Genomic DNA, 72,089 nt, shown 5'->3' with positions numbered 1-72,089 from the left:
TATTATTAACATTTTATAAGTTTTCTCTTAGTCTATTCATTCACATAATGTTTTATAAGTTTTATAAGTTTTCTCTTAGTGTTCCCGTGTGTACGAATTTTTTTGAATTTTTAATTTTTTTTATAATTATGAAAAATATTTTCCACTCTCTCTCTCTCTCTCTCTCTCTCTCTCTCTCTCTCTCCCTTTCACTCACTCACCCGATCTCCTTTTTCGTTTTCGATTTTCCCCATAAAACTTCGAATTTTAGGGATTTTATACTGTTTTAAACCCTAGGTTTAAAAAATTAATGTTGTTCTCTTGTGTATATATGGTCTTAGAAACAATTAATTTGTTGAAAGACAATATTTGGTTGATTTATTCCTGTTTGTTTGGTCTATTTTTCAGATATATTTTTTTATATAGGTATTTGGAATTGTAGCGTGAATTAATGGTTCTTGGGGTATGTCATAATGTGTTAATGTGACAAACGGTTGGATCCCTGAAGTCATAGGCAAATAACGAACTCGTATGAGCCCAAAATTTTACTTCTTTCCTACATTTTGGATTATCTAAAGCATAGAACTGTTAGCAAGAGAAGCATAACTGACCTTTCTGTAGGAGTGTATCAATGAGTGTAATGACCCAATCGATCATTTTAACTTTTAGAACTCATTCCCTAAAATAAAATTTCCTGTAGGTGCTTGTAATGATTTATGACTTGCGGGGATGGTTGGTTCGGGATTTGGAAGGGTTTGGGGTGAAACCGGAACATTTGGTTTCTTAAGTTGGCCTTAAAGTGCTAAGTGTGACTTCGGTCAATATTTTGAGAAAAAGACCCCGGAATAGAATTTTGATGATTCCAACAGCTCCGTATGGTGATTTTGGACTTAGGAGCGTGTTCGGAAGTTTATTTGGAAGTCCATAGTTAAATTAGGCATGAAATGGCTAAAAACAAGAATTTAAGTTTGGAAGTTTGACGATGAGTTGACTTTTTGATACCGGAGTCGGAATCTAGTTCCGAAAATTATCATTGCTCCGTTATGTAATTTATGACTTGTGTGTAAAATTTGAGGTCAATCGGAGTTGATTTGATAGGTTCTGACATTGAATGTAGAAGTTAAAAACTCTTAGTTTCATTAAGCTTGAATTGGGGTATGATTCATGATTTTAGTGTTATTTGATGTGATTTAGAGGTTCGACTAAGTTCGTATGATGTTTTAGGACTTGTTGGTATATTTGATTGAGGTCCCGAGGGCCTCGAGTGAGTTTCAGATGGTTAACAAATCAAAAATTTGAGTTAAAAAGCTGCTGCAATTTTTCCTCTTCTGTTGGACATTCTGGGTTGTGATCGAGCGCAGATATCGAGCCAGATATCGAGCCCAGGTATCGAGCCTAGGTTTGACGAGGCATATGTTCGAGCTTGTGTATCGAAGCCATGATCGAAGGTCCAACTCGACGGCCATGATCGAAGGTCCAGCTCGAGGGCCATGATCGAAGGTCCAACTTGAAGGCCATGATCGAAGGTCCAGCTCGAGGGCCATGATCGAAGGCAAGGCTCGAGGGCCAGGATCGAGACCCAAGATCGAGGGTTACAATCGAAGGCTCAAGCTCGATGCCATGATTGATGCTATGATCGAAGGTCCAACCTCGATGCCCTGATCGAGGCCATGATCGAGGTCCAGGCTAGAGCCTGTGATCGAAGCCACGATCGAGGTCCAGTTCGAGGACTAGCTACGAAGGCTGCTGGGCAGTTTTATAAAAAGAGGGCATTCGTTCCATTTGCCATTTTTAACGAACTTGAGCAGAGACGACTTTTGGAAGATTTTCAAGGGAAAAACATTGGGGTAAGTGATTCTAACTCGGATTTGGTCTACATATACAAGTATATCATTATTTTCACAATTTAATTAGTGTTTTGAGATTGAAACTTGGAAAAGTTTAGAAATCTCATAGAAACGAAATTTTGAGATTTCGGTATCGATTCGGAGTCGGATTTGAGTGAAACTGGTATGGTTGGACTCGTAATTGAATGGGTTATCAGATTTCATAACTTTCGCCGGATTCTGAGATGTGGGCCCCGCGGGCGAACTTTTAATTAATTTCGGGATCTTTTCTTAAAAATATAGTATTTTCTTATAGAATTGATTTCTACAATATTTAGTGATTGTATCGAATTATTTTGGCTAGATTCGAGCCAGACGGAGTTGGATAATCGTGGAAAAGGCAAAATTATGGATTAAATTGGAGCAAGACGAGGTAAGTCTCTTGTCTAATCTTGTGAGGGGGAAATTACCTCATAGGTAATTAAAATTAAATAATTGTTACTAATTGTGGGGGGCTACGTATGCACGCGGTGATGAGAGTCCGTGCGTAGCTACTATTAATGCTAAAGTCCGGGTAGTTTAGGACTCAAAGCATGCCTTGCTTGTGAAAATTTTATTCTTTGATTTATTCATATTAATTGATATCTATATGAATATATTGTGAATTGTTAGATAAATATATTAAATGATGGAAATCTCATAGGCTTGATTGTTTGTTTAAATCAATTAATTGTTAAAAGAAATTATTCTCTTCCCGAATTTACCTTATAATAAATATACTCTCCTTCCGGAGGCACATAAGAAAATGTCCTCCTTTCTTGTGGAGCGGGCCGAACGCCTCGGCAGGATAGATGCATCTATGGATCGCGCCGCACGTCCCTCGGCAGTGTACACGACACTCTGGATCGGGCCGTATGTCCTCGGCAGAAATAGTGCTTAATAATAATAATTACACGATATTTTAATAATTTATTTCAGCTTGTGAAGCTAATTAATAAATTGGAAAATCCTTGAAATTTAATGAATTATTATTTTTGCTTGTTTAGGAATTAATTGTTACTCCTGTAAATGAGATTTAATTAATAAATTAGAATTTATTTGAATTGAAGGAATTTAATTAATATATTGAGAATTGTTACATTTGAAAGAATTTGATTATTTTCGCTGATTAAATAAATTATTGTAAATTCTGTAAATCATGCTGATTTAAATATCCTAGTTTTATTTCAATTATTATTGACCCATAGTGAGTATCAAGGTCGGCCATCTCGTCTCTACCACTTCGAGATTAGGCTTGATACTTATTGGGTACACGTTGTTTACGTATTCATGCTACACTTGCTGTACTTTTTATGCAGGATCTGAGACAGGTACTAGTGGAGGACCTATCATCACATACCCACGTCATCCCGAGGCATAGTGGTGAGCTGCCTTTCTGAGCCGTTCTGCAGCTACCAGTGTCTCTTCTGATATTTATATCCTATCTATTTTATTTCAGATAGTATTTGGAGTTTTGTATAATCTACTAGATGCTCATGCACTTGTGACACCGGGTCTTGGCACACACATTGGTAGAAATTTGTATTTTATTATTTTTTTAGAATAAAAGTTTAACCAATGTATGTTTGATTTATTAGTTGGCTTGCCTAGCTGTAGTGTTGGGCGTCATCATGACCTATAGGTGAAATTGGGTCGTGACAACGTCCTTGCTGTAGTGATCAATACACAGATATCAAAAAGCTAAAATGTCTACCATCCCCTCCCAACCCATGAAACAATAGGGGACTTGAACCAGCTTTATCGCGCATAGATGTTGAATAACCCAAAAAGGAGAGATACAATATTAAGTGTTGGCACATAAAATTCCATATCTTCTTGAGCCATGTATAGAAAAATATGCATATTAGACATGGGATTGATTCATGTTATTCACACAGAGATATAGACACTAACTAAACTACACAAGTAATTCCACTACTCTTCTTATTTTTCACACATTATAACTATTACACCAAACTCATCCACAGCAAATAACAAATAAAACAACTTATACAACTTTCTTTTGCTAATCCTCACTAATAGTAAAATAGAAGATTATATTGAAACAAACTGTAGTGTTCATATAAGCATCTAGTTGATTGGGGAAACACAAGGATGCCTTGCAGAGTAACTTTGAATTGTATAAAAGATATTCTAGGAATTGTTTTTCACTTTAATTGCTTCCAGCAAATACAAGTGATAGTTATATATTGAGGAAAAAAAACTAGAACTGTAGGGATGGCAATGGGGCAGTGCGGGTTTATACATATGCGGGTGCGGGGCGGGTTAAAATAAAAGAAAAATAATTTTTTGCGGGTGAGGGTGAGGGTGCGGGTGCGGGTGTGAGTTTAAAATTTTTACGAAATTATAGCTTTTCAAGTTCTTATGGTTGTTGTTATGGTATTTGTTCTCACTTTTCCTTCAAGATTATACAGGATCGACTTCATACAGTTCAGTCCAGGCAAAAGAGTTATGCTGACCGTAAAGTTCGTGATATTGTATTCATGGTTGGAGAAAGAATATTGCTTCGGGTATCGCCCATGAAGGGTGTTATGAGATTTGGGAAGAAGGGCAAGTTGATCCCTAGGTATATTGGGCCATTTGAGATCCTCGAGAGAGTGGGGGAGGTAGCTTATAGACTTGCGTTGCCTCCAGGGTTATCCTCAGTTCATCCGGTATTCCATGTGTCTATGCTCCGGAAATATCATGGTGACCCGTCCCACGTATTAGATTTCAGCTCTGTCCAGTTGGATAAGGATTTGACTTACGAGGAGGAGCCGGTGGCCATTCTAGACCGACAAGTTCGTCAGTTGAGGTCAAAGAGTTACCCTTCAGTTCGAGTGCAGTGGAGAGGTCAGCCTATTGAGGCAGCTACTTGAGAGTCCGAGTCCGATATGCGGAGTAGATATCCCCACCTTTTCACCAGCTCAGGTATTTTTTTATGTCCGTTCGAGGACGAGCGGTTGTTTTAGAGGTGGAGAATGTGATGACCCAAAAGGTCATCTTATATTTTAGAACTCGAATCTGCGCTCTTAAGCCTTAAAAATCTCATTTTTACCCTCCTCGATTTGCGTGCATAGTCCGGGCAGGTTTCCGGAAAAGCTTTTATGTTGAAAACTAATGAAAATAAGAATTTTTGCCTTAAAAGTTGATTTTAGTTGATTTCGGTCAATATTTTTGGTAAACGGGTCCGGATCCATGCTTTGACGGTCCCAGTAGGTCCGTATCGAATTATGGGACCTGGGCGTATACCCGGAATCGAATTTGGAGGTCCCTAACTTGAGTTATGAATTTTTGATGAAAATTAAAAGTTTGAAAATTATTTATTTTTAAGAATAGATTGATATTTTGCATTGTTAGTATCGGGTCCGTATTTTAGTTTCGGAGCCCGGTACAGGTTCATTATGATATTTATGACATGTCTGTGAAATTTGGTGAGAAACGGAGTTGATTTGACGTGATTCAGACGTCCATTTGAGAAAATAGAAATTTAAAAGTGTTCTTGAGAATTTCATTTGAATTGGGGCTAAATTTAGAGTTCTAGGTGTTATTTTGGCGATTTGATCGCGCGAGAAGGTCCGTATGATGTTTTTAGACTTGTATGCATGTTTGGTTTGGAGGCCCGAGGGCTCGGGTGAGTTTCGAATAGGCCACGGGATGTTTTGGACTTTGGAAATCTGATTTTTCTATAGAATCTGTGTTCTGGCATGTCCTTCTTCACGTTCGCAAAGGTACTCTCGCGAACGCGAAGAGTAAACTGGGCAGCTGAGGATTTCTTCTTCGCGAACGCGAAGTGATGGGGGCGTTACCCTTCGCGAACGCGATAAGCCCATCGTGAACGCGTAGCATTAGGCACTGGGGAGGGGGAGTCAGCCTTTTCTTCATCGCGAATGCGAGCAATGTCTCGCAAACGCGAAGACCAGGGAAGGGTAGCCTACGCGAACGCGAGCACTTCCTCGCGAACGCGAAGGCTTGGCAGGCCATACACTTCGCGAACGCGACAGTGCTCTCGCGAATGCGATGAACACTGTCGCCCAACACTTAACAGAATCCAAAACGATATTTTTGCCAAAAAACTCGTTTTTCTCAAAAACCAAATGGTAAGGTGCGAATTTTCAAGAGTCATTCCTTCCCCAAATTGTTGGCAAGTGATTCTAAACCATTTTCTTTCAATTACCCATTACATTTCTTGAATTTTCAACCTAAAATCTAGAGTTTTCATGGTAGAATTAGGGGTTAGGGTAGAAAATAGGGATTTCAGGAATTTGGGGATTTAGACCTCAATTTGAGGTCGGATTCCAAAACTAATTACATATTCGGGCTCGGGGGTAAATGGGTAAAAAGATTTTTGTCCGAACCTCGGATTTTGACCAAGCGGGCCCTGGGTTGATTTTTCGACTTTTTGGAGGAAAAATTAGAAAATTTAATTTATGAAATATAATTGATTCCTTTAGCAATATTTGATATTATTGAGTCATTTTTGAATAGATACAAGTGGTTTGGAGGTGAATTCTAAAGAAAAAGCTGTGATTGAGAATTAAGTAGCCTTCGGAGCGAGGTAAGTATTGTGTCTAACCCTGACTTGAGGGAATTAGGAACCTTAGATTATTTGCTAAGTAAAATTTATGTGAACGGAGTATATGTGAGGTGACGAGTAGTTATGTGCCGCCAATTTACTTGTTTTCCATGTTTCTCTGTTTTTCTTATATTGTCTTATTCCTATGCCAAATTGCTACGTGTTATACTGGTGTTGTTCAAATTATCATTCTTATCATGTTTACGGAATTTTCTGGTGATAATTGAGTTTTTATTTCAAAGTTGAGATTGATATTATGGAACCAAATGTTGAAGTAAGGTTTGTACTTGTTATTCTATCTCTCTGTTGTTATTCATGCATTGCATTATGGTAAGAGAGAGTGTTAATGCACGAAGGGTGATGCCGTGCCATATTGTGAGTGTTAATGCACGAAGGGTGATGCCGTGCCATATTGTGAGTGTTAATGCACGAAGGGTGATGTCGTGCCATATTGTGAGTGTTAATGCACGAAGGGTGATGCCGTATCATATTGTGATTGTTAATGCACGAAGGGTGATGTCGTGCCATGATATGAGAGTAAAAGCACGAAGGGTGATGTCGTGCGGTTTCTATTAATTTTATGGTGAGATTGAGAGTAAAAGCACGAAGGGTGATGCCGTGCAATTTTCTTTACTGTATTCATTATTCCTGTTGATTCATGGTATATTGACTGCTCCGGTAATCATTCTGTTGTAGTTCTTTATCTATATTCCCCTCAGTATGTCTCCCTTCCCGATATTTCCTGTTTAGTTCTTCATTCCTGTTATTTGCGTATATACTGTTAAATTGTACAGGTTGATTGTAGGTACCTTGCCTTAGCCTCGTCACTAATTCGTCGACGTTAGGCTCGACACTTACCAGTACATGGGGTCGGTTGTACTGATGCTGCACTCTGCACTTTCTGTGTAGATTTTAATACCGGCTCAGGTTGATCGAGATTTGCTATTGGTCTGCTGTCCGGAGACTCAAGGTAGATCTGTCGGCGTTCACAGACCTTGAAGTCCCCGTCTTTCTTTTTATGTCCTACTATTTTCTTTCATTCAGACAGTTGTATTTCTTTCAGACTATTACTTGTAGTAAATTCTAGAATGCTCGTGAATTGTGACTCCAGATTTGAGTGGTAGTAATTAATACAGTTTTATGATATTTCGCACTTATTATATTTCATTTTAGTTAATTATTGTTATTTAATGAATGGGCATAAGAAATTGGTTTAATGATTCTCTAACGTTGGTTTGCCTGACAAGTGAAATGTTAGGTGCCATCACGGTCCCGTCGGTGGGAAATTTCGGGTCGTGACACCTATGAACCTAGAGCTCTGATACCACCTTGTCACGACCCAAAATCCAACTAGTCGTGATGGCACCTAACCCAACCCGTTAGGTAAGCCAACTATTCACTATCCAATTCTAATGTAATTTAACAAGATAATTAAGTAAAAGAAAATATCTTTTTCTTATACATTCTCCAAAGACTAATAGTACAAATCATGAGCTACTAAGATTAGAATTTACAAAACTGGTATGAAATAAATACATCATCTGTTCGAAATGTACATAAACAGATTCTTATAAATCTAAAGCTACCATGAACAAGAGACAGCTACAACCGGAACGCAGGTACGTCTTCAATTCCAACTCCCGTCGAGTACAACAACATCAATATCCAATATATGCACGCAAGGTGCAGAACTGTAGTATGAGTACAACCGACCTCATGTACTCAATAAGTAACAAACCTAACCTTAGGTTGAAAGTAGTGACGAGCTTGTACTAAATTCGGGTCCAACTTCAATAACCAACAATAGTTCATAACAAAATAAAACAAGTAATACCAAAAGTAACTCAACGATCAAATGCTCAACAAAACATGATTTTTGAAAATAGTTCTACCTTTCAAGTACATCAATGAAAACCCAAATCGTTTACCAAAACATTAATTTTCCCAAAAATCATTTCCACAATAAATAAGATGTTTTATTTTCTTTCCAGATAGACAGTGAAAAATGCATCATTATGCCCATAGGCTAGTGGGTGTGAGAAGTCATGAATAACGTGATACAGTACAACATGAGAAAAATACACCTCTATGCATGTATGTCATGTGTGCATGTCAATGCAATATATATCAGTGATTATACCATATGCATACTCTAAGAGTATCAATTCACTCAGTCCTCCCCATCACTCAATCCTCACAGTCACTCAATCCTCCCCATCGCTCGACACTCGCACTCATTCAGCCCAAACGCTATAAACCGCATGGACCACTCACGTGTTGCACGGACAACTCATGTGCTATAGTATAAATATCTGGATCCGCAATGACAACTCACGTGTTGCACAGATAACTCACTTGCTATATAAATATCTGGATCCGCAATGACAACTCACGTGCTATATAAAGCCTATAAGGTCTGCTGCATGCGGGCAGCCCCGATCCACATAATAATAATAATGTATATAAAGCCAACATGGCCTGCTGTGGCGTGCAGCCCGATCCCAAAAATATCCTCACAGTCAGGCCCTCGGCCTCCCTCAGTCATCAATCTCTCCAGTCTCTCTCTCATGGGCTCACAATGTCATGAAAATAGCCCGAAAATGATGATATGATATATCAATAAATAACAACAGAGACTAAGATATGATACGTAATGAAATGAATATGACTGAGTACGAATTTTCAATTCAAAACAAATAATTCACAGCAATATGACCTCTGTGGGTCCCAATAATAATGGCACACAACCTCAACATGATTTTTAATATGATTCTCAGCTCAATTTCTTTAACACATAAAACTACATAAAAAATTGCCAAGATTATTTGACTACAAAATTTCACGGAACCAATTACGTCACAATTTCTATAGTGCACCCTCGCACGCCTCTCACCTAGCATGTGCGTCACCTCCAAACAATTCATATAATAAGTATATTCAGGATTCATACCCTCAGCTCCAAGATTAGAAGAGTTACTTACCTCGAACAAGACGAATCCAATGTCGAGCAAGCTAAACAATGCTCCAGAAATCCCATTCTGCATGTATCAACTTCTGAACGGCTCGAATCTAGCCATAATTAATTCGATTCAGTCAATACCAATTATTAAAATAAATTCCATAAGGAAATACTAATTTTCAATAAAATTCCAAAATTAACTCAAAAATTGCCTGTGGGACCCACGTCTCGAAACCCGACAAAAGTTACAAAATATGAACGCCCATTCAACAACGAGTCCAACCATACCAATTTTATCAAATTCCGACATCAACTCGACCCTCAAATCTTCAAATTAAAGTCTATGAAATTTTCTACTATTTTCAACCCAAAACACTAATATATTGATAAAAACAACAATAGATTTATATATTTTAACCAAAACCGAGTTAGAATCACTTACCCCAATCCATATGGTGAAAATCGCCTAAAATATCACTTCAATCCGAGCTCCATAGCTCCAAATGTGTTAAAATGGCCAAAACCTCAAAATATAGCTTCTGTCCAGGCATTTACTCTTCGCGATCGCGAAGCACAAAAATTTCCAGCCCAAAATTTGACCTTCGCGATCGCGGAAAACCACTCGTGATCGCGAAGAACAAACTCCCCAACTCTTCCACACAACCTCTAGTATAATGGTCATAATATTTTGTACAGAACTCCAAATGACAAATGGTTTTTGATTTCTGAAAACTAGATATCAAGGGCTACAACTTTCATTTTTAGATCATCTTCAAATTCCTTATAGATTGCGAGATATAAGCTTCCAAAGTCGGGTTAGTGAAACAGAGATTTTGTTCTATGCGATCGCGCAAGAGCTTCCACGTTCGCGATTCACAAGGCCCCAAACTGCTGTTTGCTCTTCGCGAACGCAACCAAATATTCGCGATCGCGATGCACAACTCTGTAGACAGAAACCAGCAATTAAAAATGGCCTAGAAATAGTCTGAAACCATCCCGAAACTCAACCCGAGCCCCTCGGAACCTCAACCAAATATACCAAAAAGTCCTAAAACATCATACGAACTTAGTCGAAGCCTCAAATCACATTAAACAACGCTAAAATCATGAATCATGCCCCAATTCAAGCTTAATGAAACTAAGAAATTCCAACTTCTACATTCGATGCTGAAATCTATCGAATCAAGTCCGATTGACCTCAAATTTTGCACACAAGTCATAAATGACATAACAAAACTATTCCAATTTCTAGAATCGGATTCCGACCCCTATATCAAAAAGTCAACTCCTCGGTCAAACTTCCCAAAAATTAAACTTTTGCCATTTCAAGTTTAATTCCACTACGCACTTCCAAATAATTTTTCGGACACGCTCCTAAGTCCAAAATCTTGGCACTTCCAATGTGTGTCTTGGCACACACATTGCCTAGCTGTAGTGTTGGGCGCCTTCATGACCTATAGATGAAATTGGGTCGTGACAATATGGTATCAGAGCACTAGGTTCACGTAGGTCTCATAAGTTATGAGCAGGCCTAATAGAGTCTTGCGGATCGGTACGGAGACGTATGTACTTATCTTTGAGAGGCTATAGGGTGTTAGGAAATTACCTTTCTTCATATTCCACCGTGCAATTGATGTAGTTCTAAATATCCTTCTCTTATTCTCTCTCAGATGGTGAGAGCGCGCTCGAATGAGGTTCCAGGCCAGGGAAGAGCTACTCCCCCAGTTGCTAGAGGCCGAGGCAGAGGGAGGGCATCAGCCCGTGGTAAAGGGCGAGGACGTCCCATGACTGTTCCAGTTATGCCGCTAGTGGGTCCAGCAGAGAACCCCGTTGTTGAGGAACATGATGAGGTGCATGTGGCAGAGCCAGCTCCGGTGGATTTCATATCTGCACCGAGATTTCAGGATGTCATGGGTCGTATGCTGCGGTTCATGGACAATATGACTCAGGCCGGTTAATTTCCGGCAGACCCAACCACATCTCAGGCGGGCGGGAGAGCACAGACCCCTACCGTGAAAGCTCATAGACAGGAAGCTGTTGTATATCAGACCTAGGGTGCACTACCCATGGGTGGAGCCCAGCCAGTGGCAGCAGCTACACCTGAGCCCAGGCTAGCTGTAGTCGCCGATCCTCAGAAATTATTGGACCGATGGACTAGACTACATCCTCCTGTCTTCGGGGGTGAGCAACATGAGGATCCACATGACTTCATTGATCGTTGCAGGGACAAACTGCACAACATGAGGATATTGGAATCTCATGGGGTTGACTTCGCTACTTTTCAACTAGAGGACAGAGCCTGTAGATAGTGGCAGTCTTATGTTCTTGGTAGACCAGCAGATTCTCCTCCTATGACTTGGGATAGGTTCACCCGTATCTTCCTGGACAGGTATATTCCACCCTCCCGTAGGGAAGTGTTACAGTTTCAGTTTGAGCAGCTCTAGCAGGATCAGATGTCAGTGACCGATTATGAGGCGAGGTTTTCTGAATTATCTCGCCATGCACTTATGATACTCCCTACTGAGGAGGAGAGAGTGCGGAGGTTTGTAGCCGGTTTACATATTGGCATTCAAGCCACTATGGCTCGAGAGGTTGAGATGGGTACTTCTTATGAGCTAGTTGTGGAGATAGCCTGGAGGATTGAGGGTGTACGTTAGCGGAGTCGAGAGCAGATTATGAGAGATAAGCGGTTCAGGTACTCTGGAGAGTTCAAAGATGCTCCGTCTGGGGGCAGAGGTCAGTTCGTGAGGGGGCAGTCCAGTAGACCCCCATTTCCAGTACCACCACCTACTCGGGGTACTCCAGTGCGACCTCATCTTAGTGCTATACCAGAGAGTTCTTACCGCCCGCCAGCTATTCAGGGTCCTCCTAGTGGGTATTCAGGTTCCCAGGGCTAGACTCTTAGTCAGCAGCCCATCGCATCGAAGAGTTGTTATAAGTGTAGGGATCCCAGTCACATGTGGAGGTTTTGCCCCAGGCTTCGGGGTAGACCAGTACAGCAGGGTCAGCAGCCTATGCCTACCGGACCAGTTGCTCTACCAGTAGTCCGACCACCAAGAGGTTGAGGACAGGTGGGTAGGGGTCGTCCTAGAGGTGGAGGTCAGACAGGCGGAGGCCAGCCAGTTGGAGCTCCAGCTCGGTTCTATGCTTTTCCGGTTAGAACAGATGTAGAGGCCTCAGATGCTGTGATTACAGGTATTATTTCCATTTGCGACAAAGATGCCTCAGTATTATTTGATCCAGGATCCACGTATTCATATGTGTCATCTCTATTTGCTCCATTCCTAGGTGTTTCTCGTGAGTCCTTGAGTACTCCTATTTATGTGTCCACTCCTGTAGGCGATTCTATTATTGTGAACCGGATCTACCGGTCTTGTATTATTACATTATGCAGTTATGAAACTAGAGCAGATCTCTTATTGCTCGAGATGACCAATTTTCAAACTATTCTGGTTATGGACTAGTTATCTCCATATCATGCTATTCTAGATTGTCATGCCAAAACTGTTACCTTGGCTATTCCATCTTTGCCTAGGCTGGAGTGGAAGGGTTCGTCTGTTAGTTCATTTAATGAGGTTATTTCTTTATAAAAGCTCAACACATGGTTGAGAAGGGTTCTTTGGCTTATCTAGCCTATGTTCGGGATACTACTGCAGAGACTCCAGCTATTGATTCAGTGCCAGTAGTTCGGGAGTTCTCCGATGTATTTCCTTCAGATCTTCCAGGTATGCCACCTGATCGGGATATTGATTTCTGTATTGACTTGGCTCCAGATACTCAACCTATATCTATTCCACCATATCGTATGGCTCCGAAAGAATTGAAAGAATAACTTGAAGAGTTACTAGCCAAAGGGTTCATCTGACTGAGTGTATCGCCTTGGGGGTGCACCGATATTATTTGTGAAAAAGAAGGATGGAACAATGCGGATGTGTATTGATTATCGCCAATTGAACATAGTCAATATTAACAACAAGTACCCTTTGTCGCGTATTGATGATCAATTTGACCAGTTGCAAGGTGCTAGGGTGTTCTCTAAGATCGACTTGAGGTTGGGGTACCATCAGTTGAAGATTCGAGATTCGGATGTTCCAAAAACTGCTTTCCATACTAGATATGGTCATAATGAGTTTCTGGTAATGTCTTTCGGTATAACTAATGCCCCGACAACGTTTATGGATCTGATGAATAGGGTATTCATGCCATATATTGATTCGTTTGTCATTGTCTTCATTGATGACATTTTGATCTACTCGCGCAGTAAGGAAGAACATGAGCAGCATATGAGAGTAGTTCTTCATACATCGCGGGAACAAAAGGTATATGCTAAGTTCTCTAAATGTGAGTTTTGGCTAGAGTCTGTAGCATTTTTGGGACATATTGTATCGGGCGAAGTTATTAAAGTTGATCCCAAAAAGATTGAGGTAGTTCAGAATTGGCATCAACCCACTTCGGCGACTGAGATCAGGAATTTTCTGCGTTTAGCAGGTTATTATCGTCGGTTTGTGGAAGGTTTTTTATCTATTGCAGCACCTTTGACCAAATTAACCCAGAAGAGTGTTCAGTTCTGATGGTCCGATGATTGTGAGTCAAGCTTTCAGAAGCTCAAGACAGCATTGACTACAGCACCAGTGTTAGTGTTACCTTCTGGTTTGGGAATGTATACAGTGTATTGCGATGCTTCACGCGTTGGTTTGGGTTGTGTATTAATGCAGGAATGGCGAGTTATTGCATATGCTTCACGTTAGTTGAATCCCCACGAAAAGAATTATCCAGTACATGATTTGGAGTTAGCTGCGATTGTTCATGCTCTAAAGATTTGGAGGCATTATCTTTATGGGGTGTCTTGTGAAGTTTATACTGATCATCGAAGTTTGCAGCATTTGTTCAAGCAGAGGGACCTAAATTTGAGGCAGCGCAGATGGCTGGAATTACTAAAAGATTATGATATTACTATTCTATATCATCCAGGTAAAGCAAATGTATGGCTTTCATTTTAGCAGAAGAGAGGCCATTAGCTTTGGATATCTAGTCCTTGGCCAACAGACTTGTGCGGCTAGATATTTTAGAGCCCAGCCGAGTTCTTGCATGTGTCGTAGCTCAGTCTTCACTATTTAAGCATATCAAGGCTCGCCAGTATGATGATCCACACTTAATGGTTCTTCGAGAAACGGTACTATGAGGTGGTGCCAATGAAGTTACTATTAGTGCGGATGGTGTTCTGCAACTCCAGGATCGTCTGTGTGTGTTCCTAATGTAGATGTACTGAGGAAAAAGATCCTGGAAGAGGCATACAATTCTCGGTATTCTATTCATCCAGGTGCTAAGAAGATGTATCGTGACTTGAGGCAGCATTATAGGTGGCGACGAATGAAAAAAGACATAGTTGAGTATGTAGCTAGGTGTCTAAATTGCCAGCAAGTTAAATATGAGCACCAGAGGCTAGGTGGCCTACTTCAGCAGATGACCATACCAGAGTAGAAATGGGAACGAATTACTATGGACTTTGTAGTTGGATTGCCGCGGACCTTGAGGAAGTTTGATGTAGTTTGGGTGATTGTTAACAGGTTGACCAAGTCGGCACATTTTATTCCTGTTGTGACTACGTATACTTCAGAGAGGTTGGCCTAGATTTATATTCAGGAGATAGTTCGGTTGCACGGTATGCCAATTTCTATCATATCAGATAGAGGCCCTCAGTTTACTTCATATTTCTGGAGAGCAGTACAGAGTGAATTAGGGACCCGTGTAGAGCTCAGCATAGCCTTTCATCCGTAGACCGACGGGCAGTCAGAGCGGACAATTCAGATTTTGGAGGATATGCTCGGGGCATATGTGATTGACTTTGGAGGTAAGTGGGATCGTTTCCTACCTTTGGCTGAGTTTGCTTATAATAACAGTTACCAATCCAGCATCGAGATGGCTCCATTTGAGGCTTTATATGGCCGTCGATATCGTTCACCTATCGGGTGGTTTGAGCCCGGTGAGGCTAAGTTATATGGTACTGATTTGGTAAGGGATGCCTTGGAAAAGGTAAAGTTGATTCAGGAGTGACTTCGTACAGCACAGTCCAGACAGAAGAGTTACACGAATCAGAAAGCGCGTGATATATCATTTATGGTAGGTGAAAAAGTTCTCTTGAAGGTTTCGCCGATGAAGGGAATTATGAGATTCGGGAATAAGGGAAAGTTGAGCCCAAGGTTTATAGGCCCATTTGAGGTGTTGAGACGAGTTGGGGAGGTTGCTTATGAGCTTGCATTGCCTCCTAGTCTATCGGGAGTTCATCCGGTTTTCCATGTATCTATGCTCCGGAAGTATCATGCTGACCTATCACATATGTTGGACTTCAGCACAGTTCAGCTAGATAAGAGTTTGGGTTATGAAGAAGAACCATTTGCCATTGTTGATAAACAAGTTTGCCAGTTGAGGTCCAAGAGGATTTCTACAGTAAAGGTCCAGTGGAGTGGCCAACCAGTCGAGGAAGCGACTTGGGAGGCCGAGGAGGACATGCGTAGCAAATATCCACACTTACTTAGCACTCCAGGTATTATTCTAAACTCGTTCGAGAACGAACGTTTGTTTAAGAGGTGGAGAATGTAATAACCCAACCGGTCATTTTAACTTTTAGAAACATGTTCCTTAAAATAAAACTCCCCGAACATGCTTTTATTAATTTATGACTCGCGGGGATGGTTGGTTCGAGATTTGGAAGTGCGTGGGTTGAAATCGGAATACTTGGTTCCTTAAGTTAGCTTTAAATGGACAGGTTTGACTTCGGTCAACATTTTGAGAAAACGACCCCGGAATCAGGATTTGACGATTCCAATAGGTTCGCATGATGATTTTGGACTTGGGCGTATGTTCGGATCGGGTTTTGGGGGACCCGGGAGCGTTTCGGCGTCTAATAGTGAAAGTTGGTTCTTGAAGGTTTTTGAAGTTCTTTAAATTTGGTTTGGAGTAGGTTTTGGTGATACCGAGGTCCGAATGGAATACTGAGACCAGGAATAGTTCCGTAAGGTCATTTAAGACTTGCAAGCAAAATTTGGTGTCATTCTGAGTTAATTTGATAGGAATCGGACGAGCAGAAATCTTTTTAGAAGTTTTTGAATTCATAAGTCAATTCATGCGTTTTGGCGTCCGATTCTTGGTTTTTGATGTTATTTCCTTATTTTGATCGCTCGAGCGAGTTTGTATGAGGTTATTATACTTGTGTGGATAGTTGGTGTAGAGCCCCGAGGGCTCGGGTGAATTTCGGACGTTCGGAAGGAATGAAAATACATCCATTTTCTGGTGTTTCTTAGCAGCAGTTGCAGGTCTCGCAAATGCAAGAAATTGTTTGCAAATGCAAACCTCGCATTTGCGAGAAGGGCTTCGCAATTGCGAAGAAGCCCGACCTAGGCAGTGTTCGCATTTGCTACACATTTGATGCATTTGCGATCCCATCAGAATTCGCATTTGCAACTCTTTGGTCGCCTAAAGGCCAAGCTTCGCATTTGCGAGAGTTGTGTCGCATTTGCGAACCTGGTGTCGCAAATGCGACATCAGAGGCCTGTGCCCAGCTCATTTAATGCGCGACTTAGGCCATTTATCTCACTTTTCTTTCATCTCTTGGGCGATTCTTGGAGCTTTTGGAAGAGGGTTTTTACCTAGCACCTTGAGGTAAGTAATTCCTACATAACATAAGTTACATACATAGATTATTGGTAGATTATAACATGTAAATTAGTGAAAACCATGGATTTAGGTGAAAACCTAGGTGTTTGACAAAAATGAGATTTAACCACAAAATTTGTTATGGAACTTAGTAAAAATCATATATTTATGTTCCTAATATTATGGGTAGCGTTTCCATCCAAAAATTTCCAGAATCCGAGCACGTGGGCCTGGGGTGAATTTTAGGAATTTTACCATTTTGGATAAGGTAATTTATTTAATAGATAAATTTTGAATCATTTAGCATATATTAATTATTATGTATAATATTTGGATAGTTTCGGATATTTCGGCGTCGAATCAAGAATTCAACACGATGCGGTAATCGGAAAGTGGACTTTGAGACGAGGTAAGTCTCTTGTCTAATCTTGTGAGGAGAAAATTACCCCATAGGGATTAAATTGAATAATTTTTGCTAATTGCGGGGGCTACGTACGCACGAGGTGACGAGAGTCCATGCGTAGCTACTATAAATGCTAAAGTCCGGGTAGTTTAGGACTCAAAGCATGAATTACTTGTGTAAATTGTATTCCTTGATTAATTAATATTAATTGATATATATGAATATATTGTGAATTGTTAGATAAAGCTATTAAAAGATGGAAATCTCATATGCTTGATTTTCTGTTTAAATTAATTAATTATTAAAAAACATTATTCTCCTCTCGAATTTATTTTATAATAAATATACTCTCTTTCCGGAGGTACATAAGAAAATGTCCTCCTTTCTTGTGGAGCGGGCCAAATACCTCGGCAGGATAGATGCATCTATGGATCTTGATGCACGTCCCTCGGCAGTGTATACGACACTCTGGATTGGGTCGTACGTCATCAGCAGAAATCGTGCTTAATAATAATAATTACACGATACTTTAATAGTTATTTCAGCTTGCGAAGCTAATTGATAAATTGGAGAATCCTTAAAATTTAATTAATTATTATTCCTGCTTGTTAAGGAATTAATTGTTATTCCTGTAAATGAGATTAATTGATAAATTGAAAATTATTTGAATTTAAGAAATTTAATTAATATATTGAGAATTGTTGCATTTGAAGGAATTTGATTATTTCCGCTGCTTAAATAAGTTATTGTAAATTTTATAAATCATGCTGATTTAAATATCCTAGTTGTATTTCAATTATTATTATTGACCCATAGTGAGTGTCAAAGTCGGCCATCTCGTATCTACCACTTCGAGATTAGGCTTGATACTTAAAGGGTACACGTTGTTTACGTACTCATACTACACTTGCTGTATTTTTTGTGCAGGACCTGAGGCAAGTACTAGTGGGGGACCTATCATCTTGTACCCACGCTATCTAGGGGCATAGTGGTGAGCTGCATTTTCTGAGTCGTTCTGCTGCTACTAGTGTCTCTCCTTGTATTTTTTTTTCATTCTGTCTATTTTTATTTCAGACAGTATTTGAGGTTTTATATAACCTACTAGATGCTCATACACTTGTGACACCAGGTCTTGGCACACACATTGGTAGAATTTGGTGTTTTATTATTTTATCTTGATTTTAAATTTTGTCAATATATGCTTAATTTATTAAGTTGGCTTGCCTAGTTGTAGTGTTGGGCGCCATCACGACCTATAGGTGAAATTGGGTCGTGACAGCAGCAGAGATTTTGTTCTACGCGATCGCACAAGTGCTTCCGCGATCGCGATTCACAAGGCCCCAAACTGTTGTTTGGTCTTCGCGAACGCGACCAAATGTTCGCGATCGCGATGTACACCTCTGTAGACAGAAACCAGCAATTAAAAATGGCCTAGAAATGGTTTGAAACCACCCTGAAACTCACCCGAGCCCCTCGGGATCTCAACCAAATATACCAACAAGTCCTAAAACTTCATACGAACCTAGTCGAAGCCTAAAATCATATCAAACAACGCTAAAACCACGAATCATGCCCCAATTCAAGCTTAATGAAACTAAGAAATTCCAACTTCTACATTCGATGCCGAAACCTATCGAATCAAGTCCGATTGATCTCAAATTTTGCACACAAGTCATAAATGACATAACAAAACTATTTCAATTTTCAGAATCGGATTCCGACCCCGATATCAAAAAGTCAACTCCCCGGTCAAACTTCCCAAAAATTCAACTTTCACCATTTCAAGCCTAATTCCACTACGCACTTCCAAATAATTTTTCGGACGCGCTCCTAAGTCCAAAATCACCATACGGGCCTATTGGAATTATCATAATTCAATTCTAAGGTCGTTTACACATAAGTGAATATCCAATCAATTTTTCCAACTTAAGTTTTTAATTATGAGACTAAGTGTCTCATTTTACTCTTAAATCTTTCCGGACGCGAACCAACTAACCTGATAAGTCATAAATTAACTGTAAGGCATAAATTGAGCAGTAAATGGGAGAACGGGGCTGTAATACTCAAAATGACCGGCTGGGTCGTTACATCTACACATAAGTCCACATCCGGTCAACCTTTTCAACTTAAACTTTCGACCTTGAGACTAAATGTCTCAATTCATTCTGAAACCTTCTGGACCCGAATCAACTACCCTGGCAAGTCACATAGCAGCTATAAAATATAAAATGAGCAGTAAATTGGAGAACGAGGCTACAACTCTTAAAACGATTGGTCGGGTCGTTACAAAGAAGGTTGTGCACCAGGTAACGCCAAGTTTGGATGTCCCAAAAGTAATTTGGTTATTGTATTTGAAAGATCAACTTAATTATTTTGATTATCTTTTAGTAAAAATGATTCAAACCGAACCACGAATATCTCTAATAGTGGGACTGAACTATAGTTATTGTAGTTGTATAATGTGGGGCTTGATTAGGAGGCTTATCTATATCTGTACTATATTAAAAGCACGAAGGCCCTTAGCGAAATGCGTTCGCCTTTTTTACCCTTTAAAAAAAGATTTCACATTAGATAAATTTATAATTTTAAGTTGCTTTCCTAAATTTAGGACTCTAAAATCAACTGAAATTTATTTATTAAATCTTTCCTTATTAAACTAGGAAGCAAATCCTAATACTTAGCACTTTAAATTATTAAACTTTTTACCTTATATGAATGTCCTTATTTAACGTCTATTAATATTAATGCTTTAAGACCTTATATGAATGTCCTTATTTGACGTCTATTATTATTAAAGGTTTAAAACTATATTAAACTATAAGATTTTCTTATTATTCAGAACTTTAGAAATTATGCGTAATATTTTCTAGAAGTAAAAAGCACAATAATCCTGGAAGCACAACAACGAATCAAAATTGACATACCAATGAACAATGATTTTGGAAGCACTAAAACGAATCAAAATTGGCATACTAATCAGAAACAGTAAAACTCCAGTGCCTGCTGCGGACATGCCGGACAATGAAAAATTCATGATTGTTGAGGCGTGGAAGCAGGCAGATTTGTTTTGCAAAGGCTACATCTTAAGTGCTTTAGAGGATGACTTGTACAATGTGTACAGTGTGATGAATACTTCGAAAGAATTATGGGACACACTTGAGAAGAAGTACAAGACTCAAGATGCATGCTTGAAGAAGTTCGTGGTTGCCAAGTTTCTAGACTATAAAATGATAGACAGTAAAACTGTTGGAACCCAAGTTCAGGAGCTTCAACTTATTTTTCATGACCTTATTGCTCAAGGTATGGTCGTGAATGAAGAATTTCAAGTGGCTGCAATGATTGAAAAATTGCCTCCTTCGTGGAGAGATTTCAAGAACTATCTTAAGCACAAGCGCAAAGAAATAAAGATGGAAGATCTTGTGATTCGTCTCAAGATTGAGGAAGACAACAAAACATCCGAGAAGAAGTCTCATGGAAATTCAACGATCATGGGAGCTAATATCGTTGAGGAGACTGCTCCAAAAAGTAAGAAGAGAAAGAGGTCTTCTGGACAGACTAAGGAGCAGAACAAAAAGAAATTCAAGGGCAGCTGCTACAATTGTGGAAAAATCGGTCACAAAGCCCCTGATTGTCGTCTCCTGAAAAAGTATAAGAAGAAGGGACATGCCAACATAGTGGAGAAGAATTATGACATTGATGATCTGTGTGCAATGCTTTCGGAATGCAACCTAGTTGGAAATCCGAAGGAGTGGTGGATTGACTATGGAGCCACTCGACATGTTTGTGTTGTCAAGAAAGCATTTGCGACTTACTCTACTGCTGGTCCCGAAGAAGAGCTTTCCATGGGAAATACTGCAACAACTAAGATTGAAGGTTATGGGAAGATATTCCTGAAGATGACTTCTGGCAAGGTGTTAACGCTCAACAATGTTCTTCATGTTCCTACTATTAGGAAGAATTTAGTTTCTACTTCTTTGCTTGTTAAGAACAGATTCAAATGTGTATTTGTCTCTGATAAAGTTGTTGTAAGCAAGAATGAAATGTATGTTGGAAAGGGCTACCTCACAGAGGGCCTCTTCAAACTAAATGTAATGGTTGTTGACAGTATGAATAAAATTGCAGCTTCTTCTGATTTATTGGAGTCAAATGATTTATGGCATATTCGTTTAGGACATGTCAATTACAAAACCTTGCGGAAGTTAATTAATTTAGAAGTGTTGCCTAAATTCGAGTGTAATAAATCAAAATGTCAAATATATGTTGAGTCTAAGTTTGTAAAACATCCTTATAAGTCTATTGAAAGGAATTCAAATCCTTTAGACTTAATTCATACTGACATTTGTGATATGAAGTCGACACCATCTCGAGGTGGGAAAAAGTATTTTATTACTTTTATTGACGACTGCACTCGATATTGTTATATTTATTTGCTTAATAGTAAGGATGAAGCAATTAAAGCATTTAAGCGATACAAGAATGAAGTGGAGAATCAATTGAATAAAAAGATCAAAATGATTAGAAGTGATAGGGGTGGATAATATGAATTTCCATTTGCAGAAATATGTTCGGAATATGGAATTATCCATCAAACTACTGCATCTTACACACCTCAATCCAATGGAATTGCGGAAAGAAAAAATCGGACATTAAAGAAAATGATGAATTCTTTATTAATAAGTTTCGGATTACCGCAGAGTTTGTGGGGCGAAGCTATCCTTACAGCTAACCGAATACTCAACAAAGTACCCCACAGCAAAACGCAATATATTCCATATGAAAAATGGAAAGGAAGAAAACCCTACTTCAAATATTTCAAAGTGTGGGGGTGTCTAGCAAAGGTACAAGTTCCTTTACCTAAAAGGGTTAAAATCGGACCAAAAACTGTTGATTGCGTTTTCATTGGATATGCTACAAACAATAAAGTATGTCAGTTTTTGGTTCATAAATCTGATAATCCCGAAATTCACATTAATACGGTAATGGAATCAGATAATGCTGAATTCTTTGAAAGCATCTATCCCTATAAAACTGAATGTGAGTCGTTAAGTGAAAGACCTAAATGACCTCGGGAAGAAACAAAGGAAAATACTCCAAGTATAGAAGATCCAAGGCGTAGCAAACGTCAAAGAACATCTACTTCCTTTGGACCAGATTTTGTGACATTCTTGCTTGAAAATGAGCCTCAAACTTTTAAAGCAGCTATGTCATCTTCTGATTCAGCGTTTTGAAAAGAGGCAGTCAATAGTGAGATTCAATCAATTTTGGATAACCATACATGGGAATTGGTAGATCTTCCTCCAGGAAATAAGCTTTTAGGTTCGAAATGGATCTTTAAACGGAAAGTGAAAGCTGATGGCACTATTGACAAATATAAGGCACGACTTGTTGTCAAAGGTTATAGACAAAAGGAAAGCCTTAATTACTTTGACACTTACTTGCCAGTAACGAGGATAACATCTATTAGGGTATTAGTGGCAATAGCGGCCGTGTATGGTCTTGAAATCCATCAAATAGATGTTAAAACAGCTTTCTTAAATGGAGAATTGGAGGAAGAGATTTACATGGAACAACCTGAGGGTTTTGTGGTAACTGGTAAAGAAATGAAAGTGTGCAAACTTGTTAAGTCACTTTATGGACTTAAACAAGCACCCAAACAATGGCATGCCAAATTTGACCAAACAATGTTGGCAAGTGGGTTTAAAATCAACGAGTGTGACAAATGTGTTTACATTAAAAACACTCCAGGTCATGAAGTCATTGTTTGTTTATATGTTGATGACATGTTGATAATGAGCAAAAATATGGCAGATATAAATGCTACTAAGCGCATGTTGGCTAGCAAATTCGATATGAAAGACTTAGGAGTTGCTGATGTGATCTTAAGAATCAGAATTCACAAGACTCCACAAGGTCTAGCATTATCACAGTCATTACATTGAAAAGGTACTTGACAAGTTCAAGTATTTGGATTTCAAAATTGCCAAGACTCCAATTGACGTGAGTTATGCACTTCAAAAGAATGAAGGTGAAAGTGACTCACAATTGGATTATGCAAGAATATTGGGAAGTTTTATGTATATCATGAATTGTACACAACCAGATATAGCATGTGCTATTAGTAAACTGAGTCGGTTTACAAGTAATCCCAATCACATACATTGGATGGCAATGAAACAAGTTTTGGGGTATCTCAAACATACCCAAAATTACGCTTTGCATTATAACAAATATCCCTCCGTGATTGAGGGATATAGTGATGCAAATTGGATCACTGGATCATCTGAAGTTAAATCCACGAGTGGATATCTTTTCACAATTGGGGGTGGAGCAGTGTCTTGAAAATCATCCAAACAAACGTGCATCGCCCGTTCTACAATGGAATCTGAATTCATAGCTTTAGATAAGGCCGGTGAAGAAGCTGAATGGCTCCGGAATTTCTTGGAAGATATTCCATTTTGGCCCAAACCTTTGGCACCTATTTGTATACATTGTGATAGTCAAGCGGCAATAGGCAGGGCAGGGAGCGTTATGTATAACGGAAAATCTCGTCATATACGACGGAGACACAATACCGTTAGACAACTACTCTCTAGTGGTGTTATCACAATTGACTACATAAAGTCAAGAGATAACATGTCGGATCCACTTACAAAAGGTCTATCTAGAGAGGCAGTTGAAATATCATCAAAGGGAATGGGGTTAAGGTCTAGGACAAGTCATCATGACGGTAACTCTACCTAGCAGACTGGAGATCCCATGAGCTAGGTTCAAAGAGATCAAACAAAGTTATGAATGACGGTTCAATTTTGTCAAATAACTCAACCCATTATCGTGATGAAGACAATGTTCAGAAATCGAGGTAAAGCATTAAGGCTTTTTGATAAGTCAACAAAGCTTAAAGGTTTTTTTAATGATTTGCTAAGTCTGGCAGGATATGACCAAATAGTGTGTCTATAGGATTACACGTTTAGAAATCACCTATGTGAGTGTGAAGTATAAGCCGCTTCAAGGGGAATGAAAGTAAAGGCCCATTCTCTAAGCACTCATGAAACCAGGCGGTGTTCATGGCTGAAACGAACACAACCATGAGAACCATAGATGGTTAAGGATTGATTGTGTGACTTATGTTGTCTAGGTATACAATAAAGCTCGACGGTTCAAAGATATCAAATCTACCGATTGACCGAGTATATCCGATATAAGTTCACTACGGAAAGTTTAAAGGGAAACCTACTTATCCAGATGCAATTAATTCTTGCATGTAAAACACACACGCGTCCGTGCATTCCTGTATTTTATAGTCATTCCCCATTCATGTGGGGAATTGTTGGGATTTTAAGATTGTGTAGCTTAAAGAAGGTGAATGAGAAATGGAGGAAAAATAAAATATTTGAGTTTTCCTTGGGAAAGGGACATTGTCCCATATCGGAGAAAGAAAAGGCTTTTGATAGGTATATATATAATTGCTCTTCTTCTAGCTCTTAAAGAGTTAAGAAAAAGGCAAGCCTCGCGCCGTTGTCGTCGTCGCTCGCTCGGCTCAGCTTCGGCTTCGGATTCGGCTTCGGCTTCGGATTCGGATTTGGATTTGGATTTGGTCAAAGATCAATTGATTGATTAATCTTTTTGGGCAAAATTCCTTTTAATTATTTAATTAATTAATTAAATAATTAACAAAAAAATTCAATCCGGAATAACCCATGACCCGCGACCTGGTTCGGTCGGGCCCGTTTTCTTTCCCGAATTATTTTAAATATATTTTTTCCGCAATATTTCAAACACCCCTTTTCCAACAGCCAAGGCTGTTTCTGAAAGGTTGCAAACCTTTTCAGAAACAATGCCAACAACTCTATAAATAGAGTTTGAATCCCAGAATCTTTCCTTACGAAATTTTCTGAGCTTCTTCTTCTTCTTCTTCTGCATAATATTTTCCAGTGTGTTTTACGTTGAGTGGTTCGTAGTTCATCAGAGTTTTGGTACCAATACACTGGTGAGTTTAAATCGTTCTATCCTAGGAGGATATATTCCAGCACCTCGGGTACTTGAGGGGAATAATTTCCTTAAGGACACACTGTGTATTCAGTGGGCTCGATTTATTCCTATACTATTTTTTGTTTTCCAGAATCTATTTTGTTAAACAAGTATTACTAACTTTCTATTTTGTTTTTTTAGAAAGTTTAATTGTTTATTACAGCAATACAGAATAATAACAAACACAACTCAGTGTATAGTATAATATCTTTCTGGACCATCCTTAACCTTAAGAAATTAAATAATAATGAAATATAGTCTCTAGCAAGCTAAAATTTAGAGGTCATAAAGGTGTTCCAATAAATCATTCTCGACAAAATAATTATTTTTTCAATTTGACAACTATTCTAGGTTTGATTTGCTTCTATTTCTATAGAAAAATTGCACGCTAACATATGTCAAATTAGAAATTAGAATAGCTATGTATATATTGCACAAAGGAGTAAAAAATATGTTAAAAATATCTATCTTATATAGTTTACCTTTTAGATGAAGTGTAACGACCCGACCGGTCGTTTTGAGTATTATAACTCCGTTCCCTTATTTACTGCTCAATTTATATTTTATAATTATTTTATGACTTATCGGGTTAGTGGGTTTGGGTCCAGAAGGAATTCGGAGTGAAATGAGACACTTAGTCTCATAATTAAAAATTTAAGTTAGAAAAGTGGACCGGATATGGACCTATGTATAAACAATCTCGGATTTAAATTTTGATGATTTCAATAGCTCCGTATAGTAATTTTGGGCTTAGGAGTGTGTTCGGAATATTATTTGGAGGTCCGTAGTGGAATTAGGCTTGAAATGCCGAAAGTTGAATTTTTGGAAAGTTTGACCGGGGGTTAACTTTTTGATATCGGGGTCGAAATCCGATTCTGAAAATTTTAGTACCACCGTTATATCATTTATGACTTGTGCGCAAAATTTAAGGTAAATCGGACGTGATTTGATAGGTTCCGGAGTCGTTTGTAGAAATTAAAAATTTCAAAGTTCATTAGGCTTGAATTGGGGTGTAATTCATGGTTTTAGCGTTGTTTGAGGTGATTTGAGGGTTTGACTAAGTCCGTATGATGTTTTAGGACTTGTTGGTATATTTGGTTGAGGTTCCGAGGGACTCGGGTGAGTTTTGGATGGTTAGCGGATCAAAAATTTGGACTTGAACAACTGCTGAAATTTTCTGATATGTGATGATGTTTTCCTTTTACACGATCGCATGAATGCGTCTGTGATCGCGTAAGCTTAGTTAGTCAGTGGGGGGTTTTTGTTCTACGCGATCGCGTGTGGATATTTGCAATCGCGTAGGGTTAATGTGAGGAAGTGGCATTTTGTGCTTCGCGATCGCGTGAAGCGGGACACGATCGCATAGCTCTGGGATTTTGTGACTCGCGAACGCGTGAAGAAGGTCGAGTTCGCGTAGAGTAAGTGGAGCGGAAATAGAAGTCACGCATTTTGTGTGTTGTGCTTCGCGATCGCGAAGAGTAAAATCTGGGCGATGGAAAATTATTCTTCGCGATCGCGTGGGAATGTTCGCGATCGCGTAGAGCAAATTTCTGGGCAGAGACTTTAAGTTTCCATTTTCAGTTTTTGACGGATTTGAGCTCGGGAAGAGGCAATTTTCGGGAGTTTTTCAAGGAAAATAATGGGATAAATGTTCTTAACTCAATATTGGTTAAATTACTCGAATCCATAGTTGTTTTTATTATTTAATTGGTGAATTAAGTTGGAAAAGTTTGAGAACCCTCTTAGCTTAAATTGAAGAATTGAGGGTCGAGTTGGGGTCGGATTTTGATAAAATTGGTATGGTTAGACTCATGGTTGAATGGGCTTTCGGATTTTATAACTTTTGTCGAGTTCCGAGACGTGAGCCCCACAGGCAATTTTTGAGCTAAAATTCGGATTTTTATGAAAAATTAGCATTTTCTTATGGAATTAATTTCAATAAATTTTATTGACTAAAATGAATTATTTGTGAGTAGATTCGAGGCATTCAGAGGTCGATTTGCGAGGCAAAGGCATAGCAGAGTAAAGAATTTCACGCTCTAAGGTAAGTAACAGTTTTAAATCTGGTCATGAGGGTATGAAACCCCAGAATGTTGTGTCATGTGATTATTTTGGAGGTAACGCACATGTTAGGTGATGGGTGTGTGGGCGTGCACCGAGGGGATTGTGACTTGGTCCGTCCCGTGAAATTGTAAAGTTGAATAATTTGTTGTTAAGTTATATGCTCTCTATGTGTTGAAGAAATTTGACTATAAATCATGTTAGAAATCATGCTTAGGCTATGTGATAGTACTGTTGGGACCCACAGAGGACACGTACTTATTGAATCAATTGCTAATTTTTATCTTGTGCTCAGTCATGATTTTACTTGCGTATCATACCTCAGTCTTTCTTGATATTTGTTGATGCATTATGTTATCTTTGTTTGGGTTGATCTTTGTGATTTCTGAGAGCCCAAGAGACTAAAGAGGTTGAGGACTGAGTAAGGCCGAGGGCCTATCGGTGAGGTAAGGATATTATGGCACGTGAGTTATCCGTGCAGGATATTATAGCACGTGAGTTGTCCTTGCAGCACGTGAGTTGTCCGTGCAAATTATGGCGCTTGGGCTGTAGGAGACCGTCCGGAGTCTGTACACCCCCAGTGAGCACGAGTACCCATTGAGTGTGAGTGCTGAGGGCTGAGAGCCGAGTGATGAGTTGAGTGACGGTTGCCTGAGAGGCTGTACTTGCTTTGCATTTGTTATTGCACTTGGTTGCTATCTGTCATTGTTGTGAAATTTCTGAAAGATTTTATATCCGGATTATATGAAATCGAACTGTATAAAATTAATTTGACTTAAACTTCCGGATTTAAAAGCATGTCTATTCTTTGCCGGAATTAGTGAAAGTGAACTGTAACTGTGTAGCTCGTCATTATCTTCAGTTCCTTAGTTATTATTGTTACTTGCTGAGTTGATTTTACTCATACTACACCCTGCACTTCGTGTGCAGATCTAGGTGTTCCCGGACATAGCGGGTGTTGATCATTTTGCGCAGTTGATTTTCAGGAGATTCAGAGGTAGCTGTCGTATTTTGCAGACCTTGTCTCTCTTTCCCTATCTCCTTATTTACTGCATTTTGGTCTTAGACTATTATAGACCTTATGTTCCAAATTTGTATTCATATTAGATGCTCATGTACTCAATGACACCAGATTTTGAGGAATGTTCGTGTCAGTATTTATGAGATTTTGTATTGTATTAAATTATTGTATTTTCAAACTTAAGAGAAATTGTGGTTTATCGAGATTTTCGGCTTGCCTAGTATCGAGATAGGCGCCATCACGACAGGTTGGGATTTTGGATCGTGACATGAAGATTTTTCACCAAAATGTGAATAAGCCTCGTCTGCGTACTCTCATCATCCAAAATATAATATTTTCTTCAAACAACACTTTCACCTAGACAAAAAAATTCGCAATACTATTAATAAGGTGTCGTGAGAGGCCAAACGATAAGGTGACAGAAATTGAGGAAGATAAAGATTTTTAAATCAAGAAAATAAAATATGTTAAGAAGAAGTAAAAAATGTTGAATCGGAAAGCCAAAAGATCAAAGAATATCAAACGAACGGCCAACTCCCCTTGTCTTGTTTGGCTTATATATATATATATATATATAAAGATTAAAGAATACATTGGAGTGAGAGAAGAGAGTAATTAGAGTAATTAAGGTAGGGATTGAGAAAGTGACTATTGGAATGCCTAGTAACGTAATAGCACTAATATTTAGTGCACCTTAATAGACATTAATCATATGAATGAAGGAAGGAGAAGTAAACCAAAATATTTAGAGTTATTGGAGAATAAACCAAAAAATGGAGAAAAAAGATAAATAGGATCTTAGGAGAGGTGCCAACTCATCTCCTATTTTCCCAAATTTATCTCTCTCTCTCTCTCTCTCTCTCTCTCTATATATATATATATATATATATATATATATATAAAGTTTATTTGTCATGCTGACAACTCTTTAAGGTATATAAATTAATTTTTTTAGGAAGAGCATTAATGGTGAAAGAAATTTAAAAAGTCAATTTATGATATAAAATTAAGAGTGAAATTGATAATAATATGAATTTGAAGCAATAAAGATGAAATAGTAGAATACCAAATATATTATAAATGAGTTATCATTTTTTTTTCTTGCATTCAGTTATTCAGTCTTATAGGTGATAATGTCTCACTATATTATCATTTTAAATTAAGTTAGTTGTAGTAAAATACTATTCAACATTAGTTATTCTTTAAACTTTATATTGTCACTATTAATTTTTAGGAAATATAATGTCAACTTTCATCATAAATATTTAGAAGACCAAATAATTTAACATTAATTTTCAAATTTTCATATAAGTCCTTTTAAATCACAAATAAGGCATCCGAAAAACTTTTAAGGTATATGATATCTTTATTTATTGAGCTAGCTAAATGAGAACAATATTTATTATTTTCAAAAAAAATATCTTTATTTCTTAAACATTTATTTTATAATTTTATATAACTCAAATAAATTCTATTCAGTCACAATTCAAAAATGGTAAATCTTTTAAGAAGATATTATTGTCGGAAATACATATATAGCAGCTACATAAAGCTCTAATTCATGGCCAAAAAAAAGAAAAGTGAATTTAAATTCAATCCACTATTTATCAAGATCTAATGGTTTGAATTGATTTCCTTACGAAAATATGTTAGGTGTAATTTTAATTTTTAACATTCGAATGTAGTAAATTTTATTTGATAGAAAAGTTGAAAAAAATACAATAAGTACAAATTTGACTGCTCGTAGGACTACAATCTGAAGTCAAATTACCTATTGATTTCACGTACAGAAACCTCTTTTTTCTCTTTTTTGGTTTAAAACTTTCAATTATTTCTACACATGTATTGCTATTTCAATATTTTATTTGTTCGTAAGCTTCCATGGTTAGTTATTAATTGTTGGATAGGCTTTTGAAAGTTATTTATTTCTCTTTCTGATAGGTTTTTACAGAAAAGTTCGATTTTTTTCTATTATATTTTTGTATTTGATATTTATTTATCTGATGAATATAGTATTCATATGATTTTGGGACGAGATTAGGAAGAATGAATTCTTTTAGTCTTTTAAAAAAAATTTAATGTGCCATGTATTTCATAGTTCTTGTAAATTTTTTATTGGCATGATAACATAATCCTATTAATTTATGATCTAAGCTTTAATTATTGATTTAAACTTCATGCCGCTTAGTATTTTTTATCTTCATTTGTAACTTTATTCTCATATTTGATGTTTATTTATATATTGTTCTCATGCCATTTTTGGTTGTACAAACTTTTATGAGATCAGAATAAGCAGACGGCTCAAAAGAAGGGAATAAAATGGTGATAAAAACCCTAAATTTTTTTAGATGACTAGATTTATTTTTCTTATTCCAAAACTCTAATTTTCTAGATTGTTTTCTAAAAAATTTCCCCTTTGAAATTACAACAATTAAAAATGTAGTACAAGCTAAGGTTAGTATATATGAAAATTATCACAAATATATCAATGTTCAATTGATAAGAAAAAATATAAAATCGGGATGAACCATTTATAGTCAAACACATTATTTTTGTACATATATTTACTTGACGCGAGACACACGTGCAACGCACGTACACTAAACTAGTAATAAAAGAGGGATTAAAAATGCTAACTTGGCACCTCTTATAGGCTAGGAAAGGTATTTATCCTTTTTCTCAATTTTTTGCCATCTTAACTCATTTTTTCATGTTAAAAAATCAATATATTCATGCATTTACACCATAATTTAATTGTATTTACCTATAGTTATGAGAAATGATTGTTAAACTACCACCCTTTAATTTAATGCACAAGTTGTGTCGTTCGAAGAATATATTGCCGTTACTACACTACCCTTTCATAATTAATGGAAAAAAATGAATGCTAAACATTCACATTTTTTAATTAAAAAAAGTTACAAATCTATTTCACAAATCTGATTCACAATCTATTGAGGCCTTGGATAATGTAACCTCCACTTTCAATTCATGAGTCTCCTATTCAAACCACAGATTCAGTCTGCTTCTCTTTTTGCTGATTAAAATTTTGGAAACGGACATGACGGTCTCTACATCTTCTACTATTCCGTCGACACATTCTTTCCCTCATTTTCCAGTAAAATATGGTACCATGATTAATTTTTATGCGGTCATCATATCATGTGAACGATAATTAGTAAGGGCTCAGAATTAATTAATTTGCATTCTATTCGTTTTTATTTCTTACTTTTGTAAGTTTTATGATTTTACTCTAATTGGGCTAGCATGTCCCACTTCCGCAACTAAATATCTCTCTGTTACTTCTTTCTCTTGGCTGCCAAGGTAAATTTCCATTTTTGTTGTAAAGATTTTTATGGGTTTTCCATGTTTGTGTTTGGTGTTTTCTGTATCTTTATATTTTATATTCTCATATTTCCTGTTTATAGCAAATAAATCTGAATCTTTTGGTAATTTTGTTGCCCACTTTCTGAGAAAGAAAAAGAAAGCAACGGTTTATAAACGGATCGCTCCTATTGTTTTGCTCATCTAGCAAACTAGGTTAATCTTTTGGATATTTTGTTGTCCACTTTTGGAGAAAGAAAAAGAAGGCTATGGTCATTAATCCTTTTAGAAAGATGAAATGTTGTGATACATTTATTTTGAAAGTAAGTTTCACAACTGGAAAACTTAAGTGTATATATAGATTGTGCTTTTCCTGTAGGAATCATCTACATCAAGCTGTTTGGTGTATAGTATGTTGATCATTTGGCATGTTTAGTCCAACTTGAATATGCTTTATACTCTATGGTTTCTGCCATGACTTATTTGCATCTTTTTACTTAAACCAAGTTGTTTATTTAATCCTTTAGTGAAATACAATTATTATTGCTATCAGATTACTATTTTAGGAAAAGAATGGTTGTCTGATGACTTATTGTCTGTTGCATCTTATTTGATGCATTATGATTTGTTTTCGTATTTTTTGGTGTTTGACATTTAAGAAAAAAGGGCAGCCCGGTTCACTAAGCTCCTATGTGCGGGGTTCGGGGAAGAGTTAGACCAGAAGGGTCTATTGTACGCAGCCTTACCCAACATTTCTGCAAGAGAGGCTGTTTCCACGGCTTGAGCCCGTGACTTTCGGAGATGAACAACACCATTTGTGGACGCAATCCAATTAGCACTTTATTCCATGTAACTCTCTCTTTTTGACAAATTTATTTTTCTCAAAGAAGGTGTTGCCTTCCCTTTGTGGTTGTACATAAAAGATATTTCCATGATCAGATATGTTTCAGCTTTTCGGGCTTGAATGGGGTGTTCTCTTTACCTATATGTTTGAGATTATATTCACTATGTTATTCCTTTAATATCTTTAACTTTAATTTGATTTTTCGTTCATGTAGATGTTGAAAAAACTCATCGACTAAGATAAAAACTAGATTCCCTTCGATATGAACAACCTAGCCAATATGATCCATAAGAGTAAGCATGCAGCGTAAGTTATGTATTTGCAGTGAGAAAGATTAATACTTGAACTTCATTACAGAAGTTACCTCTTTCAGGGGAGGCTAGCTAATTATGTAAATTTTAATTAAGATGACAGAATAATATATCTGAAAAATTCTACCTCTAGTATATAATTCAGGGTTTCGTTTTAGTGATAAAGGTTCATACTAATAAGAAAAAAGTACCACAAATAGAAATATTCTGTGAATGAGTCACCGTAGATTTGGTACTAAAGGTTTCCTTCTATTATCACTTATTTTAAGCATGATGGAGAAACTTAATTTATTGTGTTATAAAATGTGCAAAGAAGAAATTTCCTGTAGAAATGATCTGCAATAAGGCGGTAACATATCTATCCCTTTTACCTAACCTGTTGAAATTTTTAGATTTGCATCTTCTTCTGCTTTTTTCCTTTTAAAAAAATTGTTTCCTCTTTCTCTTCTTCTTTTTACCTATTTTTCTTTTCTTCCTCTTATAAGAAAAATTGGAAATTACAAAATATGTAACTAACTACTAATTGAAAGTTCTATCTACATTACTTAAATCTGAGATATTTTTCACATTAATTTTTTTTAATTATACCCGAGTTATCTCACATTATGTTGATGTTTCTGCTATTTTTTTAATATTGAGAAATTTGTAATATCATATTTTATTATTTTTTGTATATATTTAATTATTTAGTAAACTTGAAAAATATATTTCATGACCGCGCGAAACACGGGTAAATTTACTAGTTTATAATATTAATTGCATGGATTAGAAGTTTAGATTGATTTAAATGCATGTTAATAGATAGTAGTTGTTAAAATACATTTTTTATACTCCGTTATTGTCAAATATTAAATGTTTTTCTCTCACTTGCAAGATTTGATAATCAATTATCATAAAAAGAAATTGTACATTAATGTCAAAAGATGCATTTAAGGGCCAAAAAGTTCAATTTTATATGAACATTTTGATCTATCAATATAATGGTAATAGATAATAGATGAAGATCATAAATGACTAAGAATTTTATTTTTGACGAAAGGTTTGTCATAAAATGTTATTATTTGGGGATTATTTTAAACCTTTAGCGACCCATGATACGGCTACGAAAAAATATATTTTAGGAAAAGATTATTTTTCACAAATAAGTGAATTATTTTCTACTGGTCAAGGGTTGTAATAAAGAGCATACCAAAATTATTTCTTTTGAGTAGATTTTTAATTTTTCAGTTTGAAATTGAATCTGTTTACTTTATTCTACTAATCAAATAGGAATGACTATAGTTTCTTTTCCATTTCAGACATACTACTAGGATTCAGTTAATCAAATTCCTGACATAATTCGGAGAAACTATCATGCTACAAAAAGGAAAAAAAATTACTCTCAAACATATATTTTTGTAAAGGAAAGTACAGAAAATCTCAGTTTGAAGAGAAGTTTGTAAAAGGTGAAAAAAGAAGAAGAAAAGTTTGGAAAGTGAACACTCTTTGTTAGTATTATTTAGGAAGATTAATTATCTTATATATGCACTTGTAATTTTTTTACATTATATATGTATTTCAACCTATTGTAACATATATATAACCTGCATTATTCTCTAAGTTATTAATCGTACGTTTGTGAATGGTTACTGATTATCGTTATTTTTAAGTGATCTGATAGTGTAGAGATTTTTTTACACTATCTGTGTATATAGAAGTTAAAACTGTATAATTTATGCACAAGAATGTGTTTATATACATTAATTTGTTATTTTAAATGTATTCATATACAAACATAATTATCCAGCTTGAAGCTATAAACTTGTATCGTAATTTTAGGTAAATACATTTTTCTTCTTCCTATTTAATTAGTTGATAACATTTGTTTTTTGTTTTACTCTAGTTTTTTTTAAATAATAACATTTCCCTCTAAAGTAGTTAATTAAAACCATGGTTGGTTAATTACAACATGGTGCCAAAAGTTATAAGTGCTAAACAAGTTATTCTCATCTTCAAAAAGAAATTAGAATAAATTGCCTAGCTTGTTAATAAACGTTGGGAAATTAGAAACGCATCATAAAAAATAAAATAAAAACTTGAAAGACGAAATAAATTAACCATTTTCTGAAGTTTAAAAGATAAGTGATAACTACTATGAATATTTAAGCACAAGGGAGAACAAACATAATTTGAAAAAAAAGAGTAACTTTTATGAACTTGATAGAAGATAATTTAACATTCTAACAAAATGAGAAAATCCTCTTTTTTGCTCCTGCTGCTTTTTTAATTAAGGTAACAAAGAAATTAAAAATACATTATCATAAAAATCTAATTTTTGGTTCAACCAAATTAGCCTATGGCACTTATTATCCTTTAAATCTACTTCACATGTCTTCTTTTTCACCTCTTCTATTTAGTCCGTCCTTTATCATGAGCATCGTGAGACTTCACTACCTTCATCACAACTACTACGATCACCCGTCTTTACTATAAATTAAAACACGCATACTATAAAAATTTATCTGTCTAAAAACATGCCCGTCTTCTTCTTGATCGTTCTACTGATCAGCCCGTCCTCCGACATGGACGTCGTGAGACTTCAGCACCTTCACCACAACTGCTATGATCACCCACAATAAGACCAGTCAAAATATTACATTCAACAAAATCAACAACATCCCAACCTGTTGGTACAATTTTCTCAATTGGCATTTCATAAGTTCTCCTCAAATGCTTAGGAATATTAATTCCATCATCTTCTTCATCTGCAGCTTTCAATGCCAATTCCAATTCCAATAAAAGCTGAGGATCAATTTCTGAATTATTCCAATCAATTTCATCAATGTAGAGATTAGGGTTTGGCTCAAAATTAGTATCAACAAATTTCAAGTTATGAAACTCAGCATTAAATCTATTTTTTGCATAATTAAATGCTTCTTCAGCAGCTGAATCATTCCATTCCAATATTTTTTCAAAATGATATGTATATCTCTTGCATTCCAAGAAATTTTCCCATGTGAATTCACCATTCTTTAAACAAAATTCCTTCTCCCATGCAGGAACTGCCGGCACCCAAATCCCTAATTGAGAAAAAAAATTAGGTTAAATTTCTACACGCGAATTTTTATACTATCAGATCACGTAAACGATAAAGAATATGTAAACGTCTGTAATAAATGTGATTAGTCATTGGAAAATAAAGCGACACTGAAATAAAAAATTAGATTAAATTTCTACACGCAAATTTTTATGCTATCACATCACGTAAACGATAAAGAACATGTAAACGTCCGTAATAAATGTGAATAGAAACCGGAAAATAAAGCAAGACTGAATAAATATTGAATCTAAATAAATCGATTACAAGAAATATCAGCCAATGTTCTATAAATAATCATAAATAAAGAGATTCATGATAAGAGGGTTGCCTTTTGTTTTTTTGTTAATTAATTCCTTCATTAATTTTTGTTTCTCCGATCCTAATTTTGCTCCTCATTTATTCAACTAAAAAAAAAACACAGTTACACATTTGCAATCAATAATCTCGTGGTGTTCGCCCTTTTATTTTTCTTCTAGTTTTTAACCTTTGAAATTAAAGCTTTTATAGTTAGAGTGTAAAATGTCTAAGGCAATTAACCTTATATAAGGGGGAAAATCTTTAATGTAAGAACAAATATAAGTAAAATTAGAAATTTCTTAGCATCAACTTGTTGAGAAATTCAGACGGAAACTATTGATGATTCTCTATACCTCAGCCCTAAAAAAAGGAAACCGCTTAAAAACCTTCATTGGATAAAAAAAATCGAAGATAACATGAGCAGAGAGGGAAAAAACGAAAGCTTTCGCTTAAATGACGATAAAATAGCTTTTAAAAAGATAAAATAAATTTCTAGAGCTTAATTTCTTTATGGTACTGATCAACAATCGAATATATAACCAAATTTAGGCCAAAAAATTACTTTTTCTGATATATCTGTGAGAGTGTCTCTACTTCTACTTCTTTTGTGCTTTATCTTTTTTTTTTAATCAATTTTTTCAATGACTTATAACAATTATATATCAAATGAAATCCCAAAAACAGAAAAAAAACAAACATAAAAACAAACAATTTAACATACAGAAGGAAAAAAAAAAACTTACGTCTAGTAGTCTTTCTTCCATAGTAAATAGTCTGGCCATGATTTCTTGATTTGAACCCCATGATTTTTTTTTTCCTTTTTTTGGTGAAACAAAGAGAGAAAGTTGTTTAATTTTGTTGAATAGACAACAAATCAAGAAATTTTCTGATGGGAATTGAATAACAAAGGGCTTAAGAAGAGGTCTATATATAGATAAAAATTTATATAGTGTGAACAATTATTTTGTTCTTTTCATAGTATAACTGGGAAAGTTTCATTTAAGAAAATTTTCCGTTTAAGAAACCCTATAATGACAAATTGCATGCAATCCAACTCCAAATAACATTAGGAAACAAAATCTGATCTGGAATAAGTAACAAAATAAATTACAAAAATACATGAAAAAAAAGGGAAAAAAGTGGGTTAATACTTTCGAGGTGTATCGACCTTTTTTTCTTTTTTTAAGGGAAGTGGGATTCTGAGTGATAGCTATTTTATAAAAGATATTATAAAATTCAACTTAGACTATTTAAACATAGTTGAAATTACAAAAATATTTAATTCTTTTGAAATTAATAACTAGTTATAAAGTTTAAAGGTATCTTAAACCACCTTCTATCAAGTGCTTCTTATTAAGAAAGAATCCTTAAACTATAAAAGAAGGTAACTGTAATTAGAAATTAATGAAGTTGCGAAAGCTAAATATGCAAAGTTTAACACTGAAGAATCTCAACTTATTATGCCAATAAGGATAGATCATATCCAGTACTCGAAATGAAAAGAGCTGCACAATTTTCTAGAGCTATAATTTTCAAATTCTCAATTTTGATTTTAATATAAATTTCAAAACTCCATTGGCAAGTATAACAACTCATTCCACTAATGATATTGTTCGCGTTACAAGAATCTAAGGTTTGTTTCTTTTGTATCCAACATCTCTCCTGTATAACTATGTGATTTGTCTACGATATTTATGTGTAACAATATATACAGTCAGACCTCTCTATAACAGCATCCCTATATAACAACACTTCACTATAAAAGCCATGCTTTTCCGGAACCAATTTTCATGTTATGTTATAATATATGTTCTCTATAACAGCACTTCGCTATAACATTCAAAAATATTCGGAACAAACGAGGTTGTTATAGAGAAGTTTGACTCTATATATATATATATATATATATATATATATATATATAGAGAGAGAGAGAGAGAGAGAGAGAGAGAGAGAGAGAGAGAGAGAGAGAGAGGGATTTCATATAATTAAGCTTGCAACCATATAATTAGCAAGAACAATATTTTGACTAGATCAAGCCAGTCATGAATTGAGTCTTTAATTTGTCTTTCTATCCTATACTAATACATGATTTTTTTTTTAAAACTTCCCTATTGGAAGTTAATATTATACTTCTTAGCTTTATTAGGATAAAACACTCCATAATGTTTCTCAGTCTCATCTCCTTCCTTCAAATTTTCATCAAACATAGCAAACAAATAAGTTTCTATAATTTTTCCAGGCTTGTGTGGAGTTCCTCCTCCTGATTTCACATGATTATTCAAATTTATATAATAAGTTCCAGCATTTTCCATACTTGCTCCAAATCCACCATCAGATGGCCATCCACTTTCAGCAACAACAATTTCTATGTTATTTCCACCAACTTTCTCAAGTGCATAATACTGTGCATCCAACATAGCATCAAACAAGTTATGATAACCCGACCCGGGATCCGCTCCCGGTTGGGTAAATAGTGCATAAGGGAGTGCAACATGGGCCGGGTCACCACGGTACGCGAAGTAAGGGTAAATATTGGCCAACAAGGGAGAGCCATTATGTGTCAGGAACTGTACTATCGGGACGATGAAACCTCTCAGGTCATCGCGAAAAACCGCGTTCCAAGGAGGGTAGGTGTTTGATAAAACGCCTGAGTACATGACCGTTGAGACCTTGATTTGGTTTTGTACCCCGTACGTTGCTACTGCTCGTTGTACATTTTGCATCGCGGGGAGAATAAAAGGTGCAAATTGAGCTGTTTGAGGAAATCCTGGAGAAACTTCATTTCCAACAGCTATATATTTGATTTTAACACTTGGAAAATAGTTAATAATATTGGTATGTACCCAATTTGTAGCTGCATTTGGATCTGCTAAGGCTTGCAAGTTGTAATTGGGAATGTCAAGAATTATTTCAATGCTACTTCCCCTAAGAGCATTGAGTACTTCAGGATTTGGATCATAAATTCTCAAGTTTGTTATGCCATTATCTTTATAAAGATTTATGACATCTTGAGGAGATGGTAAATTGTTGCCATTTCTCCCATAGCATACTCCAATTGACTGCACTCCTGCATAATTAAAATAACAGATAAATAAAAAAAGTTAATATACATTCGAATACATATATTGCCGAGGGTTTATCGAAAACAGCCTCTCTGCCTTTTTAAAGGCATGAGTAAGGTCTGCATACACTCTATCGTCTCTAGACCATACTTATGGGACTATATCGGGTCTGTTGTTATATACATTCGATATATATATATATATATATATATATATATATATATATATATGTGTGTGTGTGTGTGTGTGTGTGTGAGACGACTTGGTAATGTATGGTATAACTAATTCCAACCTAAAATTATACAACATTACGTTGGTCGCATAGGAATATAATTCCAGCGTTATTTAATGCAACATTTGATTGGTGGTATCAAACCACACTTAAGTTATGCGAAAAATTTAAGTATTATTTTTATACGGAATAGAATGTGGAATAAGAAAATATATGCATAAAACTGACTTCCGAAAAATTAAATGGAATTATGCATCCAAGGTGCTATCTCAAAAAGAATTAAATTAACATATTACCTAATATTAGAAGATTTGGCAGCAGTGCAACAAGCAGAAGAATAGCCATTTGGAGAACTATTAAAAGAAATGTAAGAAAAGAGGAGAAATGTGTAGTGTGAAATATTATAACCATCTGATTGCTTCTTATATAGGGGAAAATGACTACTTAGCAATAAATGAAGACTTGATTTTTTGTAATTTGTGTTCATGAGTTAAGTGAGTGTAAGGAGTATTCACACTTCCAAAGGCAAAGAGTTATTAATTCATTTCGTTATAGCACAAGATTGAAATGCTTTGATCTCATCTTACATTAAAGCCTCAATTCATTTTCTTGCAATTAAATAACATTAACAAAAAGTATACATGAAATAGGGTATAATCTGACTTTTTTTGGTTTCTCACTCGGTGTCCGATACTCACGTTAGGGCCGACTAAATCCGGATTCGCGCCATAAAGTCCCGCATTGTAAGGTAAAGCGCTCCCTAATAGAGACGACTCCATTCCCATGGTATAATCTCACGAGAAAATAGAAAAGTGAAAAAGTTAAAGGAATTGAGAAGAATCAACTTCAGAAAAAGCATTATTTCAAAAAATCATTTGTTTATTTTACCTTAACAATTTAATATTTTTTCCATAGTTTCAATTCACTTAGTATTTATTGTAATCAATCTCAAACTTTAAGAAGAAAAACCACGGTTAGACTTTTTCTAAAAATTTAATCTATGCCATATTTGAATTAATTGGTAGATGTTTATATCTATGCTATAATTGAACTAAATGCAAACTTAGATTTTTTGTAATCTCAAAAGCTATCATTTACTAAATTCTTATCCACCATAAATTTAGTTCATAGCTATAGTTTGAGCTGCTTATTCACTTATGACTCCAATTTATAAAAGCTGACCAACTTACTGTTAAATATTTATTGCAAAATACAAATTTAAAATATTAGATTGATACAAATTTAAATAGAGCAATATGGTTAATGAGAATTCATATAACTAATCCCGACTAACTTTATTGAGGTGTAATTATCGTTATTGCTTCTATCCCAATAAAGTTTGCTTCAAATTCTTGAAAACGAGCTTTTACACTAAGAACTTTTTTATTTTTTTGCAAAAAATATTTTTTATGAGTTTTTATCCGGTGTTTGGTCTTCAGTATTCACATTGGAGCCCCGATTAATCTAGGTTTACGTTGCGTAAGTTCCATTAAAGAAAAAAGCGTTTACTACAAGATTTTTTTTTTAATTCTCAAGGCTAACCTATTCCTTATTCACAATCATAGGGCGAAGTGCAGCAACAGTTACTTTTAAGCCTACTATTTAAAATATATCCATAATTTACAATGTATTTAAAGATTGGTCAATTCATCCAAACTTCAGGACTAAGTATCCCGAATTTTGAAATTCAGGACTTAATGTCCTGAATTTCTGAGCTATTAATTTAAAATACAGGACTAAGTGTCTTGAATTTCTAAACTACTAATTTAAAATTCAGAACATAAGATTCGAACTTCTGGACATAATTTTTTAAACTTTAGGACACGATATCCCGAATTTGAACTTTGAGGTTTAAACTCTAGGACGCTTAAACGAAATTAATTACTCTTTATATATATTATAAACTATGAATATATTTTAAACAATATGCGTAATAGTGGCTACCGAATAGGTGGAAAACTTATTAAAGGCACTCGAGAAAGGAAAAGCTTTTAGTTAGACTGTTGCCTTCTTCTTTTTTTAGTTTTTGCAAAAATAAAAAGCTCTTTTTATTGATGGGACCCACCAAGGCATTATATTTCTGGCAGTTGTTTTCCCACGCATGTAATCAAGAAGATGATAAACTGTTAACTTCTTCAGCCAAAGCAAAAAGAGAGGCAGAAACTGTACTCTTTTAACACTTCAAGAATACTCCTTTTTTCCCATTAAGAAATTAAAAAGATGGCTAGTTTAGGCATGTATTGGAATACAGGATTCAAGAAAAGGGCAGTGAAAATGGCTAGTTCTGCAAAGGAGATTAATAATGAAAAGCAGAACAACAGAGTTGAGCTACCAGAGAAAGTGAAAAAATCAAGAGTATTAATATTAGGTGGAACTGGAAGAGTTGGTGGTTCTACTGCTATTGCTCTCTCTAAATTCTGTCCTGACCTTCACATTATCATTGCTGGTCGAAATAGGTAAAACCCCTTATTGAATTTCAAGTTATTACTCTTTCACTTAGTTTAGTTTTTATGGGATTTTGTACTTTCAGAAATAGCACTCTGCAATTTGAGTGCTACTTTGTGCTTTCTGAACATTTCATACAGTTTAGTTACTTTAATATAACAACAACAATAACAAACCTAGTGTAATCCTACCCGTGGAGGCTGAGGAGGGTAGTGTATACGCAGACCTTTCCCCTACTCTGAGAAATTAGAGAGGCTGTTTCAGATAGACGCTCGGCGATTACTTTAATATAGCAAGATATAGTTTTGTGACTTTACTTTTACGGTGGGTAAAGTTAAGTTAATTGAATGTGACTAAAAATTGTTTTGTGACAGTTACATGTTATAGTAGGTAAAGTTTCCTTAATGTGACAAAATAATTTTGTGAATCTATTGTTATTGTTGGTGAAGTTCAGTAACTTTAATGTAACAAAAAAATAGTTATGTGATTTTACTATTGTTGAGGAGGCTTAAGAAATATTGGAGAGAGGTGATTAGGCGGGACATGACGCATCTTCAGCTTACTGAGGACATGAACCTTGATAGTAGGTTGTGGAGGTCGAGGATTAGGATAGAAGGTTAGTAGGTAATATAGCGCCCGGCCCTTCCATACCGATAGCTTTAGTATTACTCTTGTTCTGGCTAAGGATCACTATTATTACCTGTTGTTGCTTTTGTTCCAGTTTGTTACTATCTTGTTGTTGCCTCTGTTTCTTTTTTATAACGTTTTCTTCATTTGTTATTCATTTCTTTACTACTGTGACTGCGCTTACCTGAGTCGAGGGTCTATCAGAAACAACCTCTCTACCTGAGGGCTGAGGTCTGCGTACACTCTACCCTCCCTAGAGCCCACTAGTAGGAATTCACTGGGTATGTTGTTGTTGTTGATTTTACTAATGTAGTGGCTAAAGTTCAGTTACCATATATATATGAAATGCAATTTCACAATCCCATGCAACATATCGCTAATATTGGCTATGTCTTTCATCCAAATCTCACAGTTAAATCTATCTCTTAGTTCATGTCATTCTCTACATGAATTTCCTTTGTTTCTTTCTAAAAATTGTTTGTTGTAATTTTGGACTTCTTGATGAATGTGGTTTTGGAGTTGGTGAATAAAGAAAAATGTTGTGCATTATTATAGGGAGAAAGGGAATGCTATGGTGTCAAAACTTGGGAAAAACTCAGAATTTGCTGAAGTAAATATAGACGACAGAGAAGCATTAGAAGCCAATTTGACAGGTTATCCTTCCTTTTTTCATAGTTTGAATTTGAGAAGTACTTTACGAAATACAGCTGTCTATTTCATGTTAATATCTTGATAAGTATGTATCATCATTACCAACATCTATGTTGCGGGACTCTCCAAAAGAGCTGCTGCACCCGTGTCAGTTCCTCCAAAAATGCACTACTTTTGGAGGATCCGGCATGCCCCCATCGACATATTCGGAGAGTCCAAGCAACATAGACCAACATCCTATGCAGTGCTATATGGTGTTATGTTCTATATCAATTTATCTTAACAGGAAAATGTTATATTAAGTCAATGTTTCTTCCTCTGTCATTTATCACCATCCTGCTGTCACTTTAGCACCTCACTCTCAGTAAACTGATATTCGTTGCATTAAACTGATTCCTTGATCGATTAGTTAAGGAATCTGTGTTGTATGACTATAGATAAACTAGCACAATCATACTCTTCAAAGAAAATTATATTAGCATATTTTTCAGTTTGTAATTTTTTAGTGTACGACGTCATTTCTGTTTGACAAACATGTTAAAAAGTATGATTGTTAGATATGACTACGGCACTTGCTTTTGGATACTTGTAAGGTAAACTAAGACAAGTCGATATACTAGACTTCCACTGGTCAGCATAGATATAGTATAAGCACGAATGTCTCCCACACGAGTGATTTTATATGTTGGCATAGTTGATGGAAGAAATATGGGGCTTATGCCAGAAAAAGAAAAAGGAAATAAGGACAGGGAATGTCGGAAGGATCTTGTTTTTTTTCTTCTTCGTTTACATGTTAATGATGCATTCCACTTCTCATCCTACTTGTATAAAATCACACTATGTTCTTCATACTCCAAATATTGGCTGAAACATGGGAAATGTAATTCATCTTACAATCAGCCAATTTGCAGATGTGGACATTGTGGTTCATACTGCCGGGCCATTCCAACAGTCAGAAAACTGTAAAGTACTAGAAGCTGCCATTGGGACCAAGGTGAGAGAAAGGTAATCAGCATAACTTCCAAGTTTTTAACTTTCTTATAAGAAATGATTACAGAATTATGAAACTCTTCCTCTTATTAAAGAGACGATTGAAACTTTTAATTAAGTCGTGTCAATTCAACAGACAGCCTATCTTGATGTTTGTGATGACACAAGCTATGCAACACGGGCAAAGTCCTATATGAATAAAGCTCTGGAAGCCAATGTTCCAGCCATAACTACCGGTGGAATCTACCCAGGAGTGAGCAACGGTATTATATGACAGATGTTATATTGTTGTGCATTTGAACAACGGAAAAAGAACAATATCCAATAATCTCTTATTTATATGGAACAGCTTAGAATGGAAATTCCTTTTAGTTCGGCTAATTCTTTTATGGAATTATTTGTTATGGTTCACAACTATTGATGGAATATAATGGATGGCAAGTATGGCTGAATCAAGTCGATCACTTAACATATAGTTCTAGCTCAAAGTAAATTTAGGTTGATTCTAACTCAAAGAATGTTGAGCTCGAATAAAGTTCGAATATATTAATGAGGTTCAAATATTTCTAGTCTAGAATATGAAGAAGTTATTCGGCTTCAAAAACTCCAGAACTTTGCTCGATTTTCTGATGCATATGTTTTGATGTATATACATATCTAAGTAGCATATACACATATCTAGATTGTATGGACTATTTTGTGGTTCGAGAATAAAATTAAGAACTTGAAACATCATATATGTAGAATTTAATTTTTTAAGAGAATTGGAGCCAAGCTCAGTCATTTCAACTTTGGTCACTCTAGAGCTTGAGCAGAAATATAGAGTTCGAATAGCTCGAGCACAGGTTTTAACACCTGGTAAGCAAAGTTGAGTTGAGCCGATTTCCGCTTGGTTTGATCCATTGCAGCCTTAATGGACAGTAATTTCCTAGATTGGTAATCTAGCCTTTAAAACTTTGTTTATTACCTGTGAGTCTGCTTTATTATTTCATGGACTTGATCAAGAAGTGCTTCTCTCTAGTTACCATTATTTTGTTAATTAATTAATCAGATACTAAATCTGATTACTTTCCTTTTGACAAGCTGACACTGTTATATCTTCAATTAGTCTGCTGCAATTACATCTACAATCCCCTTTGTAGGGTTGTATCGGGAAGTTAGTATGTTAATAAGTTAGAATTTACTACTCTATCAAATGAACTCAAACATTTGTCTTTTCTAATACTATGACAGTGATGGCAGCGGAGCTTGTTCGCACTGCAAAACTTGAAAGCAATGGTGAATTAGAGAGGCTTAGGTAACCTTTCCTGGTATATTATAGGGCTTGTTTATTTATTTTACCACATTGTCAAGTTTAGTCGGAGATTTGAATGAACATTGAATCATTCAGGGAATAACTTGTCATCCTAATAATTTTTCCAAAGAGAGCTTTTGTTAGATGATACATCTTAAGTTCTTGTCAACCCTGGTATATCAAAAATTTTCCATCTCTGCAGCAAAGTTTTATTTAATACTCGCTTCATGCAACGTGCATGCAACAACAACAACAACAAACTCAGTGTAATCCCACAAGTGGGGTCTGGGGAGCGTAGTGTGTACGCAAAATTATACATATGCAAAATAATTAATCAGCAGATCTTCCATTTTACTGGCACACATCTTCATTTATTGACTGCTTCCTTCTTTGGTTACAAAACTAAATGGACCTTGGACCTAATTTAACCTCATATGCTAGCTAACTGGAAAATATTATCAAAGATCATATAAGGAGATTACAACCCGTACACTTAACTGATGTGGAATTTTACCCTCCCGGATGCTCGAGGCTGGACATTTGGAGTGTGGACTAACAACACATGGGCCCCGACTTTAACACCACGTTAAGATAATGGACTTTGGACCTAACTCATCCCTATATGCTTAGCTCAAGTTGTGAGGATTATGTAAGATCATATAATGAGACTAAAGTCTACACACTTAATGGTGTGGAATTCTAATAGGACAATAAAAACGAAATATTCAAGGTCTGACTACTCACTACGAAAACAGTACTTGCTGAGACAGCTTTTCAATACTAGAGCAAGAACGGAAAATATAATTTGTTTGCTTCTGATACTATGGTTTAAGCAATGACACTTAACTTTCTTGAAAGATGATCAAGTAGCCTGGAATTTAATTTGCTTTATAATGTCAACACATTTGTCTTATCTTCTTTTCTGATACATCTTTTACATATCTAACATGTTTATATATTTATTTCAGATTCTATTACTACACTGCAGGCACCGGTGGTGCCGGACCTACTATTTTAGCTACTAGCTTTTTGCTTCTTGGCGAGGATGTAGTTGCATATAATAAAGGTCAGCTTTGCTGATGTAGGAACGGATTTTTCCCCCCGTCCCCCACCCTGAACCACTTGTATTTACTTATGATTTCACCAATAAATTGTAATTCTTGGCCAGGAGAGGAAATCAAATTGAAGCCTTATAGCGGAATGCTTACCATTGACTTCGGAATTGGGATCGGCAAAAAGGATGTTTTCCTCCTGTAAGTACTTGCAACAGAAAATTTGATATGAAGGATCTAGCTTTGAGCCTGTTTTCCTTGTATGAATATAGACTAATTTATAATATCACCCTTTTTAGGGTGGTTTTATAAATCAGTTTTTTTGTCTTTCCTTACTATCGGCTTCTTCAATACGTGTGAGCCTTTCATCACTTGAGTTCTACTTTTTTGAGTTTATCATAATTTTCAGAAATCTGCCAGAGGTGAAAAGTGTGCATGAGGTCCTTGGAGTACCAACTGTTAGTGCTCGGTTTGGAACGGATCCATTCTTCTGGAACTGGGGAATGATTGCCATGAGAAATTTACTTCCTCCTGTAGGTCTCTCAACTTGATACTTCGCTATCTCCGTTTTTGGATGCTTAAATTCCATTGGGTGCAGAATTCGTCTTTATATATTTTAAAATAAAACTACACCTGTGCGACTAACAAACTATAGCTGGTCTGAAATCTGAATAGAGATTGTGGTCTATTAACTGCGAGCGTAATAGGTCAACTGTGATGAATTCTCCGAATAGTGGACCTGTAAGAGCTAGCAGAATCGACACCGTTCATATAGTTCTTAATTGATTTCTTTTTTTCCTTTTTGTGTGTATGTGAGTGTGAGTGTGAGTGTGTATATTGAAAGAGAAAGCAGAGAATCTTCGAAGCTCTGATTTTTTTTGTTTGTAAATAAAACATTCATTTCATTTTGTCTGCTTTGACCTTGATGTATCCAATAATAAGCCTTGAAATGCTGTTGACTCTTTACTATGTTTTCGATCTTGATGTCTCCAATAATAAGCCTGGAAATACTGTTGACTCTTTGCTATGTTTTCTTTCAACAGTATATCACACACTCAATAGGTGTTTTAATCACATAGTACAAAATTCTGCAGGAATTCCTGAGGGATAGAAGCAAAGTGCAGCAGTTGGTTCAACTATTTGATCCAGTTGTTCGAGCCGTTGATGGCACAGCTGGAGAGGCAGTCTCAATGCGAGTAAGTCGTAAGATGACCACCAACTATCGTTAGTTTATGTACTTAAGTTGTCTGCACTCACAGTGTATAATATTTACACCATCAGGTTAGATTACTTGTTATAACAGGTAAGTATTTATAACAAACATGATCAATCCCCCCCACCCCACACACACACACACAAAAAAAAGAGTAGATAAACTGCTATAAGAGGTTAAATTACATATATAACTTAAACCCTAATAAGTTCATTCAGTTTTAATGCTGATGAGAAATGCTAAAGATTGTCCAATCCTACTCGCAAACAGTAAACTCAGCAAGTTAGTTTGATCTTTTGTGAAACAGGTGGATTTAGAATGCTCAGATGGACACAACAGAATTGGTATATTTAGTCATAAAAGACTTTCTCGGTAAGTTATCCATGTAAAAACCTCTTACTTTTTCAGCTGTTGATTGTCAAGTTACTATCTGTGGGACGATCGAATCCCTGTGATTTTCTTGAGCGAATCTAAGCAAGAATGTAATGAATGCCAAAGGTTGTAAGCTTTAAACTGTTTCTTTTTCAGATCAGTGGGAATTTCAACAGCCGCATTTATCCTTGCTATTCTTGAGGGAAGCACAAAACCTGGTGTCTGGTTTCCTGAAGAGGTATGTAATGATGAACCAACATACCCGTGATTTTTTTTCTTTATAAATAGTAGATTTCGGGTCCACTTGCACACACCTCAGTTATTCCGTCAGGTTCTTCCTACTCCCACCAGTACAAGTATCGAGTAACTCTATCCACCAAGGTTTAAGCAGATGAGAAGAAATCACTTAGCATTTTTGTCTCTACTGATTTAACCATAATCTCTCATGGTTTTCATCATCCACTTCATACACCGCTAGGCAGGGGCGACTCTAAAGGCTTGGGCAATGAGGCCGTCGCCTTGAAGGCCCCAAATTTATTTTAAATTCTTATTGTTATTACTATATATTTTATAAATTATATAAATAATTACTATAAAAAAAATTGTTACAGTATATATTTTTTGTTATTTGATTGAGGTTATTTTATATCAATAAATTCATAAATTATGATAATTTTCTTCACTGTTTAATTAGTATATTTGCGATTAATTAGTATATTTGCTTCAGTCTTCAATTTTAGTTTTATCCTTTTTATATAGGAATTAAGTTAAATATATCGACAACATAATGAATTTCTTTTACAATGTTCTATCAAACTGCATAAACACAAAAGTATTCATGCACCGGTTTTCTTATAGTGTAATTCGACATATTATATTAGGTTATTTATAGGCAAAATGACCTCTCAGTCACTTAAACTTGCACCTGTTTATCAATCCGGTAAATCAACTTAGAATTTTCTCATTTGAACACCCCAACTTGGCAAAAAAGCAAATACTAAACACCTCCCGTTGAGCGTGTCTCTCAAGCGCCGTGACATGGCTGACATATCATATTCTTAGCCTATTATTATTTGACATGTATGATTAGTGGGTCCCAACTTATTGTCACCAATTTATCAAACATTCTAAAATCATTCTCTTTTTTTGTTCTTCTTCTTCTTCTTCTTCACCGAGCAGCCACCAGCACCATTAATCTTCCATAAACATCATCCTTCTCCGCTCTAAAGTATCAAATCAATACTTAAGCAAAGTCAAAATTTTAACTTATTTTTACTCTCTTCCTTTTCACTTTTTTTCTTAAGTTTCATAGTCGTTGGTATCACCGTTCCTGCTACCTATCTCGTCGGAATTTCTGCAAATCGTAAGAAGTTTCTCTTATTCCTTTTCGTTTAGCAAAACATTCAAATTTTTATCATATTCCCTTCAAAGAGGGATTTCGTACCCCTGTGAATTGGATTTCATCCATCCGAAATTTTTCCGACGCAAGCGAGCTTGCCGGACTGATTTGCGGACTTGGGCAGATTCGAAACCTTGCTTATCTATGTCGTTTGTGGTAAAAAATCACTAGACTGCTTCTCTAGTAAGCTTGTCGTACTGATCCGGCCAATTTCTGATTTCTTTCTTCAATTTAACAATCCCCGGCGCGGCGTCTCTAACAGGCCAGCTAAGTTGTCGAACTACTTGCATTCTGTAGAAAAAGTGAGCTCTTGATACAAATGGTTGTGATTGATATTTGGGATTGAAAAGAAAATTGTAACTTCTAAGGTGGATTTTAAAGCAATTTAGTGTGTGTGTGTGTGTGTGTGTGGGGGGGGGGTTAGGGATTTTGAGAAGACGAGGAGATGGCAGTGTGCTGAACTGAGGGGGTTTGGAAAAGATGGAGAGTGAGTGGGGGTGGATTTTCAATTTCTTTTTTATATTTTAGAATTCTTTTACTCAATTAATTTATACTCACGTGCCTAAATTAGGTGAATTGCACATAGTACTGCCACATAAGCATAGTCAACGGTCAAATGAATCTATTATTATGCAAATAGTTAAGTTGAGGTGTTAAAATGAAAATATTTTAAGTTCCTTTACCGGGTTGACAAACAGCTACAAGTTTAGGTGGCCTGGAGGCCATTTTGCCTTTATAATTTATTTTAGATATTCACCAATAAGCGCTACTTAATAGAATGAACTACAATTATAGTTTAAATTGATCATAAGGAGTAAATATTTTTGACACCATTAATGCTCAAAACTTAAGCTATTACGTTATGTACGTTTATTTCTTTTTCTTGTTTGTGATGATAGCCAAATCAAAATATGTGGACCTCAACATCCGATAGTCCACCACTTTATTTTTTGTACTCTTCTTCCAATTTTTTTTTATTTTTGAAATTCGCTTATTTTTGTCTTAAATGATTAATTTATTGTTTAGAAAGTAAATTTTGTTGTTAGTGTAAATATTTTATAAAATAAATTTAAGGGGCTCTCAATATGATTTCGCCTTAGGCCACGAGATCCATTGAGCCGCCCCTGCCGCTAGGCCATGCCCCTTGGGTGCAACATGCTCGTGAATTATTTTGACTGTCAACTTCATATTTAAACATTATTTGGAGCTTTCTCTGCAGCCTGAAGGAATTGCAGTTGAAGCAAGGGAAGTTCTTCTCCAAAGAGCTTCCCAGGGAACTATAAACTTCATAATCAACAAGTATGCATTTATTTCTTCGCATTTTTCTCTTGCAATGTGTGCTGCTTAAATTTTTAATACTTCAAATGTTACTTCTGGCTTCTTCTTAGGGCTCCATGGATGGTAGAAACAAATCCTAAAGAGCTCGGATTTGGAATTTATTCATAAATTCAGTATACAGATTTTACAGATCAAGTAAGTCTTCCTAAGTTTGGTGCTGGTTCATAATATGTACCTTTTGCATTTCAAATTTATAAATATATGTAGGTAGACAACCTTGACACTTGTATTGAGATGTTTTCTCGATTGTGTAAATATCTTTTACATCGTCAATGCATAGAGCTTAAATTCATTTCCTTTTCCTTTTCCCTTTTCAGGCGTTGAGCGTGGAGCCAAAAAAGCAACCTCGCCCTGAAGATTAAAAAGATTACATTGTCTTATACATTGAAAATGCAGATAAAACAGTGAAATGTTATTTTATTGTCTCCCTTTCCTTTTCTTTCCCCTGATTATCTTCTTTTATTTACATAGCTGGAGCACAATTCTATTAGAGAAGTCTGCTGAATGACAATGTTAAGACACATCTGATAATTATACATATTAAGCAGTTCCATGTTGATGCATCAAGCTGTGTTACTGTTTTAATTACCAATTATTTAGTGTTTTTGAGTAGTAGGATTTCTTTGGAAATCCTATATAACTACTTTACTTCCCTAGGTTTCGTGCGTGATTGTGAAATCCCAACACATGGGGTCTGGGGAGGGTAATGTGTACGCAGACGTTACCCTTATGAAGGTAGAGAGGTGGTTTCCGATATACTCTCGACTCTCGTGCATGATAACAAGACTTACTAAAATTTAAGTAGAGGAAGACTCAATATATAACAAAAGTTAAACAAAATGTGTAATACCCGACACCAAGTTTGTCAAATGAAATTAACAGGAAAGATGATGTTACATTGACTAAAAACAAATCAAATAATTATCAAATTGCTCAAAAGGAATTGACTTTAGTGTATTACAAACAACAGAAAACCCCACCCACAATAAGGAAAATGAAAAGGAAAAAAAGAAACCACTCTATCATTCTTTCGACATTTCAAATACAAGCACACACTTCTGTACACAAATAAAATTACAAGTATTGCCTAAAATTTAAATGCAGAAATGAACTGGAACAGAAAATGATAGAAAAATCACTTGGAAAAAATCAGTCATATCCTTCTCAAACCGTTGAGCTGGTCTCTATAGCATGTCTGTATACATTGTCTGATAACTATACAACAGCATCCGTGCAGGCTATCCTCGTTTATTGCCGAAACATTTTTGCATGCATGAGTCCGGCTTGATGTACATTCGAATCTCTCTCAAAGTTGCTAAGCCAATGTTTGAAATCCTCAAACAAGGTTTTATGTAACAATTTTTTGTTCATCTCTGCTCGAATGACTAGTCAGGAAGTGCCAAATATGAAAGGCAGAGGTGTCGGTATGTTGAAAATACTTCATCCACAAATTCCACGCCTCTTCTTTTGTCATTTCTCACACATCCTGCGCTAACAGCAGACTACACATGCAAGCAGAATGCTGAATACGTGGCTGGATCGAACTGTATGAAGGCTCAAGCACAGCAAGTTCGTCACAACTACCAGTTTGATCTATTTCTGTCCGACTCTCTGGGCTGGGTACTCTTATATGCTCTCCAAACATCTTCCCAATGGTGTCTACTTCCACTTCTCTCAGACGGATAATTGCTAAAATCCGTGTGTGTTCTAAATGTGCTGCTCTCATTGCCTCTACTTTGACTATTTCTCATCTCCTCTTCAAGGTCATAACGTGAACGCTTCAAAATAATAGCAGTAACTCAGTTTAAGATTCAAATTTCAGCAAACAACTGTACAATCTACAGAAGGAAGCTGTAAGCAGTCGAACCACCTTAGTAAAGAAGAGAAAAAGAGAAGAAAACCAAGAAGTCCTTGCCCTTCCAACCATCGGATTGGGAGTTCGAGTCACCAAAGGAGGGAAAAAGTGAAGTGCTGTTAATCCTCTTGGGAGATGGGTGGACGGGTCAGGCACGGGAGGTGGGTTGGGCTGGCTCCTAGTGTTTTAACAATATACACCAATGCAGGTTTTGTTTTGGTTAAAGCTTTAGGCTTGTCAACTACAGCAGCTGCTTTTCTTGAAAAGCTCCTCGACTCCCAACAACAATTAAGAAAATTCCATTCAAGGGAAGGACATCTAACTTTCATAAGCTCTGCATTGACAACCCCCGCAACACTAGGAACAAGATACATGGGATAAGGCAAGGGCATAAACAAGATTGATTTCTTCGATTATATTAAAATATTCTGAAATTAATAGGCACTCAAGCAGGTTTGGTACATAAACTTGCTACAAGCCCCTAATTCCATGCCAACCTACACCCTAGGGGAAGATCCACGAGTACCCAAGACCGGGATAGGGAAAGAAAGACTAGCAACAAATTGGCCATTTTACACGCTACACGTTCTTTGATCTTGATAACAAATTTAATTTTATAATTGTGGTGTCCGGGTCAGCTTTGTTCGCACTTTGACTAATTCCACGGAGATACCTGCTACCTCCCACCTGCAACAAGTACCAGGTAACTCTATCCACCAAGGCTTGGACAGATGGGAAGAAATCACCAAGTATTTTTTTTCTCACGCTGGGATTTAAACCTGAGATCTAAGGTTTTGAACCCACTTCATTGACCGCTAGGCCACACCCTCAGGTGTGATCATGGTAACAAATTACCTCAGGAGAAAAACTATGAAGCACAATAGAGCACGCATAAACATACCTTTGCAGAGTCCGAAAGCACTGCATAGGCCTCTCCTATCATCTTAAAGAGCCTGTCGGCATCTCTGTGGACTTCTTCTGCTATGTCTTTCCACAGTCCATCATCCGCATTGTCATTTCTAGCCAGTGATTGCCCAGCCTAGATCAGCAAAACAATGTTTAGCTAAAGTCGCCATAAGCGGTGTTATAAAGTAGCAAAGGTCCTAGAAAGAACCTTATCAGGGTGATGCTTGAGCGCAGCTTTTCTATAGGCTTTCCTAATTTCTGATGCACCAGCAGATGAATCAACTCCCCTGTCATTGTCGCATCAATCGTTAGAAAAACAATTGCTTACTAAAAAATCATACACCTGTATGCATATTATTTCCACAAACAAATACTCTCTCTATTTTTTTGATAAGGTAACAAATACTCTCTCTATTCGTTTTATAGATGTAAGCTAGAGATGTATAACATAGCAAACAAAACCTTAATATCTTGTAATTTTTAACATGCCATGTCTATTTCTATAGCATGTCATTAAAGGTAAATGTGGCCTCTTAACATTAAAGAGTTTTTAAATATCGAAAGGTGTCAATCTTTTCATGACAGAGCAAAAAATAAAGAGTTCAATAACTTGAGTCACAATTAAGAAACTTACAAGATGAGGTAAAAGTTCAAGGGGATTTCCTTTCTGGCTTCTTCCTCCATTGCCGAAAGCTTCTGTTGTGTTTGCCGAATCTCATTTATGAAACTCATTTTGTTATGTGATCCAGATCCACCAACTTTATTTTCCATATGCCTTGTCAGAAGGGACACAAGTCGCTGAAGATCTGAAGCTGCTCGTCCGTAATCTCTGATCATCTCAAAAAGAGAAGCCCGTCTAGAAAGTGCCTGCATTAGTTTATGTTGGCATTAACCGAAGATATACTGTACCCTAAAATCAGGTAGCTAACTCCACAAAATTGCTATGGATACTTCTTCACTAGAAAAACACTGCCATAACTGACCAAATTCAATGTACTAGGTTACCGAAAACTTCAGTGTAGTCAAGTGAAGTCCTCCGGGTAATGTTTAGAACTGCACAAAGAACTACTGTGCTTACCCAGCCCATTCATATGAGAGAAACAATAAAACTACCATATTTGAACCAGTAACTCAATCAGCATAGGACTTCGTGAAGCAAATGAGAAGGAAAAAAAAAGATTTCCTATTTAAGTCATCTTATGGCTATATTCATCATAACAATGTGCAAATGAAAAAAAGTAGCTAGAAAAAAGAGATCGTCCAAAATGCAGTCCTGGAGAAGTCCGATCTCATAATTATTGCAAACAAAAAACTCCATATAATAGTACGATCATGCCAATTGGGATTTTCCTGGATTTTATTATGTTGAGAGTGGGATCGGGGGACAGAGTGACAGACAAAGGAAGTGGATTAGATTCTGCACCGCTACAGTCAGAAAATCAGTCCTACTGAATGGTAGCCTGTGCGTATATTTCGGTAGCTCGAGAGGTCTAAGACAAAGCGGATCCATTATCGTCCATGTTGTTTAAACTGGTAATGGAAGCACTGAACAGAATGATGGTTTGAATTGTGACAAGTGGATACCTGAGGGGTTCTCTACAGTGTTTAGGGGTCAAGGCATTGACAGAGTTACACATCTCTTGTTCACAACAACGCTCTAGTATTTTGTGATGCCGAAGGAACCAACTGGAAACCTTGAGACATGCACTTATTAGGTTCTAGGGCAGTGCTTGGTCTCGAGATCAACCTCAGAAAGTTTGAGACCATCCAGTGGGTGAAGTGAACAAATATTGATAGTTGTACAGGTGCTCAAATGCAGGATTGAAGCTCTTCCAACCACTAGTATCAGTTGTTGGTTCATCAAACAAAGAAACAGAAGCAAGCAATCCAGTAGTAGAAAGGGTAAAGAAAATGACTTATGAGTTGGCAGAAAGATTTGCACAAAAGGGAGAAGTAGAGAAAGGAAGTGTTAATTAAAAGCACTACATCACTTATTTCACTTGGTTGGTCGGCTAAGTAATCCGTTCATCCTCCAGATCCAACCTTTTGTGTAAGAGCTAGCTAAACAAGGTTTCCATTCATCTTTTTTACCATAGACAGCTTCGATTATTTGCTTCCAGGAAGCGTCATCTTCAGAACTGTATTTTCATAGCCACTTGAAGAGCAAACTTTTATTATGCAGTTTCAAGTTTCTAACTCCCATTCCTCCCCCTTTATTATCCCTTATTACTTTATCCCATTTGATCAAATGCATCTTTCTATTTTCAAAACACCCTTCCCAAAGAAATTTACTCCTCGGGGAGTTCAGCTTTCTTTCAACAATAGCTGGTAAAGTAAACATTGAAATTAGATAAGTTGGAATCCCATCAAGTACACTATTTATAAGCGTAAGTCTTCCCCCATATGAAAGACACTGCTTCTTCCAGGGAGTTAGTTTGTTATTGCATTTATCCCGTACTCCCTGCCATAGGTTTGGATCATTTCTTCTTGCCCTCAAGGGAAGTACTAAATATTTTGTAGGAAAATTTTCCACTTTGCACTCCAACAAAGCTGCTAATTCTTCAACCACATCATCAGCACTAATGCTATACATCCGAACCAACACAAGCCCAATCACGGGCCTCTAGTGAACACTGAACAGTACAAGCTTTCAACTCTTATGCAATAATAAACTGCAGAGGAAACCATTTTCCTCTTTTCCTTCTGAGCATTTGGAGAGTTTATGTTGGAGACAAAAAATGGGTAATAGAAAATTACCCTTCAAGGCAAGACTACACGAAAACGCAGTAGGCCTAAGAGAGAAATTACATTCAACAGCTGAACTGAAAAGACAATTCTGAAACAATACCTTCACATAATTCCCATCTAGCGCAATTGCCAGGCTGCAATCTGCAATGGCATCTGAAATTTGACCCATAGCTCGGTATGCAGCAGCACGATTGCAGAAACATATTGCAGTGAAAGGCCGCGACTCAAAATTACATGATACTGCAGCAGTATAATGCTCAACAGCTTCTGCATGCTTTCCTGATTGGAATGCTGCATTTCCAGCTGCCTGCATGGTAAAGGGTTGAATATCTTGAAGTGCAAAACAAGATGTTCTTTTTCATTTTTATATTTACTGTTTTCATGGGGTGGCGGCAAAATTTTTTTGCATTACTTGCTCTGAGATCTTTCAGAAATCAGAAAATGCAAAGAAGATGAGTAGTAAAACAAGGTAGGTAGAGATGGGTAGGAATATATTAATACTTAAAGGCTGAACAAACAAGTCGAGGTCTATAAAGAGGCAAGAGTCTGAAGCAACTAGAAACAAGAACCATAATCAGTTCACTCTGTAATGGAGCAACCCTACAATTTCATGTTTGCTGACGGATTCAGGGCATTAGGACTACTAACTTAAGTAAATTACTAGACTCACTAAAACCATACAACTTTCAGTACAAACACAACAGAATACGTCAATAATTGTATCTCATTTAGTCACGAGAATGGCTATATTATTATAGGCTTTCTCAGTAAACTGCTTTGTTGCATGTCAATCGCCATTTCTTTGTTCTTCTTTTTCAGAAAGGTTACTAACTACAGTAGCTTGCTCGTCTTAGGAGCTTACCAAAAAGGGCATCAAATAACTTTTTTCTTTCCGTCTCAAAAAAAAGTAACACAACTTTGCTAGGAAATTTTATGACTGACCAAGAATGACCAACCAAAGTAGGTGATGATAGAAAAAACATACACCCCTCAAAGAGCAATTCCTAACGCTTTTCCCCATAATAATTAATCACAATGCAACAGTAGAAGATTACTTGTCTATTTAAGGGTGGAGGAAATAAGCAGCTATTTACAGATGATAGAAAGCTTCCAAGGTCAGTAGTTAATTCCAGATAGTTTAGTGCGGAAGGAACGTAAGGATCGCCTTTTCTCAGTGAAGTTCTGATATAAAGTTTTGTCACAAAATAGACAGCAAGAACAAATATGACCATGAAAATTCGTATGGAGAACAAAGCACCTTATGCAGTAGAGTGTTTTTCATGTGTCGTGTGTGAAGAAGATTATGAAGACGCAAAACAATTATTTATATATTTGTTGAATCAAAAACCAGATCTAGTACATGCTGAATTTGCTTGAAGTTATATGGTGCAGCCATGCTACATTTTTGGAATAGAAGAATAATACGAGGAGAAAAGAGTTGTGGAACACTATACCAGCGGTTATATGGTGGACTATGTGGAGGAAAGGAACCAATGATACTTTGAAGGCAAAAAGGAAAACTTTCTCAGTGGTATAGACAGAGCAGCCCTAGCAAATTTAAAGATTCAAAGACACAACTTCAAATATAAATTTTCGCTTAGTGTGATACCTAGTGAGTTGCTCTAGTGGTAAGCACCCTCCACTTCCAACCAAGAGGTTGTGAGTTCGAGTCACCCCAAGAGCAAGGTGGGGAGTTCTTGGAGGGAGGGAGCTTGAGGGTCTATCGGAAACAGCCTCTCTACCCTAGGGTAGGGGTAAGGTCTGCGTACACACTAGCCTCCCCAGACCCCACTAGTGGGATTATAGTGGGTTGTTGTTGTTGTTGTTGTTAGTGTGATACCTACCATCTCTCTCATTTATCATGGCTACTAATTAGCTAATGCAATCAGAGACCAGGATTGTCTCTTCTTCTTCTGTTATTGTTATTCCATTTACCTACCAATTCATCCCAGAAGATCTTCAAAAATATCAATAGGTAAATCATTTTACGAGTTTCACGAAAATAGAGATTTATAGTTCAAATGGCAGCTACCACATTTAGTTACTGAATAATACATGTATAACAATGAAATAAGCTAAATATAAAAGTGATGGATGCTTGTTTAGGAAAGGGAAGATGATAAAGCACAAAGTTCACTCACCTTGAGGCACAAGAGCTCACGTATTGTTACAGCTAAAGGAACAGCAGCTTCTAAATTCTTGAGTCCACTACTGCAAAGTAAAATTATAAGACTGTAAGCTAACGCCTACCTGTAAAAGTGGATAAAGATATTCCAAATAAAGAAGCCACCTTTCCATTAGACACGTCGATTTTTCTTGGTTCTTCATAAAAGTATCAGCCTCTTCAAGCTTCCCAAGATAAAAGTAAGACTTGACTATTTTAGAAAAATACCAGAGCCCAGAGGAAGCACTTTTCTCTGTGGCCGCACTATCTAATTCCGATGACTGGTAACTGGAATTAGAAGGCAGAGCATTTGACTTAGCAAATTCAAGTGTCTTCTCACATAACTGAATCACCTCTTCGTACCTCCTCAGCTGTTCATTAAACTCACAGTTTAGTTTAATTCAAGAAATTCAAAAGATTTTTAGAGCACTTGTTGCAAACTGTTAAGTATTCAAAATTTAATTTTACAGTCTCATGGTTCAATGACAAATACCAAGAGAAGAGCATCTGCTTTCATTTCAAGAAGTTTCTCCGAATAGGTGCTTATTGTCAAAGCCTCAGAGATTGCACCCAAGGCCAAGTCTGCATCACTTTGCCTTCGCCTTTGCAGAAGTTCCACACACTGCTTCATACATTCTGATACTCTCTGAGGATATCGAAAAAGACCAATTAGTTTTCATTTATCAAGAAGTGCAACAAAGTTCATTTTGTTTGCAAAGAATTCAGATGTTGCTTAAATGTCATTATTAAGGAAGAAGCTGGACAAATAAAATCATAATCAAAATTCATTAGAATGCCAAGAACACAACCTAATGACCTATGAGTAAATTACCTATTCTGTCCGCATATTTCCAGTTTTCATTTCTTAGTGAACAACAGCTGTGGTACACGGAGGGGAGTGTCAGATAAGAAGTTATCTAGCAACAGATACTTAATTCATCCTCCACCTTCTTTTTTTTTGATGAAGTAATGAATTTTATAAAAAAAGGAATCAAGAAAATGCAAGAAGACCCTCAACTTCTTTTAATCAGTACACCCTCTCGACTTTGTGTTCATATTATCCCTATTTTCTCTTCCTTTTCTCAATTTTGGGGCCCTCTAAGTGACCTTGCATCTCATAGGAGATAACATAAACAAGTTGTTCATGTCGCATGCTTTGCCAAGCTCAAAATTTTTATGACTAAAGTTTCCAGATAATCTCATTTAAAACCTAATGTAAAATCCATAGATCTTGTTGGAATTTTTCTTTTCTTTCTTTCATCAAACAACTAGTGGATTTGAAACAAACTGGGGCATAAACGACATTAATTGTGTTATTGCTGAGGTAAATAATTGCATACAAGACACGGCTACGACAATTCAAATAAGGGGGGCACAGTCTAGGAGGTAACTGTCTGGCGAAAGAATCTGCTAAAGATAAGTCCTGATAAGAAGAATGTAAAGCAAACTACTGAAGTTAATCATTTTACCTGTGTCTTTTCCAAGCCCTCCGAAGCTTCCACCAATATTTTTCTGTCCGCACATACCTCCGGCCCTTGTTGCAAGCACTTCATGAAAAACTTTGATGCATTTTCGACTTCCCCAAGGGCAAGGTAACAGCTAGAAAATGCAAAACAAAACATAGTTACAAAAATAAAGTGTCTGCTTTTCCTTCTGTCTATAAATGGTATTAACACTACTATACACTTTGGCATATACTGGATGCTGGAATGCAACTGTCTACAACATTCTAATTATACGATATAATCACCGCTGAAGTAAGTTCGTGATTTGAAGCTGTAAACAGAATTTCAGGAACTATCTAGAGTGGCTAAATCTTGAAAAGCTGCAAATTATAAAATTCGATCACCAAGAAATTTGTGACCTTTGTATAAGACCTAAATGCATCAGATGAAAAAGGAGAAGAGTAAAAGCTGTATCATTGATTACACAAAATACACGCACATATCAAAAGACAGAGACCACAGTAACTGGGAAATATCAACTTTTTCTCCTTTTTCTAATTTACATATTTATAGATATTAAAAGATGAACCTAAAGGTATTGATATTCAGTTTCTAAATGAGTCTTCCCGACAAAGTTATACAAGAAATGTTGACACTGCGTGAAAACAACCAATATAACTAAGTTATCACATTAAAGAAGGTTTATCCAACAAGAATCACGGAATGATAAACTCAAGACAGAATATTATACGTGCTCCATGCACTGTGATTGTTTTAATTTTTAAATCAGACATGTTTATGCATACTAAAGGACAGTGATCAAACTTGTATCAGCCAACCATATGTTCAGAAAGGTAAGAGGAAGCTAAACCTATACCATATGGAAACTAAAGGAACTTATGACAAAGGGGAAGGTAATTAATAACACATGGATCATACTTTGCAGCTCGAACTTGGACCCTGAAAAAGTTCGGATCTAATGCAACAGCCTTCATACAATCCTCAAGTGCTTCTCTCATTCTTCCAAGAGACATACGTGTTGCTGCACGGTTGCTATAACATAACATTAAAGCCCGAAGACAGCTCTTAGATGTCTCGCTTCCAGACACACAGTTCAGTCCTTGTGTGTAGAATTCCTCTGCTTTAGACAAGTTCCCATTTGCATAGGCTTGATTCCCCCTAATATAAATAGAGATCACAAGCATGAACTTCGGACAAAAATGCAACAAAAAAAGGAATAAGTGAGTGAACAAGGTAAATCCCTCCATGATAAAAAACAGTAACTTGTACCTCAATCGCCATTTTTCACAAGCTTCCTGAGCAGCCATGCTTGCCGCAACCGTTTCATGGTTGACCTTCTGCACCTTAGCTGGTTCATCATTTCCCTGGCTATGGCTTGTCAAAGCAGGTATATATCCTTTCTTACCCTGAGTGGGAGATGAAAGAGGAGATCCAGAAACTTGCAAAAATTGCACTGGTGATGATGAGAAAGAAAATTGCGTAGTTGACATTGAACTACACGAATCATTGGTGAGCTTCGTTCGATTTTTCTTCTTCTGTTGCCGTGTTGCTGCTGCTATCTGATTTTGAGCAACAGAGGATGCACCAAATATGAAGTTACCCTCAATGCAACACTCCTCAAAATTTGAAGTAACACTAAACTGACTTCCTCCATCGCTATCTTGTCTCTCAATTGTTGATTTGGAAGTCACTTCATTTTCTGCTGCAGTTACGAAAGAATCAGTACTATAATCTAAATGCTCGGTAGCAGATTTGAAGCTTTCAGTCTCAGTCCCAGATATAGACTCTTCAAAAGGACCGCCTGTATCTACACCATGATGAATAAAGTGTCCAAATTTTACTTCTTGTGTTTCGTTGTATGTCACATCATTTTCATTGATATTCATGCGTTCTGTTGCATCTACCAGATCTTCATCTGTTACATCATTTGCAACCACTGGTCGTGAATCACTACATCCATAATTCTCATTCGGACTACAGGACTCATCGGAAGCCAAAGAAGTTTCCCTTGACAATGTATTATCTGTTGGTGGTTCACGATACGGAGAAATATCCATTGGTGAATATGGTTCGGAAGGTTCGGCATTCTCTTCTGAACTTCCTCTGAAGGCAAAGTCTTGAGCAAAGTCCACTGGAGTTGAGTGTGTTTGCTTAGGCTTCCCTTTCTTTTTCTTGTATCTGGGGTCTTTAGTCGCTTCCCTTCTAGTTTCAACTTTCTTATTTAAGCTTCCTTTAACAGTTGGTGTCTTAAATCCAAAATTTTGCATTAGCATACCATCAGACTTTGTAGTGAAACTAAATTCAACCGGATTAGTAAAGGGACTATTCCGCGTTGCTGCCTGAAATGAGAACCCTGAAGGAATTGAATCTGAAATTCCACCAGCATCGGTATTGCCCGAAAACTCAGTCTTCCCTTTATCCACATTATCTGCGGAAGCAGGCAAATCGGTCTGTGTTTGACCAAAATGGTTTCTGCTTCTGCTTCCAACTCCTGACTCATTCACATTATCATGCTTATTAACAATATTTCCACTGGGGTCACTTGAACTTGGATCAACCTTTACATTCTCATTAGCAACATAAGAACCCATAGGCTCATTTATATGCATGTTTTTCATCTTATCATGAAGCAAGGTCTCTGAGCTTCCACCCAAAGAGCCTCTTTCCATATATGCATAGTCCTTCACGTCATTCTCAATGCTTTCTTTGATATTCAACTTGTTCATCTCATTCAAGAGTTTAACTCCTACACCCTCACCAAACTTATTATCAACATTTTCACTACTCGACAAGCTGCCAAACACGTTAAACTCGGGTTTTACATTCGGTGCAGAGTCAACATTTCCCTCACTATCAATGTTTAACTTGCTCTCCATCTCCTTGCTTACCATTTCATCAAGTTTCGCATCGCCACCCGTAAACACGAAAGACCCTCCTTTATCAGCAACAGAATTAACCACATTGTTGTTTACACCACTCACATTCATTTTCTTCCCACTTTCAAGTTTCAGTTTTCTCATTTCATCAACAAGAAATGTTCCTTCGCCTACATTGGTATTTGAATTTGCTCCAAACGGACCACTTTTATCATTACTACCACTAATTCTACTAGCTCCAAAAACAAACCCTTTATTACCAGCATCCCCACTACCCCAATACCCCAAATTACCCCCCGCCCCCAAATTACCTCCCACCCCCAAACCCATGTCCATTTCTTGATTTTCCACAAAACCCTTAAAAGGGTTGAAAGGTTGATCCTTTTTATGAGAACCCGTGTATTTCTTCTTATACAATCTGGGTTTTTGCAGCTTTGCAGAAGACCCAAATGGAGACGGGTTCGGATCTTGACCCTGACCCGTATGTCCAAGATTGTGATCCATTGGAACCCCACAAAATATTCTCTGCTGCTTTGAAAGATTATAAGAAGATTGAGTGTTAGAAATCTGACCTTTATGAAGATACAAATCTCCGGTATCAGTCAACGCCGGCGACATAAGTCATCTAATCGAACGGATGGCGTTTACTCCCATAAATTCTGATCATGAAATAATTTGGTTTGTTTTTGGGAGAAATCAAATGAAGCTTGTAGAGGAGGGTCTACTTCCTCCTTAATTTTCTTTTTAACTTACTATTTTCTAATTGTTGTTTAATTATTGTTGTTTGTTTACAAATTTTCATGTTGTGTGTGTATACATTTTTATTTTTTTTAAATCTTTGGTTTCTTAATCATGAGGGTTTTTTATTTTATTTTATTCCATGACTGTGGGAATTTTATGTTTTTGAATATGACAGTTCTTTTTTTTTAATTTTATTTTATTTTTTAAAATGTTTGTCTTTATCTTTTTATAGGATCTTTTAGTGGCCTTTCATATTTTTTCAGGTCCATATAATAACAATTGTTTTCATTCTGTGGTGTGATGCAAATTGTTCATCTTTTAATTTGAATAATTATTTTTACATTGAGTGTGTTTGGTGTTATTTGTACATCATGCCCCTTTACCATTTTGAATTTAAGAAAATAACCTTTTTAGATCTCTTACGTGTAAAAGATATATCTCTCATGTGTAAAAAAAAAAATAGGATCATAAAAATAAAAATAAGTTTGTAAAGAGCCAAAAAATCAATTGACCCGTTTGATGCTATTTTGCATTGTTATTATTTTGATATGGATTGAATATTCAAACAAATACCTTTGTCCTTACGAATAATTGAATGGAACGAAAATATCAAATCATATGAGACTTGAAAACAAAAATAATCCTTTTATGTGTGTTATTAAGAGAGTAATTAGTTATATGAATCTATTATTTGTATCGCAATAAAATGATGTATGCACGATTAATGAAACATGAACCAGGTCAAGAATTATACGGACAAAAGGATAATTTAATTTGGGATAGAGCTTCACCAATTGACCTATACTAAGGTTAATCAATATGAAAATTCCTAAGACACAATTGATCTTCTCGAATACAAACGACTGTCAAAAAGTGACTAAACATATAAGTTTATTTTCGCTTAAATCATACCTTTTATACACTTCATAATTTCAAAGTAATATGAAATAAGCTTTTATAAAATGGTAGCGGTTTTAAATATGTACCATTAAGCTTGATATTGTCTACTATGAATGATCTAGTCATAAGAATATCCCCTTGTACTTCACAATATAAGTGTAATCGAAACTAGCTTTATAAAATGACAGCGTTCCTAAAAATGCATCATTAAGCTTGATATTGTCTATTCTAAATGATAGTCATAAAAATATCCCCTTCTACTTGAATTTCAAAACAAATTTTGTCTATAATGCATTTAGAACAACACAATTAATGAGAATTTTAATTCTCTGTAAAATAAAAATATATTTACAAGAGTACAAGCATAATTTTGATCATTGCCACATCCAACACAATTTACAAGCATTAATCTACCACCTTATGGAAGCAAAGGTAAGGATCTATTAGGAAAAAAACTTAGGTCTAACCAAAATAATTCATTTCTGTATTTAAAAAGTATTATTTTATGACGAAACTCAATGTTTTATATTGTTTTGACGTGCGTTAATTTCTTTTTTGAATTTTTTTTCTATTTTTGTTCACAGCAATGTTTTATCTGGAAAAGAAAAAATAACTTGTTTTTCAAATATTAATTTTTCTTAACTTCTCCACAAAACTACAAAAGAAATTATTTTGATAAAGTTTGAAACCAAAAGAATTTTCAGATAACTTGTTGAAAGTTTAAGACAACCAAAATAAACAAAGCTAGAAAACCTGAAAAGAATTTACCAAAACAATTTCAACCATTTCTCCAACCAAACCCTTTTTTTGTGTGTGTTTTGTTGATTTTTTTCTATTTTTTTTTAAAAAATTCTTTTTTCTAAAAAAAAACATTTTTATTACTCTTTTTTGAAAATCAAATCTCTTAATTCCTCAGTCCATCAGTTGCTCGCCGTCTCTGCTCCGTCTGCTCCATGTCTCTGCTTTTCTACAGAGGTTCTCTTTTTCTCCTCTTCATATTAATTCCTGTCATACTGTTCTAAAATTTGCTAAAATCTTGTTTGTCAAAGGTGCTAACTTTAGACTCTAAACTCGAGCTTAATCTTTTTTTTTGTGGGTGGGGGTGGGGTGGGGTGGGGTGGGGGGGAATTATATACTACCGAGTTTAAACGTGCGCCAATGGCCCTCGAGGATTTATGGGTTATAGAAAAAACTGAGCTTATTCTTTTTAGTTACTAACTTAAAACGTTCAAATCTGGAATCGTTCCCAATTAGCTTAAATTTTTAGTTAAGGTGTTGAACAGTTGAATAAATAAAGAAGTGATTGGAATTACTAGTGTGGGCAGCGTTCATTATGATTGCGTGATTGAACTTTGGTTGAAACTAGTGTTGCTTTTATCATTTGATGGACCGATACAAGAATCTAGCATCATCTTTTTGCAGTGCAATTTTCTTCTAGGGTTTATAAGTTGCTAAGCACTAATTAAATGGAAAGCTATGACTGACATGTGTCCAGTGGTTTGGGGGGCTGAGGGGCTGGGAAGAAGATACTAGTATAGCAATATTGTAACTGATGTAAATAAGAAAAGCTTCTTGGTTTCAAATGCATGCTGAAGTAACTTGATACATGGCTCTTGCACATGTTTTTCTATATAATTTTTGACAGTACATATTCTAAACATGTCTTGTCTTATATTTTCAGATTTAGCATTCTTTTTGTTCCGTCAACATACACTTCAAGTGTCTGGAGCTGTATTACTCTACAAACAAGACTATAGTGAGACTTGACTATGTTTCTGACAAGCAATGTCCACCCGCGTTCTTCTGCACGTGAGTGCGTTTTCTCTATCCCAAGTGAACTCCCAACGTCTCTTTTCCGTGGAGTATGCTGTAAAGTCAGGGGCGGATCCAGCCTTTTGGTACCGGGTTCATCTGAACCCAGTACTATCGACGTGGAGCACAAATTTATGTTAAATTATAACAAATAGTAGTTATGAATCCACAACTTTAAAAATATAATCGGTTCAAGGCTAAAAATCTTAAAAATTGAACCCATAGAATTTAAATCCTAGATCCGCCTCTGTGTAAAGTTGTTGAAAAAGTTAGTTGATGATGGAACTTCAAGTTGGGAAAAGCTGTTCATGCACTTCTTGTTGTTTCTAGTAATGTCTCAGAAGACCACATAATTCAGAATAATTGTCTCATTAATCTCTACTGGAGGTGTGGACAACTTGCTGTTGCTCGGCAGGTGTTTGACAGATTGAGTCAACGAAATGTAGTTTCTTGGAGCTTTTTAATGGCAGGGTATTTGCACAATGGGTATGCTTGGGAAGTAACCAAATTGTTCAAAGACATGATTTCAGTGGATAAAATATTCCCAAATGAGTATGTCTTGTCTACCGTACTTTCTTCTTGTTCTAGCGGTGGTTTGCTACACGAAGGGCGGCAGTGTCATGCGTTAGTGTTGAAAGCAGGATTGGTCTTTCATCAATATGTGAAGAATGCTCTTCTATCCTTGTATACAGTGTCTTCAGATATGGAAGGGGTTTTGGAAATCTTGAAGTCTGTTCCTGGATTAGACATCATTACTTATAATTCTATACTGAAGGGGTTCTTGGATCATGGGTATACAAGTGAAGCGTTGGATGTTTTCTCAAGGATGTTGGCTGACGGCTCGGCGGGGGATAGTGTCAGTTACGTGAACATATTTGGTCTTTGTGCTCGCTTCAAGGATTTGAAGTTGGGTAAGCAAGTTCACTGCAGAATGCTGAAGTCTGGTCTTCAGCTTGATGTGTTTCTAAGCAGTGCAATCATGGACATGTACGGAAAGTGTGGTGAAATTTCAGGTGCAAGATATATTTTTGATTCTTAAGCGAACCATAATGTGGTGTCTTGGACGACAATCTTGGCTGCAAATTTCCAAAATGAATGCTTTGAGGAAGCCCTGAAACTGTTCTTACGAATGGAACTTCAGGATATTATTCCAAATGAATACACATTCGCAGTGTTGTTGAATTCCTGTGCAGGTCTATCAGCACTTGGTTACGGGAAAACATTACATGCACGTGTCGAGAAGACAGGATATGGTTTTTTTGTTGTAGTTGGAAATGCTTTGATCAATATGTATTTTAGGAATGGCCATATTGAAGCCACTAGGGCCTTGTTTTCAAACATGATATGTCGAGATACTGTTACTTGGAATATGATAATATCAGGTTTCTCTCATCATGGGCTTGGTGAGGAAGCATTGGATGTGTTTCAGCATATGTTAGCTGCCAAAGAGCAACCAAACTATGTAACCTTTGTCGGGGTTATTTTGGCTTGTGGACATTTGGGTAGGATAGAAGAAGGATTTTACTACTTGCAGCATCTAATGAGGGACATCGGCCTTGAACCTGGGTTAGAGCACTATACCTGTGTTGTTGGGCTCCTAGGTAAAGCTGGAACACTTGATGAGGCTGAGAATTTCATGAGGTCGACGCCAATCACATGGGATGTTGTTGCCTGGCGTACTTTGCTTAATGCTTGTAACGTCCACCGCAATTATGGTTTAGGAAAGAGAGTAGCAGAGCATTTGTTGCAACTGAACCCCAACGACGTGGGAACTTATATCCTGTTGTCCAATATGCATGCCAAGGTGAAAAGGTGGGATGGAGTAGCAAAGATACGGAAGCTATTAAGAGAAAGGAACATAAAGAAAGAACCTGGATTGAGCTGGACTGAAATAAGAAATGAAACTCATGTGCTTGTTTCTGATGACACTCAACTCCCAGAGACGGCTCAAATCCATGAGAAGGTGAGAAAATTGTTGGCTGAAATAAAACCATTGGGTTATGTTCCGGACACAGCTTCTGTCTTGCATGACGTTGAGCAAGAACAACAAGAGGGTTATCTAAGTTACCACAGCGAAAAGCTGGCTGTAGCATATGCTCTCATGAAAACACCATCCCAAGCGCCAATTCATGTTATTAAGAATCTCAGAATATGTGATGATTGCCATTCTGCTTTGAAGCTTATCTCTAAGGTCACAATGAGAACGATAGTTGTAAGAGATGTCAATCGATTCCACGGCTTTCAAGATGGGTCCTGTTCATGTGCCGATTATTGGTGAAAAAGCACAAGTTTGACATAAAGTTTCGTACACTGTGTCAAAGGAGATTTATGCTTGCTGCTCATGTTCTCAGCCAACTAGAGATAGTGAGCTTGAACAAAGCTCTTTTAACTACACAGCCATGTAAGTTGTCTGAAACGGCCATTCATCATATAATAAGTTTGTTTCTAGCTTCCAAAATTCTAATAATATTCATTACATTGAAATCAATAAGTTAGAAATTATAATAATATTCATTCTAATAAGTTTGTTATTGCTGCTGTTGTTGTTGTATCCTTACAAAATTCTTGTTGTTTCTTCTTTTCGCCTTCTGAACAGAATTAACTATAACCTGATGGCATTGTAATTAGGTGTTCATATGTACACAAACTTATTGAGTTCATAATTTGTTTATGTTTAATTTGTGTTTGATCAAGCTGGAAACACAGTTGCCAGTATCTTACAATATGCAGATACTGTAATGTATTAGTGATTGTATCATTCCAATTTGTATTTTATGATTTCTAGACATATCTTAAAATTCTTGTACAATATAATTTAGGCTATGCCAACAGAGAATGAGATGTTCTGCAAAATTTTGGGCGGGCAGTTTTCACCGTGGAGACTTGATTCACAGAATCCACATGTAAATCTTGGACTTCTGTCTAGTTTTCCAGGGAGGATATCTAAGCTGTCACGGATGCTTGGACGCTGAGAATCACTTCAAAGATGATTTTTTGGGTGTAACCATTCGATATCCGGTACTACCGCTGCATAGGGCCATTAAATGGGAAGCGCTCCCTACCCGGAGTTTCTCCATTTTCAGGACTAAAACTCGAGACCTCTACTTTGAATTTTAGTGAAGGTAAATAAAGATATTAATTGTTCGTCTCAACTGTAATAGGGTGCCTAGGAGGTCATATAATGGTTTAGCAACTTTTGAATAAAGCTGTTACTTCCCTTTTGAGACAGATAATTTGACAATATAGCATGGGAAGGTGTATCTAAGAAGTAGACATGAGAAAGGGCTGCCTTCTAGTGCTTGAGAAAGAAGCATCTTTCCATACATCATACTGCCAAGCCAAAGTGACAGGCTTATCCTGCTAACAACTCAATTTACCAGGTTTTTCCTCCTCCGCGATAATGCAGGAGGAAAGGTGTATAGAAGAAACAGACTTGCTAGAAAAAAAAAGAAAAATTTCTGTTCTCCGAAATTGCACAAATGAAGAGAGATCACTTTACAGTAGCAGGAACATGTTGTCGCTGTGCAGTCATTTATGATATTCATCATCTTGCAGAAATGCAGGATAAGGCTGCGTACAATAGACCCTTGTGGTCCGGCCCTTCCCCGGACCCGCACCGGACTGCCCTTTTTTATCATCTGTTCAAATAAAATCTTTATAACCTTACATCACATGGAGCACACAATGTTGGTCATGATATCAATATGTCCATGAAAATAAATAGAAACATAGAGATAGCAAATCTACACTTCTCTGATCTCCCCTATCTCTCCGGAACATGTTATTGCTAAACTCAAGCCCACAGGGCTATGTTAATGAAATGCTTAGATTTGTAAATGTTGATTTGCATAAGTACTTCTGCCTGGCCAGTTGGTTCATATTTTATTGCCAGCTTAGTTACTGCCCATATAAATGTCCAATTGCTGAACTAGAGTTGACAATGAATCAAAGTTGCTTGTGCTGGAGGAGACAATGACATGAAAACATATGAAAGCCATGACATGTATGTATACAAGAAACTCTGACAGAAAGGAGAAAGAGCATCTATCTAGCATACATAGGCCCGTGGCAGGTCGCTTACATTAATATGTACGCAATAATAATAATAATAATAATAATAATAATAATAATAATAATAATAACAACAACATGAATAGAGGTAAGACATGTAAGTCATATCAACAATCGAGACCAATTCGGCAGTCACAATCAATTATTTCTTTTATCATTCTATTTCGACGTGCAATTCGTTCCCACAATATAATCTTTCTAATAAATTCTGTTGCGGCGTGCAACCCGATCCAATAATATAAACTTTCAAATATTTTTGTTGCGGCGTGCAACCTGATCCCACAGTATAATCTTTCAAATAGATTCTGTTGTGGCGTGTAACCCGATTCAATAATATAAATTAATAACACTTATACGTAAGACTACTTCAATAAATGCACAATTAATATGAAATTATTAGGCAACAAGGTATACAACAATTATAAATTATGTAGGAAGCAGATAGGGGGCAAGTAACAAATAAGTGTAGAATCAGGGAGGAGATAGACAATTTAATATACGAAATGCTAATTGTCAAGTAGCAATTATGGCACAAAAATCAATTAAACAGGTAGCAATTAAGGCATGAAATCAAAGCATAATAGTAGGCAATGAAAATAATAGAATCAATTAATTCATGAAATGAGGCAATTAGCGGATATGTAGAAACATGAAAACAAGCAATTTGACGACGCATAGACACTCGTCACCTCGCTTATACGTCGTTACACATGAAATTCACATAACACATAGTTCAAGGGTTCTATTCCCTCAAGTCAAGGTTAACCACGACACTTACCTTGCTTCGCAATTCAAGTGATCACTCGACCACAATTTTTCCTTTCGAATTAGTCTCCAACCTAATCAAACCTATCAATTTATTGGCCAACAATTCAATTGGAGCTTTAGAAACTATTCACAGTTCGAAAGAGACTTAATTTAAGTTATTTTCGGAAAAGTCAATCGAAAGTCAACGTGGGACCCACTTTTCGGAATCCGACAAAAATTCACGGAATTCGAACACTCGTTCCGATATGAGTTCAACAATACAAAAATTATCGAATTCTAACATCGGATCGCCTTTTAAATCTTCATTTTCATTTTTGGAAGATTTTACAAAGACCCCCAATTTTCTTCCGTTCAATTCACTAATTAATGATGTAAATAAGTATGAAGTCAAGGAATATAACTAATTTCGGATAAAGAATACTTACCCAACTCAAACTCGTAAAAAATCCCTCTCAAATCACCAAAAACTGAGGTCTAAAACTATAAAAATGAACAAAAGTATCGGACTTCGAACTTATACATTATGTCCAGGCAAGTCGCATGTGTGAAATGCGATTTGTCTCATTATTTCCAGGCAAAAATTTGCAGTACCAGCCTTCAGTAAATTGATAATAACTTTCTGTACAGATGTCCAGTTGATTAATGGTTTACCTTTCTGGAAACTAGATTCAAACGGTTACAACTTTCATGTTTTGATCATCTCC

The 72,089-nt window shown here is 36.3% G+C and overlaps 4 protein-coding genes and 1 pseudogene across 4 annotated transcripts; 2 read left to right on the top strand and 3 right to left on the bottom strand.

Annotated features, from left to right (window-relative positions):
• Positions 1 to 35,191: 35,191 nt before the first annotated feature.
• LOC117274366 (uncharacterized) lies at positions 35,192 to 37,444 on the bottom strand. The gene is made up of 2 exons (XM_033653631.2): positions 37,144 to 37,444; positions 35,192 to 36,083 (listed from the first exon to the last, which is right to left on the bottom strand). Exons 1-2 carry the CDS (start codon positions 37,202 to 37,204, stop codon positions 35,569 to 35,571), a joined length of 576 nt encoding a protein of 191 aa, XP_033509522.1. The 5' UTR covers positions 37,205 to 37,444; the 3' UTR covers positions 35,192 to 35,568.
• A 1,067-nt stretch (positions 37,445 to 38,511) lies between these two features.
• LOC104087081 (glucan endo-1,3-beta-glucosidase, acidic-like) lies at positions 38,512 to 40,042 on the bottom strand. The gene is made up of 2 exons (XM_009591476.3): positions 39,994 to 40,042; positions 38,512 to 39,470 (listed from the first exon to the last, which is right to left on the bottom strand). Exons 1-2 carry the CDS (start codon positions 40,040 to 40,042, stop codon positions 38,512 to 38,514), a joined length of 1,008 nt encoding a protein of 335 aa, XP_009589771.1.
• Positions 40,043 to 41,804: 1,762 nt separating this feature from the next.
• Positions 41,805 to 51,641, top strand: LOC104087077 (uncharacterized). The gene is made up of 14 exons (XM_009591469.3): positions 41,805 to 42,153; positions 43,325 to 43,422; positions 44,332 to 44,414; positions 44,547 to 44,673; positions 45,644 to 45,707; positions 46,673 to 46,770; positions 46,873 to 46,957; positions 47,166 to 47,289; positions 47,851 to 47,952; positions 48,277 to 48,341; positions 48,498 to 48,579; positions 50,960 to 51,039; positions 51,129 to 51,213; positions 51,396 to 51,641. The coding sequence occupies exons 1-13, from the start codon at positions 41,918 to 41,920 to the stop codon at positions 51,184 to 51,186; spliced, it is 1,302 nt and encodes a 433-aa protein (XP_009589764.1). The 5' UTR covers positions 41,805 to 41,917; the 3' UTR covers positions 51,187 to 51,213; positions 51,396 to 51,641.
• Positions 51,642 to 51,976: 335 nt separating this feature from the next.
• On the bottom strand, positions 51,977 to 63,874 carry LOC104087082 (uncharacterized). The gene is made up of 11 exons (XM_070188013.1): positions 61,487 to 63,874; positions 61,136 to 61,375; positions 60,221 to 60,350; positions 59,245 to 59,397; positions 58,878 to 59,122; positions 58,729 to 58,798; positions 56,688 to 56,894; positions 54,474 to 54,706; positions 54,048 to 54,126; positions 53,835 to 53,972; positions 51,977 to 52,856 (listed from the first exon to the last, which is right to left on the bottom strand). The coding sequence occupies exons 1-11, from the start codon at positions 63,709 to 63,711 to the stop codon at positions 52,659 to 52,661; spliced, it is 3,918 nt and encodes a 1,305-aa protein (XP_070044114.1). The 5' UTR covers positions 63,712 to 63,874; the 3' UTR covers positions 51,977 to 52,658.
• A 2,952-nt stretch (positions 63,875 to 66,826) lies between these two features.
• LOC108942833 (pentatricopeptide repeat-containing protein At5g39680-like) lies at positions 66,827 to 70,409 on the top strand (annotated as a pseudogene).
• The last annotated feature ends 1,680 nt before the right edge of the window (positions 70,410 to 72,089 follow it).

The sequence above is a fragment of the Nicotiana tomentosiformis genome, chromosome 11, assembly GCF_000390325.3.
Source record: "Nicotiana tomentosiformis chromosome 11, ASM39032v3, whole genome shotgun sequence".
NCBI classification, from domain to species: domain Eukaryota; kingdom Viridiplantae; phylum Streptophyta; class Magnoliopsida; order Solanales; family Solanaceae; genus Nicotiana; species Nicotiana tomentosiformis.
This window is presented reverse-complemented; position numbering and strand designations above follow the sequence as displayed.

What these genes read in the sequence shown, in the direction of transcription:
- LOC117274366 (XM_033653631.2), bottom strand. Translation starts at nt 37,204, where the DNA reads ATGGGGTTCAAATCAAGAAATCATGGCCAGACTATTTACTATGGAAGA. An exon ending in TGGAAGAAAGACTACTAGAC is followed by an intron (nt 36,084 to 37,143) that starts GTAAGTTTTTTT and finishes TTTCTCAATTAG; the next exon opens with GGATTTGGGTGCCGGCAGTT.
- LOC104087081 (XM_009591476.3), bottom strand. Translation starts at nt 40,042, where the DNA reads ATGGCTATTCTTCTGCTTGTTGCACTGCTGCCAAATCTTCTAATATTA. An exon ending in GCCAAATCTTCTAATATTAG is followed by an intron (nt 39,471 to 39,993) that starts GTAATATGTTAA and finishes TTAATTATGCAG; the next exon opens with GAGTGCAGTCAATTGGAGTA.
- LOC104087077 (XM_009591469.3), top strand. Translation starts at nt 41,918, where the DNA reads ATGGCTAGTTTAGGCATGTATTGGAATACAGGATTCAAGAAAAGGGCA. An exon ending in ATTAGAAGCCAATTTGACAG is followed by an intron (nt 43,423 to 44,331) that starts GTTATCCTTCCT and finishes GCCAATTTGCAG; the next exon opens with ATGTGGACATTGTGGTTCAT. An exon ending in GGTGAATTAGAGAGGCTTAG is followed by an intron (nt 45,708 to 46,672) that starts GTAACCTTTCCT and finishes TATTTATTTCAG; the next exon opens with ATTCTATTACTACACTGCAG.
- LOC104087082 (XM_070188013.1), bottom strand. Translation starts at nt 63,711, where the DNA reads ATGTCGCCGGCGTTGACTGATACCGGAGATTTGTATCTTCATAAAGGT. An exon ending in AAGCAGATGCTCTTCTCTTG is followed by an intron (nt 59,123 to 59,244) that starts GTATTTGTCATT and finishes TTTAATGAACAG; the next exon opens with CTGAGGAGGTACGAAGAGGT. An exon ending in TCAAGCATCACCCTGATAAG is followed by an intron (nt 53,973 to 54,047) that starts GTTCTTTCTAGG and finishes TTGCTGATCTAG; the next exon opens with GCTGGGCAATCACTGGCTAG.